Source organism: Neofelis nebulosa, chromosome 2 (genome assembly GCF_028018385.1).
Source record: "Neofelis nebulosa isolate mNeoNeb1 chromosome 2, mNeoNeb1.pri, whole genome shotgun sequence".
NCBI classification, from domain to species: Eukaryota; Metazoa; Chordata; class Mammalia; order Carnivora; family Felidae; genus Neofelis; species Neofelis nebulosa.
In genome coordinates this window covers 128,184,835-128,251,863 of record NC_080783.1, presented here as the reverse complement: position 1 = coordinate 128,251,863, position 67,029 = coordinate 128,184,835, and the positions used below count along the sequence as shown (strand labels likewise).

The 67,029-nt window shown below is 52.2% G+C and overlaps 2 protein-coding genes across 2 annotated transcripts; one reads left to right on the top strand and one right to left on the bottom strand.

Annotated features, from left to right (window-relative positions):
* The first annotated feature begins 11,897 nt into the window (after nucleotides 1-11,897).
* Nucleotides 11,898-30,134, top strand: STRIP1 (striatin interacting protein 1). Its single transcript, XM_058716266.1, has 21 exons — nucleotides 11,898-12,119; nucleotides 15,189-15,258; nucleotides 15,949-16,023; nucleotides 16,456-16,590; nucleotides 16,670-16,790; nucleotides 17,060-17,128; nucleotides 18,065-18,171; nucleotides 18,285-18,412; nucleotides 19,476-19,658; nucleotides 20,015-20,232; nucleotides 21,414-21,479; nucleotides 21,603-21,666; nucleotides 22,957-23,028; nucleotides 23,513-23,587; nucleotides 23,797-23,894; nucleotides 25,130-25,256; nucleotides 25,463-25,563; nucleotides 26,285-26,351; nucleotides 26,899-27,003; nucleotides 27,577-27,781; nucleotides 29,165-30,134. Exons 1-21 carry the CDS (start codon nucleotides 11,940-11,942, stop codon nucleotides 29,410-29,412), a joined length of 2,514 nt encoding a protein of 837 aa, XP_058572249.1. The 5' UTR covers nucleotides 11,898-11,939; the 3' UTR covers nucleotides 29,413-30,134.
* A 5,365-nt stretch (nucleotides 30,135-35,499) lies between these two features.
* Nucleotides 35,500-46,117, bottom strand: ALX3 (ALX homeobox 3). The gene is made up of 4 exons (XM_058716267.1): nucleotides 45,786-46,117; nucleotides 40,046-40,362; nucleotides 36,978-37,106; nucleotides 35,500-36,586 (listed from the first exon to the last, which is right to left on the bottom strand). Exons 1-4 carry the CDS (start codon nucleotides 46,060-46,062, stop codon nucleotides 36,278-36,280), a joined length of 1,032 nt encoding a protein of 343 aa, XP_058572250.1. The 5' UTR covers nucleotides 46,063-46,117; the 3' UTR covers nucleotides 35,500-36,277.
* Nucleotides 46,118-67,029: the final 20,912 nt, after the last annotated feature.

Sequence of the window (67,029 nt, the reverse complement as noted above, 5' to 3'; positions counted from 1 at the left end):
GCTTCAGGGTTCCTCATTTGTGCAGTTCCCCTTTAAGACCCTGTACCTTTTTTTTTTCCTTAAAGTCTCTAAAGTTAGGAAAGCTTCAGCCCCTCCCACGCCTGTAGCCATCTCTAGAGTTATCTCTGTGGCTTCTGGTGTGACTATGTATTAATATCTTTCAAAAGTAATACTTTTCTAGGGTGCCTGGGTGGCTCACTCAGTTAAGCGTCAGACTTCAGCTCAGGTCATGATCTCAGTTTGTGAGTTCCAAGTCCCAAGTCAGGCTCTGTGCTGACAGCTCAGAGCCTGGAGCCTGCTTTGGATTCTGTGTTTCCCTCTCTCTCTCTCTGCCCCTCCCCTGCTTGTGTTCTGTCTCTCAAAAATAAACGTTAAAACAATTTTTTGAAAAAAAAAAAAAAATACGGGGGTGCCTGGGTGGCTCACTCAGTTAAGCGTCAGACTTCAGCTCAGGTCATGATCTCACAGTTCGTGGGTTCGAGCCCCGCACTGGGCTCTGTGCTGGCAGCTCAGAAGCTGAAGCCTGCTCAGGATTCTGTGTCTCCCACTCTCTCTGCCCCTCCCCCGCTCGTGCTCTGTCTCTCAAAAATAAATAAACATTAAAAAAAAACAAAACCTTTTATGTTTTGTTAAATTGGCCCCAAACAATGTTGATGATTTCTATGCAGACTAGAAAAATGACGTGTTTTTAATTCTGGAAGCTTCATCCATACACATAAATCCGAATTTAAGATAAACTTCATATTGCCTAATTAGTGATTTAAACTTTTAACCGTCTTGTGAATCTATTTGATAACTCTTGAGATTATAAAAAGTCATCTGTTATGGTGGGAAAATATCTTAAATATTTGAATATAAGGAATTTAAATGAACTGTTGACCTTATAGTTTCATAAAACTGATTCTTCAAAGGTTTCTTATCGCCTACTATGTGCCAAAAGTCTGTTTTAGATACTTGAGATACATCAGTGAGAATCAGATTGCTTTTGTGGAGTTTACATAAAATTCCAATAAGTCTCAGATTCCTCTTTCCTTTTTCCTTTACCCACAATTCTGCCATTCGGTAGGGCAGAGCAAGCTAGGCACCTACATGGATTTGTAGCCAGGTATGTGGATGTGGGAGCTGGGGTGAGGCCCAGTGCAGGGAGTTATCCTAAGTGGGATGAGGGGGACGTTGACACAGGGGAGGGATGACAGTGGCAGGTAGGATAGGAACATGGGACTTGATCAAATAAGCAAAAATAGTAAGAATAATGGAAGCCAATTTTTCTCATTTTTGGAGAAGGTGTTACCAATTGGAAAGAGAGAAGACTAGGATGAACTCTAGTGTGTTTGAATAGGAGGTATTGCTGTGAATTCATGAATTCCAAAATAAACATAGGTATGTGTGTGTACAAACATTCCCTAGCTCTGTCTAATACGTGAACCTGGCAGCTGTCTCCTTCCCCCATTATGGTGCACACATCTAGCATCCAGATTCAGGTACTACATTTTCCACTTAAAGGAGCCAGGACTGACTGGAGAAAGGGCTGATTCCATGGCTGGGCAGGAAAAGTACAAGGTGAGCCAGAGAGAAAGGAAGTACTCAAAAAAAATGATGGGGGCATGTCAAAAAGACACAGAGGCCAGCTTTAAGGGATTCACACTGGGCAAATCTGAGACAATCTGACACCAAAATAATGGCTTAAAAACCATTGAATAAATAGGAAACTATGAGTCTATATACTGATATGAATGAATGGCTTAATAAAAAATGAAAGGGGCACCTGGGTGACTCAGTTGGTTAAGCGTCCAACTCTTGGTTTCAGCTCAAGTCATGATCTCATGGTTTGAGTTCAAGCCCCATGTAGGGCTCTGTGCTGACACCTCAGAGCCTGGAGCCTGCTTTAGATTCTATTCCTCCTTCTCTCTGCCCCTCCCCTGCTCATGCTCTCTCTCTCTCTCAAAAATAAACTTAGAAAAAAAAGGATATTGAACAAAGTATTCTAGTCTAGGTAGCGTATGCTAAATCCACCTGCATCCTGGCCAGGATTCACTATGGTATTAGGAAATCTCAGCAGACTGACAAAGCAACTTAAAAATTACCTGGGAAAGTAATTTGTGATTCCAATTAGGGTGTGTAACGGCGTGTGTGTGCACTGTCTCTCAAAACCGAACAAAAAAAAGGAACTCAAATCGGAAATGTTTAAAGGAGTTTAAATTTATAAATAAATTGGGTATTCAAATTTCTCTCAATTAAAAGTAATTAACATTTGCTAGATTTATAAATAAGATCTAAAAGCTGTACTTGAAAAAGCTGAAGTAATGTTTTTGTTGCTTTAATAAATTGAATATTCATTTTCTTGGCAGTGGTGTCTTCTCTGCCCGTACCGCAGCCCTTGAACATATTTTAAAACGTCCTCTAGAAAGAATTGCTCTAGATTGTGGGCCAGAGGGTCTATTTGTCTCTGATGTTCAGGCTTTCCCCCGCCCATCCTGCCCTCTGTGTGACGTGGTTCTCCATTGCAACCACCAGATGGCGACTTTTCTCACATTCTCTGGTTGTCACACATGGTCTCCTGCCAACAAATGATAATAAAATATAGCTCCACGGTCCTTTCTCTGAAACCTTGTGTTTTGAAGTTGAGAATATTTCATATTTTTAGGAAATACACAAATACTCAGTATATTATGTAATATACCTATATGTATGTACTATACTTATATGTATGTAATATACCTATATGTAATATACTAATGTCACCTATGGGGGGGGTGACATTCCATAATCAAATGTGTTGATATTTTCTCAATTATGTTTTAATATTCACAGAATAAGGGATAAAGACTATCAAAAGCCTCCCATTCATTTAGATCAGATTTTGCTGCTAAACTGATTTGTGACAAGCTTCGAGGGGAATTTCTGATTTTTAAAATTTTTTTAATTTTGGAGTTGTGGATGAGGTTTGTGGCTATGGAATAGTAACACATAGTGTTTGCTCTAACTGGCTCCATTCTAAATGCTTTACACAATAAGCATACTTGATCTTCACAATAACCCCATAAGACAGATATTACTATTATCTCCATAGTACAGATGGGGAAATTGAGACAGGGAGGTGGAGTAACTTGCCCGAGAGTATACAACTCCCAAGTTGGTGAAGCTGGAATTAACCCAGACAGTCTGGCTTCAGGGTCTATGCTTAACACCAGGCAATATTGCTTCTAAGAAACAGCCTCCAACCAGGTTTGGTTTGAATGTTTGGTTTGAAAAATACGGATCCCAGGATCCTGCCCCAGACCTGCTGAAACAAGCTCAGAGCCATGAGGAAACCACGTATCTCCGGTCACAGTGCCACTGACAGGTAGACCTAGGATTTGACCTCCAGTCTTTCTGGCTCCCTTGTGGCCTTTCTTCTGAGTCACCTGGAAACTCCCCAAGGGTACTTTCAGGCAGTTTCCCTATGGTTCTTATGTCTTAGCGAAGATCCTTTCAGCAGAGGAAAGAGCATGGGCATGAAGACCCAAACTGCAGATGCCATGACTTTGCTAACGGCCCTGACGGCCCAGGGAACCTGCTGCCTCCTGGCGTAAAGAATTCTGCTTCCCAAAGCCAGAACCAAACCAGGTCAAAGTTTCCTCTCTTGGGGCCCCAAAGATTTACTGATGACCCGTGGGGCCCTTGTGCTCTGGATTTGGTTGTTTTTAAACCACAGAAATTCACACTCATGTTCATTACTGACACCACTATTTCAGCGCATAAACACCAAGCGAAGGGTCCTTTCTCTTCAATGATTCTCTTGCCTTTGGGTTTCTATCTGGGCAAATTACTTCCACAGGGCCACTTAGAGGTGTTTTCTCATCAGGGAAAGGAGAAAGAGCTTGAACTGGATAAATAAGAGCATACTGCTCTACTGAAGGTTAAGTGAGCACAGCCTTCTCTGAGGTGCACTCGCTCCTACAGCTTGCTTTCATGCAAATCTGTCGACAGAGGGGAGAGCTGAGTGTGAACTTTCTTTTAAGCAAAGGTGACTTTATCTCAAATCTAATAGGTATAGTAAGAAGGGAACTGTCTTTCTCTGTCACACATACAATGGGGAGCAAACCACCGCCTGTGGCTTTTTCCTATCTATGCTGTGGGCTTACTAAAGTGTATGCTTTTGTTGTTGGATAGAGTGTTCTCTTTTTTTTTAATAGTTTGTTGTTAAGTTAGCTAACATACAGTGTATATACAGTGCACTCTTGGCTTCAGGAGTAGATTCCCATGATTCATCACTTACCAGTGCTCATCCCAACACGTGCCCTCAATGCCCATCTCCCATTTCCCCCCCCCCAATCCCCCACCCCCATCAACCCTCACTTTGTTCTCTGTATTTATGAGTCTCTTATGGTTTGCCTCCCTCTCTGTTTGAAACTTAATTTTCGTTCCCTTCCCCTTTGGTCTTCTGTTAAACCTCTCAAATTCCACATATGAGTGAAAACATATGACATCTTTCTCTGACTGACTTATTTCACATAGCATAATACCCTCCAGTTCCGTCCACATTGTTGCAAATGACAAGATTTCATTCTTTCTCATTGCCTAGTAGTATTCCATTGTATATATAAACCATATCTTTTTTATCCATTTATCAGTTGATGGACATTTGGGCTCTTTCCATAATTTTGCTATTGTTGATAGTGCTGCTAATAAACATTGGGGTACATGTACCCCTATGAATCAGCACTCCTGTATCCTGGGGATAAATTCCTAATAGTGCTATTGCTGGGTCGTAGGGTAGTTCTGGTTTTAATTTTTTGAGGAAGTTCCACATTGTTTTCCAGAGCGGCTGTACCAGTTTGCATTCCCACCAACGGTGCAAGAGGGTTCCCCTTTCTTGGATAGAGTGTTCTGTGTGCCTGTTAGATCTAGTTGGCTTATTGTGTTGTTTGAGCCCTCTGTTTCCTTGATTATCTTCTGTCTGGTTGTTCTAACCATTATTGTGAGTGGGGTATCGGAGTCTCCAACCGTTACCGTAGAACTGTCCGTTTCCCCCTTCAATTCTATCAGTGTTTGCTTTATATATCTTGATGGCCTTCATCAGGTGCATAAATGTAATTATCATAGCTTCGTGCTGTATTGAGGCTTTTATTAAGACATAATGTCCTTCTTTGCCTCTTCTAATTTTTTTTTAATTTAAAATCGATTCTGTCTGATATTAGTATGGCCATCCCTGCTCTCTTTTGGTGACTATTTATATGGAATATCTTTTTCCATCCTCTCCTTTCAACTCCTTTCATCATCTGCAGATGTGCCTTTGGATCTCAAGTGAGTCTCTTATAGACAGCATATAGTTAGGTCATGTGTTTGTCCACTCTGCCAATCTCTGCCTTTTGACTGGGGAGTTAAATCTATGTACACTTAAAGTAATTATGTATTAAGGGGGACTTACTTCTGTCACTGTGCTATTTGTATTCTATATGCCTTACAGTCCCTCATTTCCTGCATTATGGTCTTCTTTTGTGTTTAGTTGATTTTTTTTTTCATAGTGAATTGTTTAAATTCCTTTCTCATTTCCTTTTGTGTGTATTATATAGCTATTTTCTTTGTGGTTACCATGGGGTTACACTGAAGATTCTAAACTTACAATGCTCTAATTTGAACATATACCTTCAAAAATATACAAAAACTCTGCTCCTTCACTCTGTTCTCACCCCTTTTGGTTGTTGATGTTACAAAATATCATCTTTATACATTGTATACCCCAAAACAGACTAATAATTCTTTAAAATTCATTATTCTTCTAAGTTATGTAAAACACAAAGTGTGGAGTTACAAACCAAAGATACAGTGATACTGGTTTTCACGCTAACAATTTTTTTCTTTATTATTATTATTTTTTATTTTTTTAAGAGAGAGAGGGAGCCCTTGCAAGAGGGGGAGAGGGAGGGAGAGAGAGAATCTTAAGCAGCGCGAGCTGGCCACAAGCCTCAATCCCATGCCCCTGGGATCATGACCTGAGCCGAAATCAAGAGCCAGACAGACACTCAACCCACTGAGCCACCTAGGCACCTCCAATTATTTTTTAAATGTATTAGTCTCGTATAGAAAAAAAAAGAGAGAATAGTAACAAGCCACTGGGGATGGGTAAATTGTGTACTAAAAGCTGAAATTGGTCAAAGTTAATCATAAATTACTCTCCAGCCCTTCCCCTGGAAGTTGCAAAGCCTTCAACAAACTTCAGGGTTCCAAAATAGTTACATCAGACAGATTCTGCCAGTGCAACTCTGCTCTAGGTGGGGAGACCGAGTCCTGGTGCTTCCTACTCCATCTTCCTAGAAGCCTCTCCCTGCACCCCCTATGATTTTAACACTTGCCTATCATTTGAATATGTCCCATCATCTCTCTCCTCCCCAGGTCAAGCTGTCAGATAAGACCACAGCCCTGGACAATAGCTTGACTGTAACCTCATGACAGACCATGACAAAGACGCTCTGCTTGTCCAAACTGGAGTCAGGCTCCTCTGAGCCCTTTTTTCTTTTCTTTTCTTTTCTTTTCTTTTCTTTTCTTTTCTTTTCTTTTCTTTTTTTCTTTTCTTTTCTGTTCTGTTCTTTTCTTTCTTTTTTAAGAGAGAGAAAGAGCAGGGAGAGGTGCAGAGGGAGAGGGAGAGTAAGGGGGATCCTTGCCAGGCCTGCATAGCCAAAATGTAACAAGAATCCCACTAAGTCAGTTTAGCAAGAATCTCCTCACTCTTGATATCTGATCATATTCTTCATTCTCTATCCTTGATATCTGATCACCTTGGCCTGCCTTCAGCAAGAATTCCTTTTGAGTCAGTTTAGCAAGAATCCCCCTACCCTAGCTGTCTCCTCTTGGTAACTTTTTTTCATCCACTGACCCCCTCATTCCACTTGTTGGCTACAAATCCCCAGATATCTTTGCTGGATTTGGAGTTGAGCCCAATCTTTCTCACCTACCGATAGCCTTGACACCTATTGCAAGGGTACTGACTAAAGTCTTCTTTACTATGTTAACAAAGCGTCAGAATATTTTTTTCTTTAACATCCTTGAGTGAAATGCACTCAGCAAAGCTATCCCCAGATTTTTGACCAATAGAAACTATGAGATAATAAATGTTTGCTGTCTCGATCCTTAAATGTTAGGGTCATTTGCTGCACAGAGCTAGAAACTAATGCCTGATGTGGCCTGGATGCTGTGATGCATGGCTCAAATTCTCCTTCCAAGACCGGGCTCTCCTGCTTCTATTGCACAGAGTGTTGGCTGCTAGCAGTTTGCAGCTAAGTCCTTCTCCAGCTGTTGCTTTTGGTAAAGAGAGCTACCTTGCCCAAGGATATACCCCCTTCCCAGGCAGTCTGCCGCCCAAGGATTTGTCCATGCAGGAGTATAAAGGCCTGGCCCCTTGGCCTCCAATATGGGATAACCCTTAAGGATCCACTGAGATCTCTGTGACAACTGTGTCACAGTTGAACTTCTCCCTCCTCCAGCCCCCAAGTCCTGTTTCTCCCACCTTTGTACAGGTGTTATTACCAGGATCAGTCTCCAACATACCTCCTAAATCTCTGCCTCAGAGCCTGTTTTCCAGGGAACCTGACCTAAGACACTATGTGACCTTGAGAAAACCCTTTACCTTTCAAATTCTTGGCTTCTCCATCTGCAAAATGGGAGAAATACCATGATTAAATGAGTTTAAGTCCTTGGCATGGTGCCCGCCATATATATATAGTAAACACATATAGAGAGTTGCTGTTGTTATTGTTACTATCTACGAAAAGAACATCCCAAGTTCCCTGCTCCGCTCACTGCAAAAAACCAGCTAGTGCAAAGGCCTTGAGGTGGCTGCAAACTTGGCAGGCTAGAGAGAGAGAGAGAGAGAGAGAGCACGGAGGGCCCCGAGGCTAAAGGAGGAGTGTGGTAGGGGCTGAGGTCAGAGAAGCAGGCAGGGCCCTGCTGGGCCCATGTGGGCCTTGTAGAGAGTTACAACTTAAATCTAAGTGAGGTGGGAAGCCATGGCTTCCCATGGAGTGAGAGCAAAGAAATTACACCAGTTGATATGTGGTTCTAAAAGCTCAGTCTGGCTGTGGGGAGAATCAGGAAAACAACAGCAGCGAGGGAAGCAGGGAAGACGAGTAATGATGTTCGTGAAGGGCAGGGAAGGCGCCAGGACAGGTTTTGATGGGAAAGTCACTGCCCCACTAGATGGAAGGGGGAAGGAGAGAGAAATTAAGGATGTGTCCTAGGTTTTGGCTTGAGAAAAATGGGCGGTTGGTAATATCATCTATTCAGATGAGGAAAAGCAAGAGAAGAGCAGGTTTGGGTAAAGGGAGGGAAAATTGGGAGTTCTGTTTGTAACATGTTAAGTTTGAAATGCCTATTAGATATCCAAGTGAGATGTCAAATCAGTCATTGGATGTGTGTGTGTGTGTGCGTGTGTGTGTGTTTTAATTTTCTTTAAGTTTATCTATTTTGAGAGAGAGAGAGAGAGAGAGGGAAAGAGAATGAGCAAGGAAGGGGCAGAAGGAGAGGGAGAGACAGAATCCCAAGTGAGTTCTGAACTGTCAGCCCTCATGTGGGACTTAATCGCACAAACTCAACCGTGAGATCATGACCTGAGCCGAAATCAAGAGTCAGACCCTTAACAGACTGAGCCACCCAGGCTCCCCTGGATGTATCTCTGTGTCCTGTTTTGACTAAGCCATACTGCATGTAAGAAGGCTAGGAAGTTATAAATTAATATGTCCCGGGACAGACAGCTGATTCCTTTGGGAGACAAGATTCAGGTTATTTGCCCTATTCACTAACTAACTAACTAACTAACACATTATCCATATTTTCTTCCTCTCATAACCATTAATGGAGAAAACGCCACATGGCATTGCAACTAGATAGAGGTTAAGACCTGGCCCATAGGTGCCCCACAAGTCATGACTTTAATATGCAGCATTTCATGGACTGGTAATAACCTGACCAGGGCTAAGACAGAAATTGCCAGAAAGAGGCTCACTTTGCCTCCCGGCATGCAGTTAGGTATAGACGGAGGTGAAGCATCTTGCTCAGTAGATGACACCCTGGAGGCACACAGTATGTGTCAACTTCCTACTCCAGAGCCTAACTGGGACAACCACCGTCTTCTTGGTACAGCCCCTGCCATGCTGTAATGACTCAGATATGAAATTTAACTTCCTCCGGTCTCTTGAACCATAACCACTTATGGTAGAGGAAGGGCCTTCTCACCTAGGCTTCACCTTTTGGCAATAATTCTTTTTTTTTTTTAATGTTTTTATTTATTTTTGAAGGAGAGAGAGACAGAGCATGAGCCAGGGGGGAGCAGAGAGAGAGAGGAAGACATAGAATTTGAAGCAGGCTCCAGGCTCTGAGCTGCCAGCACAGAGCCCGACGCAGGGCTCGAACTCACGAACCGTGAGATCATGACCTGAGCCGAAGTCGGACGCTCAACCCACTGAGCCACCCAGGGGCCCCAATAATTCTTTTTTAGAAAATACTTTATAGTGATCAAAATGATTTCACATAAATTAGCTCATTTGATCCATAGTCTCATAAAACAAGGGATTATCATCATTTTACAGATGAGGAGAGAAGGAACCATTTTCCTAAGGGTCTCTAAAAATTCTTAATTATTAAACACAAATATCAATGGTTTCTATATATTCTGTTTTGTCAGTGCTCCAGTATTTAGTTACCCATTTTCTTATTGGCTATTTCTCAAAATAGGTTGGCCCCAATTTTGCACAGCTGAAAATACCACTGGCTGGAACATCTCATCATACATATATCTTTGTCTAAATCTTTGTTTCCTTAGGACCTATTACTACAAGGGGAATAACTGAACTAAAACCTTAAACCTTCCCTGTCCTGGATGTAGCTGAAGCAATATAGGGTGTTTAAAGGCCTATTTTTCCCCCCAAGGAGATAGAGCTTGTGGTAGGCCAGTCTTAGACGTTGGCCCAACCAGTTACTAAAACTAGAAAGCAGTTATGTGTTGGGTTTTGTGGGATCTGCTGATTTTATCCAAGAACTGCATGGGTCCCATTCCTGCAAATTCCTTCATTTTTCCTGTCACCTTGGCCCAGCCCAGCTTGGATGAAATGCTAATTTACCAAGTGTGTTACTGGATATGAAAAGAAACAGGGACAAAGGACAGGAAGATCAGCAGGAAGAAGTAGCAACAGAGTGGCTTTAGATTCATTCACTATTTTACAGCAAAGACTTCTTTTTTTTTTTTTTTCAACGTTTTTTATTTATTTTTGGGACAGAGAGAGACAGAGCATGAACAGGGGAGGGGCAGAGAGAGAGGGAGACACAGAATCGGAAACAGGCTCCAGGCTCCGAGCCATCAGCCCAGAGCCTGACGCGGGGCTCGAACTCACGGACCACGAGATCGTGACCTGGCTGAAGTCGGATGCTTAACCGACTGCGCCACCCAGGCGCCCCATAGACTTCTAAAGCACCTACTAGTTGGGACCCTGGTGGAAATTTCGCCAAAGCTGCATCACAGGGACTTTCTGGGAATCGAGCTGGAGCAGCAAAGGTGGCACTCTGGAGAGAGAAAGATGGAGAAAATGCCTTTAAGGACTTTACCACACAGTAATAGGTAATTATGACACATCACCTCTAAGATGTTTAATGGGCATCTCAAATGTGACATGTCCAAAACTGAAATCTTGATCTTCCTCCTAAACCTGTTTTTCTTTCTCCCAGACTTCCCTATTTTAATAAGCAATACAACCACTCACCTAGTTTCTCAAACCAAAAATCTAGGACCCATCCTTTATTCCTCTCTATCCTGCTGATAGGATTCCAGCCTTTCACTAAATCCTGTACAATCTACCCACACAATGTAGAAATATCATAACTACTCTGGTGCAAGCAACATCATTTTCATCTATATAATCTCCTACCCATTTTCATCTATATAATCTCCTAATCTGTTCACCCTCATCCACTCTCAACTCCCTAATCCCTTCTCCAAAAAAGCAGCCAGACTGGTCTTTTAAACATCAGACCATACACCTCCGTGGTTGACATACTCTGATGGTTTTCCTTTTCACTTAGAATAAAATTCAAAAAATTTTCATGCCCTTCATGGCTCTGCATGTATCTGGCCCTCATCTCCTCCTATCCTCTCCCTAATCCCCTCACTTGCCACACTGACCTCAGGGGCTCTGTAGCTGGCGGGTCCCTCCACTTGAATTGTCTCCATGGCGCTTCTTCAGAACTCATTTAAAATCATACCCTCAGGCTTGTTTTCCCTGGGCATCCAACCTAATATAGCCATGCGTCCCATTATCACTGCCACTTCCTAATCTGTTACACTTCTTTTTGTTTCTTCTCAGCACTTACTTCTCTAATGTCGTATTTGTGTGCTCATTGTTTACCTCTCCCACTAGGTACTAAGTTATGTACCATTAGAGCAGGAATTTGATTTGTTCCCCATTCTATAGCACTGCCTGAAAGTGCAGGAAGCATTTAGTGTTTATTGAATGAATGATGAATGCATGTTTATCACAAATCTGTTTTATTGACTTATTCATTTGTTCCCCGTGTTTCCCCCAAGTGAATGTAAACTCTGTGAAAACTGGGATCGTGTCCATTTTGTTCACTATTATATCTCCTAACGTTTGGAACAGAGCTATAGCAGTGACAAGTGCAAAGCTATGTTAAAGAAGGGCAGGGGCAACTAAACTGACCGAGGGAGCTACGGGAGTACTCACAGATAAAACTGCACCTAAACCGGGACTGAAAGAGGTGAGAACCAAAAAGAGGGGAGAGAGAGAAGAGTCGCGGCAGAGGCAATCTCGCGAGATGTTGGGCAGCCAAGATGGCTTCCAGCACTTGCCGCCACACTTAATATGGCGATCGGGGAAGGTTCCTGGGGGAAATCACGCGAGAGTTGTAGCACGCCTACAGTCCGTGAATTGAGCCGGGGGTGTGGAGCAGCCAAGATGGAGCCGGCAGCCGGCGGCCCCGGCCCGCTGATCATGAACAACAAACAGCCCCAGCCGCCACCACCTCCGCCACCGGCAACCGCGCAGCCTCCACCCGGAGCCCCGCGGGCCGGCGGAGGCCTCCTGCCCGGGGGCAAAGCCCGGGAGTTCAACCGCAACCAGCGCAAAGACTCGGAGGTCAGGAGCTTCGGGGGGCGAGGACGGCACCGGGCGGGCGGTTGCGAGGGGCCCGGGGCTGCTTTCGGGTTCCAGCTGGGCTTCCCAGAGGGTTGGACATGGCCCGGCGGAGGAGTTGTCACTTTACAGAGAAAGGAGCAGGAAGCAAGGCTGGCACCCCCGGAGCCGGGGGCGTGAAGCCGGGGTCCCATCCTCGAGCTCCGCCGCTCGGGAGAACCTCCCGAAGCCGGCGACTGATCGTTTGTTCCTCTGGGGCGGGGGCTGAGGGTGCGGCCTCGGGGCCCCAGCCCCTGGGGAAGCCGCTCCCAGTCCCAGTTCGGAGATGAAGAGTCAGTGGTCTGCGTGCGCTCCAGGGGGCGGGCGGCTGCATCCCGACCCCTAATCATCTCTGTCCGCTGGACCTGTGGGCTTTGCAGCGCGCGGTGGGCGGCGTGTGTGGGCCGGGAAGGGAGCTCAAAACCGGACGGAGCCAATTATCACTAATGGTACTACGCGCCCGGCGTTTTCGAGTATAGGAGGGGTAACGTTGCCTATTCACTCTGACCTTAGCTAGTACAGGTCCTGGCCCTAGTTTGACGGTGCCTGATGCGTCCGATGCTGAACTGTTAACAGTCATAAATATACATTGTAAACATGCATTAGGGCTCAGCATTCCCTCTCTTGCTAGTGGGCTGTTGCTCTGGTTCCGGAGACACCGTAGTCTGGAGCTGACTAGTCACCTCACCCGGAGTTAAAGAATTCCTCCCACTGCCTCCCATTGTAGATTTCATGAATGAAGACACACGCGTCACAGCACTTTAGGGCTTCTTAATCAGCACGTTCCCAGAGTTTTTACCGTGAGGTCTCCACCTGAGATAACTCAGGGGCTGGTCAGCAGTGAGGCGCTTATTAACGATGGGGAATTCCTCCTTGTCCAAGCGCAGTGTCCCAGGTCCTACCATAGGCCGAGGATACCATCTTTAGATAGGTGAAATCAGTTCGTCTCAAGCTTTTGTATTTTGTTGGCGAGTGCAAACCTCTGGTAAAACGTGTCAGAATTTGCCAAGTCCAAAATGGAGGTACTTTAATTTTGAAGCGCATTATTTGAAAAAGCAATGAATCTGACTTTTTAGAAGCCTTTGCATTGTGGTGTGATAGAGGATTATGAAGGTGGTGGGAGTGAACCTGCCTTCATCAGAAGAGGAGTTTTAGTTTAATGTTTATTTATTTTTGAGAGAGCACAAATGGGGAAGGATCAGAGAGAGAGGGAGACACAGAATCGGAAGCAGGCTCCAGGCTCTGAGCTGTCAGCACAGAACCTAAAGCCGGGCTCGAACTCACGAACCACGAGATCATGACCTGAGCCCAAGTCGACGCTTAACTGACAGAGCCACCCAGGCGTCCCAAGAAGAGGAGTTTTAGTTTAAAACTAGCTGTGGAGGTGCCTGGGTGACTGTTGGTTGAGCATGACTCTTGGTTTTGGCTCAGGTCATGATCCCAGGGTTGTGGGATTGAGCCCCATGTCCGGCTCCATGGTGAGTGTGGAGCCTGCTTAAGATTCTCTTTCTTTCTCTCTCTCTGCCCCTCTCCCTTGCTCTCAAAAATAAAAATAAATAAAACTAGTGATAAATTTTCCTAAGTAGCCACAAATGATCAGATAAATACCCTTCGATGCATTTAAATGTCTCTTTCTACCCTTTAATTTCCATAGAGACTGAACACATGAAAGGCCAGTCAGTGAACACGTTCAGGCTGAGAGGCCTGTTTCAGTTCGTTTTCTTAGAGATCCTGGTGCTGTACTCAGCTCTTTGGGGCACAGCTGGAATCCGTGGGCTGGGAGCCTGAGCAATGCCTGGAGGACAGGGAGGCCGACACCTGATGAGCGCCCACTGTGTGCTACATAATTTTGATTTGGCCTAAAAACTTTGAAGATTGGGGCGCCTGGGTGGCTCAGTCAGTTAAGCGTCCGACTTCGGCTCAGGTCATGATCTCGTGGTTCGTGGGTTCGAGCCCCGCGTCGGGCTCTGTGCTAACAGCTCAGAGCCTGGAGCCTGCTTCGGATTCTGTGTCTCCCTCTCTCTCTGTCCCTCCCTGACTCATGCTCTGTCTGTCTCCTTCAAAAATAAACATTAAAAAAAAAAACAAAAAAACACCTTGAAGATAGATTTTTGTCATTCCCATTCCATAAATGAAGAAACTGAAGCTCAGTAACTTGTGAAAGTGTACCTTCTGTTGCCTCTGATGGAGTAGAGTTCTTCTTTTTTTTTTTTTTTTTTTTTCAGTTTCTGTGGGTTTGTTATGTCACTTTGTGGGTGGTCTTTGTCTTCCCAAGTAGCTTGTAATTAAGCCTGAGGGCTCTACCTGTTCATCACCTCTTCTATCTTCCGAGCACCAGGCTTCCCAGATGGTGTTTCTCCTCCTCGGTGATCACCTATCCCCCTCAGTGAAGATTCTCTTTGTCAGATTCTCTCCTGTGTGTGGGAGGGAGACCATTCTGTTAGGCTGCTACCTTCTCTGTCAGTTCTCACTGAAATTTGAGAGAAGGGCAGGAAAGCTGAGAGTGTCAATACGCATTTTGTCCTGAGCTGTTGATGGCCTACTAGCCAGAAAGAAGTGAGCCTTCCGGAATCGTAGCACCATGTGGAATGGTACATTCACTGCACAGAACACATAGAAGCTTTGTGTTCATTCATCTAACGAGAATTTATTTGACTATAAACTCGTCATTCATGCCCTCATTCAGGCCAGGTAGTGTGCTGGGCATTGTGAAGTCATTGGTGAGCAGACTGGTGGACAGAGTTCTCGCTCTCAGGGACCTTGCACTCTCGTGGAGGGGCAGACACAAAACAAATACACGTGCCGGTATATAATGGTCAGTTGTAAGCGCTCTAAGGAAAAGTGGAAGGTGCTGTGCAAGGTCTTAATCGGGAGGCCTGAGCTAGCCCAGGAGGCGAAATGTGATAAAACCTCAAAGGAGTGGAGGCGGTGGTGTCTTGTAACCCAGCAGTGTCTCTGGACGCATATGTGTTTCTTCCTTTGGAAAATACTCACAATGGTCTTTTGCGTTACTCTCTCTCCTTTTCTCAAAAGGGCTACTCCGAGTCTCCAGATCTCGAGTTTGAATATGCTGACACGGACAAGTGGGCTGCAGAGCTCTCAGGTAAAGCATAGACCTTCATGTTATTTGGGGGTGTTTTTTCCCATATTGGTCTTTAATACAATTAAGAGTGAATGTCATTTTGGAGTTCATTTTCCCCCCTGGCTAGCCTAGTAATGAGATAGATAGATAGATAAAACATGTTAATTATGGGATTCAAGCCTTGTATAGCTCATAACTTTGGCAAAGCACCTCTGTGCAGTCAGGTCGGTTGACCATGGCCCAATCACAGATGGTGATGCTCCTCGGCCATCCACTGCCTGCCTGGCGGTGGTGTCTCCTAGGGCGGCAGGTCATGGGGCGTGCCGACAAGCGTGCCTGCATTCTGTGCACATCTGTCGCTGCCGCTCATGTGTAACGTGAGCTAGCCTGAGCTGCTCCATAGTAGCCACTGGAGAGACACGTGTCCATAGTGGCAGTCAGCCTGTGGTGTGGCAGGACCGATGTGCACTGGACTGGAAATGCCTGGATTTGTCTGTAACTGGCACTCTGATTATCTGCTACAGGGGAAGTCAGCACTCTCTCTGTCGGGCCCGTCAGAGCACTAAGACCCCCTTAGTAACTGGACAGGCCCAGAGTCACTGTGACTGAGGGACAGAATGGGGCTTAGAAGCAAATGCCTTACGTTCTCTGCTATATATGAGGCCCCTACAGAACGTGGACATGGAGCTGATGGGGCTTTGTTCTTGACAGAGCTTTACAGCTACACGGAAGGGCCGGAATTCCTGATGAATCGAAAATGCTTTGAGGAAGACTTCCGGATCCATGGTGAGAGGATTCCCCTCACTTCTTGGTTCCTTTGACCCAGCACCATGAGGGCCGCAGGGTTTCTCTTAGTCATCTGAGTGACTGGAGTCACCCTGGACTGACCTAAGAAACCTGCTGAACCACGGTTGTTCAAAGCCACATGTGACCTTCAGGGTGGGCCTGCTGGTGCTCTGGTGGTGGCTTTTCAGAGTGTGAGTATTGGGGGGAAATAACTTTTTATGTGATTGAAATTGCACCAAAAATAGCAGTGTTTCAGTCTGAAAACTCAGATGCATAGAGCAGCAGTGTGGCCTTATGCTGCTGTAAGAGAGTAACTTATCTTTCTGAGTTTTCTGATCTTGTGGCAGGCCTGAATTCGGGAAGTTAACATTGTACCCATTCCATTGCGAGGATTTTTCTGGGCTCCCGTGTAAGTGGTCTCTTTCCCTGCAGTAACAGACAAGAAATGGACCGAGTTGGACACCAACCAGCACCGTACGCATGCCATGAGGCTCCTGGATGGCTTGGAAGTCACTGCCAGGGAGAAAAGACTCAAGGTGGCTCGAGCAATCCTCTACGTTGCCCAAGGTACCGAGTGGGCCCCCAGGCACCCTGGCACCGCCCTGTCGGATACAGGGAGGGACTCAGCTGTGCCCCGTGTTCGCAGGCACCTTTGGGGAGTGTAGCTCAGAGGCAGAGGTGCAGTCCTGGATGCGCTACAACATCTTTCTGCTCCTGGAGGTGGGCACGTTCAATGCTTTGGTGGAGCTTCTGAATATGGAGATAGAGTGAGTTCTTCTGGGGAGCTTGAGTAGGGAAGGGGAGGCAGGGGATGAGGGGACAGAGCTTGCAGAACCAACTGCTTTTGAGAAGGGCGAGTGGGCCACATGGGGGCGGGGCGGGGGGGGGCGGTCCCAGCTCCATTCTGGTCACGTTGAACTGTGGCCTCTTGGGCAGTCGTAACACACGATAAAGCGTTTTGTTCCCCAGCACTTGTCAGGGGAACTTTTCATCTTCCTTCCTGGAGGAGGGCCTGACTCCCCAATCTCTCCTTCAGCAACAGTGCTGCCTGCAGCAGTGCGGTGAGGAAGCCGGCCATCTCCCTGGCTGACAGCACAGACCTGAGGTGAGCAGGCGGCGAGCCTAGGCTCCCCGAGGATGAGATTGGAGCAGGGGCAGGAGGGCCTCCTCAGGTGTCCTCGCCACGTGTGCACTCCTTCTGCACATGTTGACTCAGTGTGGCCCGTGGTGGCCCTGCTGAGGGCCCTCCCTAGGGGGGGCTCGGAGGAGACTCCTAAAGGAAACGTCGGGTGAAGCTGCTTACTAGAGCCGTGGCGAGGGGCGGCCTCCTGCCCGCGCAGCTGCCGAGACCTTGGCGGTGTGGTATTTTGTGTTTGGTGAAACACATGACGTGGTTCCTTGGGCTCCGCCTTCTGTGGGTAGCTCGACCCCCACCTCCTTTGTGGCGTTTTGTGGCCGCACGAGAAGTAATAGTGGCTGCTAAACAGTAAGATCACCTTCCCATTTCCGTGAGGCTTAGAATCTGTCTCTGGGAGTTTTCAGACTGGCTGTTTGTGGTGTTCCCCACGGTGGTTGGGGCACCGCCCGCTCGCTCCCGATTCCCGTGCCAGTGTGGTAACCTTTGCTTCTTGTTGCCTTGACTCTGCGTTGCTTCTTCTGATCCGGCAGCTACTTCCACAGCTCGTGCCCACCTCTGTTTTTCCTGCTCCAGGGAGCTTAGGGCAGTAAATGCTTATGGCCGTTCTTGTTCATATTAATGCGTTCAGGAACCACTTATTTATTAAGCACCTGCTTTGAGTGAGCACTTAGCTCAGTGCCAGAATACAAAGCAGGGTAACATCTGGTCGTAACCTTAGCACTTGGGTGAGAAGGGCACACCAAGAGGGGCCCTGTGAGACTCTCAGTTCTCCCCGTGTCACAGCCGTCCGCCACCAACTAGCCTTTGTGCACGAGCTTTCCTCATGTCAGCTGGAATGTGAGGAAGCCATGACGCCCCCTTGATTCCTCATTCTTCACCATTATGACTGGCTCTTGTTCCCAGGGTACTGCTCAACATCATGTACCTGATTGTGGAGACCGTTCACCAGGAGTGTGAGGGCGATAAGGCCGAGTGGAGGACCATGCGACAGACCTTCAGGGCTGAGCTGGGTAGGGCCCTGAAGATCCTGGCATCTTGAGGCTCTGCCCGGGAGCTGAGGCTGCTGGCCTGTGGGAGGGTCCTGTTCCTGCTGGTGGCCCTGATCACTTTGTGTTGCCTCTAGGTTCCCCCCTGTACAACAACGAACCATTTGCCATCATGCTGTTTGGGATGGTGACCAAATTTTGCAGCGGTCATGCCCCTCACTTCCCCATGAAGAAAGTTCTCTTACTTCTCTGGAAGACAGTGTTGGTGAGTACCCCCTTGAAGGGGGGTACTGTATATCCTTTTAAATGTTGAATTGTATGAAAATCTCTATATAAATTAACATGTAATTAACTGCTTTGGTTTAAAACAAAATAGCACGCTTGACTCACGGCAGGCAAAGAGGACTTGGCCCTTGAGTCAAAATAGATTGTTGGCTCCCTGACTCCTGGAGTCATAAAACACCTTCCCCCAGCCAGACAGGCTGCTTCTGAACCTGGCTGGAGTCAGTAAAGTGATTGGAAGCAGAATTAGAGCTGGTGTAACTGGGTCCCCTCAGTCAGAGGTCACTTGAAGGAAGCAAGAGCGAGCCCTGGGCTAGCGCCATCTTCCTCGGGGTGTGGTGTGGAGCCTGTTTCTGGCTAGGGAAAGAATGGCCAGCACCCTCGGCTTGGGGCATTGTCGGCAGCCGAGCTCGCCGCCTTTTCCACCTGGACGAGAGACCTCAGCAGAGAGTGGAGCTGCCGTCGAGACTCCTCCTCCCCCTGGGGCTCACCTCCCTCTTTCCAGAGCAGGCCAACTCTGCAGAGCCAGGCTCGTGAGTTTAGGATCTCTTTAGAGTGGTGCGCACATTATATTTTGGTGAGACATCCTCTTGGTTCCTCACAAAGCCTCGCTGAAGCCAGAGACAAAAGCTGAATACCACTGGGGTTTTGGCTTCTAGGGGGATGTTGGAGTATCTAATGATGTATTCCCGATTTGAATTTGAAAGACTGGTAGGTACAGCTTTGGAAGCATGTGAGTCACAGGCTTTTCTAGAAACCTGAAAGGATAGGCTCCTGAGTTTGCTTTTTTGGCACGAAGAGTATATATCCTACGTGCAGAGCTAAACCTGTGTGTGCCGGCTCAGTCAGCCCGCATACCTCCTTCCCTTGGTCTGCTTTCTCCACTCCCACGTTAGTGTCGCTGAATTCTCGTGTGAGTGGGTTTAGTCCCTGGTTCAGAGATTGATGCAGGTCATGGTGTCACGCATGCTTTCAAGCCTGACGCGGGGCTGAGGGACCCATTTGTAGATGTGTGACCCCGGCCCCGCCCCTCGTCCGCGTTGCAGTGCACACTGGGCGGCTTCGAGGAGCTGCAGAGCATGAAGGCCGAGAAGCGCACCATCCTGGGCCTTCCCCCGCTGCCTGAGGACAGCATCAAGGTGATCCGCAACATGAGGGCCGCCTCCCCGCCGGCGTCTGCCTCAGACCTGATTGAGCAGCAGCAGAAGCGGGGCCGTCGGGAGCACAAGGTGAGGGTGACCGGTGTCCCCGGTGACTCCTGAGGGTCTGAAGGGGCACATCGCGTGGCAGCCTGATCCCCGGATGAGTGGGGTTGTTGGAAATCCTCTCTGAGCAGCTAATCCAAATGAAGGCCTCCAGGCTGGGGGATGCTGTGTCTCTGAGTGGACACTCACCACATGGCACTCTTGAGGTGCTGCAGCAAGAGAGGATTTGTCCTCTGGGCCCAACCTTGACTTCCTCTCTGGTTTTTCCACTGCCCTTGGCTCTGCCTTCCACCTTTGTGTGTTATGGCTTGTCTAGCCTCCTTGCCCTCTTATGGTTCCTTGCTTGGCACTTGTCCGATTCCCCTTCCCTCTGTTTTCAGGCACTGATAAAACAGGACAACTTGGATGCCTTCAATGAGCGGGATCCTTACAAGGCTGATGACTCTCGAGAAGAGGAAGAGGAGAATGACGATGACAACAGCCTAGAGGGGGAGACATTCCCCCTTGAGCGGGATGAAGTGATGCCTCCCCCACTGCAGCACCCTCAGACTGACAGGCTTACCTGCCCAAAGGGGCTTCCGTGGGCTCCCAAGGTCAGGTGAGCCTCAGACACCTGGAACACTCCTGGCTCTTGAAACCAGAGGCCTTCCACCCCTAAGCCTGCCCCAGGCCTGAGTCACCACACGAGATCCTCTGAAGGGCCAGGCTGACCTTGGCTCTGGGATGAAGCTCTCTTAAAGTACCCTGTGTTGGCCTAGAGGCCTCAGGGTGCTGGCCTCGGACAGAGAGACCCGCGTATGGCTCTTGAATCAGTAATATGAATTAGCTCTTGGTTAGCCGTACTAATGAAGGGGGAATAGGGAAAAATGAGAACAAGGACACTTAACTGAACCCATCTCCACTCACCTTGGGGTTGTATGTGGTTCTTAACAGAAAAATTAAAGATTAAGGAAGAGCTTTAGAATCCTAGGTAAGGTGTTTGAGATATGTATGCATAAATCAGGTGGGAAGGTACCTGGATATGAGTGGTTTCTGTTTAAAAAGTCACCAACTTAAGAAATAGGTGAGTATGTGAAAGGGCAATGCAGAAGTCACTTTTTCCATCTGAAACCCCAGTTTTCAGTGATCTGTGGATGGGATTACAATGCAAGTCTTCAGAAAATGTGACATGTGCTGCTTGTCTGAGGCAGGAGAACAGGACTCATATGAAAATATCAGAAGCGTATAGATCCAGTTGTAAAAACTTTACATATTTGAGAAATTCTTTTGACAAACTTGTTATTGGTATCTGAATGACATGTGCTTTAAGTTTGATGTGTCACCTTAATTTTACAGGTAAACTGGTTACATACACATAATACACTTTCAGGTTATTGACCCAACAACGTTATGAAGGACATTAAGACAGTGTGAAGATTTTCTTTTTCCTTTTTTTTACTAAAAAGAAAAACAGTGGGGGCGCCTGGGTGGCTCAGTCGGTTAAGCGTCTGACTTCGGCTCAAGTCATGATCTTTTGGTTCATGGGTTCAAGCCCTGCATCGGACTCTGTGCTGACAGAGTCTGGAGCCTGCTTCAGATTCTGTGTCTCCCTCTCTCTCTCTGCCCCTCCCCTGCTCATGTTCTTTCTTTCTCTCTGAAAAATGAAAACTTAAAAAAAAAAAAAAAAGTGGTGGGAGACCTTTTCTTCTGGCTTTGCAGTTTCTGAACCTTCTATGGTTTTATTAACCATGGCACCTTGAAATAACTTTTAATAAAAACTTTGTTCATTCTCTTTGGCAGAGAGAAAGACATTGAGATGTTCCTCGAGTCCAGCCGTAGCAAGTTTATCGGTTACACTCTAGGCAGGTGAGTGTGATCTGAGTTCCTTTTGAAGGAAGGTAGCGGGAGTGCACTCTCCTGGCCTCTGGTGTTTGTGGATCAAGGCGAGTTGATGTCCGGGCTCAACACAGGGCTTTCTTTATTCTGCAGTGACACGAACACAGTGGTGGGGCTGCCCAGGCCAATCCACGAAAGCATCAAGACTCTGAAACAGGTAGGTGGCCTTGGGTGAGCTTTTGGCCTACTTTGGTCCCAAGTGAGTAAAGTGAGAGCAGCCTGTTGGGATAAACCTTTTGAGATGGTTGTCTGCCTGAAGGAGCCTGGGGCGGGGGAATGGGTGGACCACAGCCATACCTTTAACACAGCTCTTGGTAAGTTTTACTTATTTTAGCTGAGTTCTTGTTGGGGACTTAACTGGGCCGTTATTAAAGATATACTTGAGGGGCGCCTGGGTGGCTCAGTCGGCTAAGCGTCCAACTTCGACTCAGGTCATGATCTCGCAGTTTGTGAGTTCAACCCTGCATCAGGCTCTGTGCTGACAGCTCAGTCTGGAGCCTGCTTCGGATTCTGTGTCTCCGCCTCTCTCTGCCCCTCCTATCCTCATGCTCTGTCTCTCTCTGTCTCTCAATAATAAATAAACGTTTAAAAAAATTAAAAAAAAAAAAACGTGTTTGATAGTTGGGAGTTTTAAGGGGCCTGAGTTTTCCTAGCCTTAGTTCTAAAGCATTTGAGATCGAGAACTGGGCAGATGGAGATCAAAACACCAGCTTTACTGCTGATAGAGCTACTGGAGAGTGAGCCGTAAGAACATGGTAATGATATGCATCCCAATGCTTTACTTCCAGAATTAGGCAGCCAGGGCCAGGCAGGGCTGGAACTATGCTAAGCCTGGTTGAGGAGCAGAAGAGAGTCCAGGCTTTTTTTTTTTTTCTAAAGAGAAGAGAGAAGGAGGTTGGGGTCAGAAAGTCCTGTTCCTCCTCCCATACCTGCCAGTCAGCAAAGTGAGGAAAGAGCGTGTGGGAAGAAGCAGGGAGGCCAGGAGTTTTTACACGCACATGTCTCTCCACATGGGAGGAGGCATCAAGAGTGGGGAAAGGATGTCTTCCCTGACAACATGTCGGTGTGTGAATGTCAGTATGTTTTTGAAGTGTGTGTTTGAGATTTGTAGTACGAAGTGGGCCTTGTGCGGCTAGGCTTTTGAGTACTAGCTTCTGAGTACTTGAGTACTTGCTCCTGAGTACTTGATTCTCCCTTTAATAGTTTTTTCTTCTGTCTTTATAGCTATCTGAAAAAAACCCTTTCCCTTAGTTTGTGTCTAATGTGTGCTTTTAGACTGGTTTTAAGTATGTGCCCACTTAGAAAATATTTCAGGATTTGAGTTAGGGATCTTTGTGGTGACTTAGCCCTCTTTGAGAAGCTCGGGCTTGAGGAAAGTTGCCTGAGGTCTTTGCCAGGGTGCAGGGTTCTGGCCAGAGACTGAGAGGCGTTCCCTCTTTCTCTCCAGCACAAGTACACGTCGATTGCAGAGGTACAGGCGCAGATGGAGGAGGAGTACCTTCGCTCTCCTCTCTCAGGGGTGAGTCTGAGGCCTTCTTCAGCCACTGGACCGCCAGCAGCTCCCAGGCACTGCTGGGCCCAGACTACAGAGCTGCTCCAGGCCCCGTCTTCAAAAAACTCCCAGTCTCGCTCCCACACCAGGGCTGGCGTATGTCTAGGGTGGGGGTCAAGAGCACAGTCACCTGCCTCTGACTCCCGGCTCCACCACTCAGTAGGTGGCAACTTAGGCAAGTTACCAAATCTCTCTGTGCTTTAGTTTCCTTGCCTGTAGAATGGGAATGATGATAGTCCCTCCTCCATAGAGCTGCAGTAAAGTTGAAGTGAGTTATTACAAGTATGGTGCCTGGCACGTGTAGCACGTGTATTCTTCACGGTTTGCCATTGTTACCGACATCATCATTTACATCAATACTTAACAGATTCTCCTCCAGCCAGCTAGCAAGCTGGCTCAGGAGAGCAGAGTCAGGACTGGGGTTTTGTATTTGTACCTGTTGTGTTACAAGGGAGAAGAGGAAGTGGAGCAGGTACCCGCGGAAACCCTTTACCAAGGCTTGCTTCCCAGCCTGCCCCAGTACATGGTGAGTGCTCCTGCTCTTGAGGTGTCGCCTCCTCTTCGTGAGTGCTCTGGGTCTGGGACCCCTCCGGTGCCCATCAGTACCTGCCATGGGACCGCCCTCCCTGCTACACTGGCCTTGAGAGGATGCCCTGCCGGTGTCAGCCCCTCCTCCCGCCCGCCCGAACACCTCCCGAAGGACCACTTCTCAGGCTTCGGTCTGCTGCTCCCCAGATCGCGCTGCTGAAGATCCTGCTGGCTGCCGCCCCCACCTCGAAAGCCAAAACAGACTCAATCAACATCTTAGCAGACGTCCTGCCTGAGGAGATGCCGTGAGTAGTATGCCTGTGAATGGAGCAGGCTAGGGGCCGCCAAGTAGAGGAGTCAGGGGAAGCGTTTTCCTCTTGGTCCCACTCTTACTCGTTTGTTTTCTTTTTTTGGCTCAACTTGTCTGTAGGTTAAGTTTAGGGTGTTCCTGACTCAGAAGAAAGAAAATGTATCTATGGGATTAAATATTTGGTTTTACTGGTTGGGGAAGTGGCTTAGTGTGGTTGGCCTGGATTCTAGTGTAGACTTTGCCACTGAGTGAACTAGGGAAAAGTCATTTTCTCCTCTATAAAATGAATCAGGCTGTGTTCGACATTTCCTGAAACCTTCCCTCGAAAGCTGTCTGAGCAACACACCCAGGACCTGTAGGTTTAGCTTCTGGACAGTTTACCAGCCAGCAGCTGAACCTGAGCTGGGTATAGGATTCTTTCCTATTGGCTGGCGATTTGGCATGTGGAGTATTTGCGGATATCTCTAGCTGATAGTGAAATCCTTAGGGGTTCTTTTTCCCTGAGGCACTGACCTCATCGCTTTGATGTAAGAGTACAAAACAAGATCATTTTCTGCTTTGAGAAGGACCTGGGCTTTGATCTGACCTCCTTCCTGCGTGCCAGCGTGCCAGCTCAGCCCGGCTCCCTGAGGGCTTGGGGGCTGGGCCCCTTGAGTCTGGCAGTGATAGCTGCATGAGGGAGGAGGCAGGGATTGGCTACTACCAAAGGGAGTGTCCCAGAACACTAGGCCATCATGATGGTCCTTGGAAGAAGGGTCCCAGAGTCAAATATTAAATCTCCTCTTAGATTTACAGTGAGAAGTCCTGAATTAAGAAACCGATTTAACTCAGTGCTTCTTCCATTTATCTGACTCCAAAGCCCTTTTTTCTCCATAGCCTGAAACATCTCAGTGTGCTAGCGTTCCCCAGAATACACTTTGAGGAACCCAGGTTCATCTCATGGCAAAAGTGTAGGAAGATCTTGAAAAGGAGAAGTTCATTTTGGGAGGAAAAGCAGGGCAATAGGCTAAGAACGTGTTTGAGGTCCCCCAGGAAGCAAATTGTGCTGAGCTGGATTGCTTGTTGAGGTGGGTGGGAGGAGCCCTGGCCCTGATCTCAGAGATGTCCACAGGGTGGGTGGTGAGGTGGAAGCCTTTGCCTGGGGAAGGCTCAGGAATCCCATCTCTCCTGCGAGTGCCCAAAGGGTAGCGCTGCCCATGCTGGTGGCTCACCCGGAAATTGTGTTTCCAGCACCACCGTGTTGCAGAGCATGAAGCTAGGGGTGGATGTGAACCGCCACAAAGAGGTCATTGTTAAGGCCATTTCTGCTGTCCTGCTGTTGCTGCTCAAGCATTTTAAGTTGAACCACGTCTACCAGGTACCTGCCGGGCCTTCCCTTCTGTTCACTGGGCCAGGGCTTCAGGCAGCGCTGCTCCTCCAGCCCCAGAGAGGCCTTGCCCTTCAAACCCCCTTGAGCTCTGCATGAATGTTTTAAGATCCAGTCCTCCAACTAAGGCCTTTTATCACTGGAGGGAGGAGGGTGTGGTCCTAAAGGGCATGCTTATTTTTTTCTATTGGTTTCAGTTTGAATACATGGCCCAGCACCTGGTGTTTGCCAATTGCATCCCTTTGATCCTAAAGTTCTTCAATCAAAACATCATGTCCTACATCACCGCCAAGAACAGGTGATAAGGATGAGGGATCAGGAAGGGGTAGGGATGGCCAGAGGCCCGGCTGGCCTCTCCTGAGCTCATTCAGCACCTACAAGCCAGCACTCTGCCAGACGTCAGGACACAAAGATGGACGAGTCATGGTCTCTGCTCTGGAAAATGCCGGTGTGTCAGGTCTGAGTCCAGCTAGTCTAGTGACAGGTGACTCAGTCTGTGCCTGGGTGGGAGGGTTCTCATCCTGGGCCCTCACTGTTGTGTGCTTCTTCGAGGACACTGGCCGGGCCTCCTGTTCTCTACGGAGCTCTGCCATGTGCACCGTAAGGGCCCATCTGCTGACTCTACCCCTGTCCCCGTCGCCTGGTACCAGCTGTATTTGATGGTACACCGCAGAGTGAGCTGTGGGCCAGACGCCGTCTCCTTTAGGAGCTTGGCATACATTAATTGCCTAGAGAAATCTTCTGCTCCAGCCCCAGACTCATTGCTATTGGGAAAGCAGTCTCTCTGAACCTTACAAGATGACAGGCTGGTCCCTGGTCATAGAGGGACCGTATAAGTTCTCTTGAAACAGGGATTTCATCATCCTCTAGCTGGGGAAATGAGGGGAGTACAGGCTAGGCGGTCCTGCTTCCACTCCCAGCAAGTAAGGAGGAAGGCTGGGAGCCAGCCACGTCCCAGCTGTCTCTCCAGCCCCTATCTTTGCTCACGGTGGTCGCCCGGCTTCTCTTTCTCCCTGCAGCATCTCTGTCCTGGATTACCCTCACTGCGTGGTACATGAGCTGCCGGAACTGACTGCTGAGAGTCTGGTGAGTCACGCTGTTCCTTTGGCGTGAGGGGGGTGTTGGAGGGCCTGCCTCCCCCGATACAGAGATAGAGGGGCTCACAGATGAGGTCACCCGTTGGGTGCTGGCTTTTAAAGCACTGTAATTGCACAGAAGGGCCGGAGGAGGGACCTTGCAGAGTGGAAAGATTTGGATACAGGGAGTAGTTCATCAGGAGTGTGGTGTTCAGGGGCTGCCGACCCAGAGCTCACCTGGTCGAGTGGTTTCCCTCTCCCACACTGGATCTCTGGGGCACAGCTCTGAGGAAGCCTGGGTGTGGGTGCCCCAGGTGTGGAGGCTGATGGCACAGCCCCCTCAAATCATGCTCCGTGTTTCCTGCAGAAAAATTCTAGGGGACTCCCTTATCCCTGCCAAGCTCTGGGATGGAAGTACCCTGGGCTGAGGAGAGGAGAGGGCTGCCGCTATAGACGAGGAGAGAGCTGGCAATTCCGAGAGAGGTGTGAGGGCCTTGGAAACCACTGAGCACCCTGCAGCTGTGAGAATTACAGGCATTCCTGGGTTTTTCCTGCAGGAAGCAGGTGACAATAACCAGTTTTGCTGGAGGAACCTCTTTTCTTGCATCAATCTGCTTCGGATCTTGAACAAGCTGACAAAATGGAAGCATTCGAGGACGATGGTGAGCTAGTACAGTCAGCAGGCACGCAACTCGGAGCTCAAGGCAGAGGGCCACACTTCGTGCTGTCCCCTCCCAGGACGCCCGTGGAGTAGGCTTGCTGCTGCCCTATACCCTTCTCACTGGACTCTTCCTGTAGCCACATCCTTGCATGTTAATGGCTGATGCCTGGCCCCTTGCTGAGTTGAACTAGAAGCTAGAAGAGTCTCGGTCATGGCCTGAAATGAATCGACACTTAGAGAAGGGATTTTACTACATTCTCTTAATCTCCATCAGTAACACAACCAGGGTTCTAGGAGTTTCCCTTAACCTTGAGTCTGAGGACGCCTTTGGAGTAGGGAAGTCCATGAATCCTCGGAGATTTTACGTACATGCACATAGGAACGTTCACAGTGAGAGACTTCACGGCTTTCCTCAGATTTCACAATGACCTGTGATTTGGGCAGTGGGGCGTCCGTGCCCGGGAAACCCTCTCAGTCTGGGGAAAACTGGGATGGTTGGTTACCCTTAACCCTAGAAGGTGGTAGTGCAGGAGTTTTTCTCTGCCCTCAGCCTGGTCCTCGTGCCTCTTTCCAGATGCTAGTGGTGTTCAAGTCGGCCCCCATCTTGAAGCGGGCCTTGAAGGTGAAACAGGCCATGATGCAGCTCTACGTGCTGAAGCTGCTCAAGGTGCAAACCAAGTATCTGGGACGGCAGTGGCGGAAGAGCAACATGAAGACCATGTCCGCCATCTACCAGAAGGTGCGGCATCGGCTGAATGACGACTGGGCGTACGGCAACGGTAAGGCTCTGGCACAAGCTGGGCCGGGCCAGGGGGGTGGGGGGGTTAGGGGTGACAGCTTTCCAGAACCCCGAAGAATCTAGTTCCTGCTTTTGTGGCCTCAGGATAGGAGCTCCAGGAAGGACTTTGAGAAGCTGCCTTGACTTGGTGCCTGTGATCATCCCCCAGTACTCTCTTCCTCCCCCTGAACTAGTTCCTTTTCCAGAAACTCTCACAAGATGCTCTCCCATCTTTTCTCTCCTCACTACAACCTTCGTAGTTCTGGCCACTGAAATTCCCACAGAGCCTGATGGCTTCCTTGCCCCCAGTTTCTTCATCGGTGCCTCAAAGTGTGCCCCAGTGATCTTTTAAAATTTTTTTTTCTTTATTTTTGAGAGGCAGAGAGAGACAGAGCAAGAGTTGGGGAGGGGCAGAGAGAAACGGAGACACAGAATCCCAAGCAGGCTCCAGGCTCTGAGCTGTCAGCACAGAGCCCCATGCAGGGCCTGAACTCACAAACTGTGAGGTCATGCATGACCTGAGCTGAAGTCGGATGTTCAACTGACTGAGCCACTGAGACGCCCTGCCCCAGTGATCTTTTTAAAAAGCATATCTTGTGGGGCTAACTCCCCGAGTGAAATCCTTTGTTAGCTTCTGATTTCCCTTAGAATTTGAGCCACACTCTTAAGGCATGTGAGGCTTGCCCAGCCTCCCTTCCCCTCCTTCATAATCTGATCCAGCTTCTCTCCAGCCCAGCCTCTGTCACACACAGGGATCTTGGCACATTAACCACGTTGTCCCCCACTTTTCTTGCCCCTGGCAGGAAGCCTCCCTCATATGCCTCACTGTTCGGTATCTGTATGCGTCCCTCCCATCTGGGGGGCTCCCTCAGCCTTCAGGCAGAGTGGGCTCTTCCCGGGCTTTCCTGAGTGTGCTGCCGCACCATACCATTCTAGCCCACAGCCCCATGGCCAGGTGACCACATCTGTACCCCGATGCCCTGAATTTGTGTAGACCCAGCGTGGCCCCCAGTCCCTGGTCAGGGAACTGAGGGAATGAGCAAATGAGGGAATCTGCAGTTTCCTGCCATTGATCTCAGAGAGCCAGGAGAGTGTAACTTTCAGAGAAGTATGTCATTCCATGGCTCTCCCTGGCTGGGTCCCCCTAAACTGCAGTGTGGCCCCTTTCCCTGTAGATCTGGCTTTTCTCTTTTTACCTGAGTTTCCTTTGTGTCTAAGGAAAAAGCCCTGTCAGTCTTCCCGAGGATAGAGATTGGAGGTCTCTGGCTCCCAGTTGACAATCAACATTTCAGGCCAGGGCCAGCCTGGCCCCAAGCTCTAGTGAACCCAGGGGGAGCTGCCACGAGCGCTTGGCCCCTGAACATGTCTTCCTGCTTTGTCTCAGATCTTGATGCGCGGCCCTGGGACTTCCAGGCAGAGGAATGTGCCCTCCGTGCCAATATCGAACGCTTCAACGCCCGGCGGTATGACCGAGCCCATAGCAACCCGGACTTCCTACCTGTGGACAACTGCCTGCAGAGTGTCCTGGGCCAGCGGGTGGACCTCCCTGAGGACTTCCAGATGAACTACGACCTCTGGTTAGAAAGGGAGGTCTTCTCCAAGCCCATTTCCTGGGAGGAGCTGCTGCAGTGAGGCTCCTGGGCAGGGGACTGACTGCAAAGGAAAGAAGGGGTGATCTGGAGGTGCCCCAGGGGCTGTCCCAGTTCATTGCCGCAGTGCTCCCACCTCCCTCCAGGTGGCACCACAGCCCCACTGTGCCCTCCCTAGGCCCCGCTGGGCTTGTGGGTGAGTCAAATTTGGCCCTTCATTCATTCCCAGCGTCCTGCTCAGAGCAGCGAGCTCTCTGCGTGGGATCCTCTCTTCTTCACTCATCCCCACCCTCTTCTCTTGGACGTGGTCGGTTGCGGCTCATTTCTCAGTCAGCCCAAGGCTGGGAAAAGCCTAGATGGGCTGGGACGCCGTTGCATCTGAGTTGCAGGGGCCACACTGAGGCTCTTCCTGAGACACACACATCCTTGGAGTCTCAGCCGGCCGAGGAGGAGGGCTTAGCATTAGGCCAGGGTCAGAAAGTCGGAATCTTGGTTTTGCTTTGGGGGGTTTCTGATGTCACTCCAGCCTCCTGCTTTCGTCCCGAGGCAATTGCAGAGGCTCCTACAGCTGCCTCAGTACTTTGGTTTTGGACAGGGTTGGGGGGTAGGAACGGAAGCTGCCCTTAACCAGAGGTGCCATTTTTCCTCTTGGCTTGCAGGGGTCTGTAAATACCTATATATAAATCTCTGTGTATTCTCTTGTGTCACGTTGGGGTTTTTAACGTGTTTGTGTGTTCTGTTTACATTAAAAGGAAGCAAAAATGACCCCCATTGCCTTGTCTGCAGGAAATACGGTCCCTGAGTATCTATAAGTCCAGAAAATGGGTTTTCCTGCCAGCATTGATAGGTCACCCGCTTGTTCCCTGCCAGGCTGCCTGCCTTTGCCACCTGAGGGGGAGGTACTGGGGGAGTTGGCATTTATCCAGAGTCAATCCAGGATTGTTCCAGCCCAGCTCAGGGCTCTGGGCTGCTGAGGTGATAAGTTGTCCTGTACCCCTGTGTTTGATAGAGTTGCAGTAGGAGCCCCAGGCATCCCCGGATCGCTCTCCTGAGGGGGCCTCAGCCAAACCAGTTTCAGTGCTAGGGAGGGGGAGGGGCTAGGTCGGCTGCTCTGGGCCCTCGCAAGGGTAGGTGGTTGGGACTGAGAGGAAACTTCTTTGCCCAGAGCCTGGGGAAGCAGACCATCTGGAGTCAGCCTCACAGTGGGAAGGAGTGTGTCTGAGGGCCCAGGAGCCCACCTCGCTGGGGGAAGAGGCAAGGACAATCTCTGGGAGGTGTCGGTTTGTAGACCCTGGAGCCTGCACCTGGCCTTGCGATCCTGGGCACGTCTGCTTCCACCTAGTTTGATCTTGAGGCTTTGTTTCTGATGCTTATGAAAGTACTGTTTCCTTTCCAGAATGACTTAAAAGGTCCCTTGTCTTACCTTTAGGCCATGTGTACGGGATCTTAAGTCTCTTGACTTATATAGGAAATGTACTCTGGGGAAAATCTCCCTCTTGTGGGTTCTTCTGTTCAGTGCCTGCTTGGCCTGGGTTTTGACTGCGCCTCAGTGCAGGCCCCAAGCTGGGCTTCCAAGAGAAGCCTGATGTGCCAGCGTGGTTAGGAGCAGCAGAGGGGAAGCAAGCACTGTATTTTTTCTGTAAGTCACACAGCCTCTGATAGGAATTCCCTGTGACTGATCGACTTTTTGCCCCTAAGCAACTTGCACAGGACTAGGGAGTTTGACACAATTCGTGTGTGCGTGATGCATTTTCTGCTGTTTCATGCCAGGACCAATAGGAAGTATGCATCATGAAATTTTAGTTTGGGTAAGATAGATTTTCACATTCGTACTCCACCAGGCAGCCTGGCTCACTGAGCCAGCTTGTCTGATAGCTTTGCTTCCTTCCCCTTTTTTGATTTCCCCATTCTCCTCTGAAGCTTCCCTTAACCAGAGTTGCCATTTTTTCCTCTTGGGTTGCAAAGGTCTATAAATGTCTATATAAAAATTTGTGCGGAAAAGAACACAGGATATCAAAGCTGCAAGGGCCATAAAGCCCGGGTGCGTGGGAGGATCCACACATCTGTAGGCCCAGGGCCTGGCCTAGGAGAGTAAGAGCCTTATCATAGCTGCAGAATGTGCTAGTGGTAGATTGGCCTTTCAAATCCAAGCTTTTGTACAGAAATGTCTTTTGGAGCAAGTGGTCATCCACAATCTCTGGCTTCATTTCTCATATGGGTCCTGAGACGGGCAAGGTATGTGAACACCCTTTGTAAATGGCTGAGTTATATAAAATGTTGATTATTGCCAACCAGGCTCAAGGTCCAGTGCTCCTTCAATCCACTGAGGGATGAGTTACCCCGTGGCTTTATCACCTGAGGGAACTGTCCCCTGTTAATCAAGAGTTATCACTTACTGAGGGCCAGTTAGGTACCAGGCCCAATATTGATGCTTCTTGAAAGTTCATTTTCCACACAGGAGCTAGCAAATGTTTAGTGCTTACTATGTGCCGGTCACTACTCTGAGCACTTTATATGTAATAGCTTCTTGCTTATAATAACCCTGAAAAGTAGTACCATTATAGTGCTTATTTTGCACATGAGAAACTGGCACAGAAAGGATAAAGAACTTGCCCAAGGTCACAAAATAACGAGAGCCAGAGCCTGGATGCCAACCCAGGGCTCTGTTTGCAAAGTGTGTATGCCCCGTTCCCCACCCCTTCCACCGTGCCCTTTCTCTAATGAATCATTTTTATTCCCCAGCACCTACGACCAGTGCATTCATTTGCTCTTTTAGTCACTTTAGTCGGTACTTAGTATTTGCTCAAATACAGTCCTTGGCAAGAAGATTCTGGGCAAATGTCAGCGAGGCCTTGGCCCGGCCTCTGGTATGTCCCACATGTGCCCCTGTCAAGGTAATTTGGGGGCTGTTGCTGCTACTTGCCTTTTCAGCCTGAGCTTAAATGTCTTTCTCTCCTGGGCCCCAGAGGACTCGTGTGGCTGCCCCACCAGACCCTCTAGGCTTCTCTCCCAGGAGGCCGGCTTCCCGTCTGTCCCCTACTGAACTGCCTGCTCGGGGATGCAGTAGCTGTGCCATTCATTTAGCACTTGGCACGGTCAGCATCAGGCTGCAGGCTCTCCCATTTACACACTAAAGGGCCTTGAGCTCCTCCAGCTCCAAGCCTCAGTTGGCTTATCTATAAAAATCAGTGTAAAAATAGCACGGTGGTCACGAATAAGACGAAGGGTAACGGAGACCTACATACCTGGCTGATGAGGAAGAGCACTGCTAACTAACCGCAGCTATTAGTCCTGCTAATGGCCCTTCCCCCTCCAGCCGATGAGAATTTGCATCCATTTCCCGAGGCCCCTGGAAAGGAGACCCCCCTTCGAGGACCAGAACCATGTCTTAGGCCTCCTTATATCCCTCATCCTGAGCTCACTGCTCTAGATAGAGGCGGCTTTCAAAAGTCAGCCACTCACCTAGCAACTCTGCCGTCATCCTTTGAAGGCCTCTTCTGGACCAGGCCCCGTTCCGGGTGCCCTGGGCATCCAGCTAAACAGAGTACCACACTCTCACTTTCCTCGACAAGCTCTCAGTCGATGGACAGATGGCTACAACAGCAAGTGAGAGCAGTAATGTGGTCGGCACCGAGGAGGACGTCTGCAGGGCCACATGGGTCCCACTGGTCCCAGCCGGTGCCCTCCTGGAGAAGAGCCTGGGTGGGGTGCCTGCCGTTGTCGATGGGGAAGGGAGGGGGCTCGGGCATCGGGACTCTGAGAGCAGGTACTTTATGCTCATTGCCCCTGCTGAAATGGCTGGGATGAGCCTGGGGCGGGAGGGAGGTATGTGCTCCTTCTGCCTGAGACAGGAAATGCCCAGTTCTGGCAATGCTGGGCTCTGTTCCTGTCTGGGGCTGCAGAAGGTCTGCACTTCAGGGTTGTAATTCAGGTTGATGTGTAAATGCTTGGGGGGAGGTGGAGAAGGAAGATTGAATGCCTCTAATGAGAAGCATTTCCCCATGCCGGCCTGAGACCAGAAACCTGGACTGAAGGGCCTGCTAGCAGCTAGGGCTCTCCACTCTGAGCCTGGGGTCTGTGCCCTGGCCGGGATGAAGATTTAGAGCTTCTCTGGGTGGGCCTCACTGGGGCCGAGGAGCCCTAGCAAAGGGACACTGAGCCTAGCATCTCTTAAATTTGGGATTGCAGGTGGGGCCACTAACCATTTCCTTTTCCAGAAGGGGTGAGCATCGCCCCAACCTGGCTTTGGGGAAACCTGGGACCTAGGCTGAGGGCTGAGGTCACCTTTGGAGTGAGGCTGGGGGCAGGGGCGCCTGAAGACTGGGCACTGTGTCTTAGGGGTGAGACGCCTAGGGTGTGGAGGAGGAGGGGAGGACGGGAGGACGGCTAATGGGAAGCAGGTGGAAGGGCTGCCTGTGTCCCAGCCAGGGGACAGGCCGGCTGGGATGGCCCAGTCAGTGGGAGAAACCATCAGCTCACAGATAATCCCAGGGAACAGGCTCCGGGATGCCCATTCATATTCATTATGTGTGAAGTGGGCGGTTGTAAAGTTCGCTTTCTCTTCATTTAGCTGTCACTGGACAGAAAAATATGAGCTGTGGGCAGATGCCCCTGGATGAGAGCCAGTAGCTGGTCTCTGGCCTCCCTGTGCCCTCCCCCACCAGGGCCTCCCTCCCTCACGGTTCACTCCCAGCCTCTGCCTGCCTCTCCCACTCTTGCTGCATGGATCTCTGGCTTGGCTTTACTGTCTTCTCTAGTCTGTCTCTTTCCCACTTCTGCTTCCTTTGCTTTCATAGATCCTTTCCTCTCTCCCCCACCCCCCACCGCCCCCAAGCTGTGTGAGAGAGGGAATTGTGTTTTTCTTGACCGTCATTCTATCCCTGACACCCAGCACGATGCCTGGCACAGAGTGGGCCTTCAATAAATATCTGTAGCACAAACTAGTCTTTTGCATCTCTGACTTTTTGACAACAGAACTCGAAATCTTGCTGGTCGCTCCTTGGGTGAAGAAACTTCTAGTGCAGGGCTCTTAGCCCTGAGTTAGAAATTTGGATTTGAGCCCCCAGTTCACTATTGGCCAGCAGTACGAAGGGGGTTGTGTTCATCCGAGGTGCCGGGGCTGCCTCTCCCTACTGCTCGGGCTCTCAGGGCTCACACCTGGACCTCAGAGCCAGTGTCAGTATGGAGAGAAATCACCAGAAGCCAGGCCCTCAAGGGGAGGGAAGGAAGACTGGTTTCTTCTGGGCGATGCTTGAGCCTAGTCACAGTGACGGTCTTGGCAGGAAAATCTGACCTGCTGGGGGATGTGCTCCCTCTTTGGGAATAAGCACAGCCCTGGTGTCTTTGTGTGCTTGGGCTTCTCTGTGCCTGGAAGAGGAGGCACGGGGCGGGGTGGCTGGGCTGCTGGCTGAGGCTGAGCTCCTCTGAGCAATGTGGTTGTGTTTACTGGGAGGGTGGGAGGCCAGGCCTGCTTTTTTCCTGCTTTCCCGGCTGTGGAGATAAGGCAGAAAGTGGGGGTGAAGGATAGAATGGCTAATACTCTGAAACCACAAGAAAGAGTCCTGGCTTTCGTCTCTGCCCCACAGCTCAGACTCGCTCCTGGGGCATCTGGGAGCAAGAGGCTGCCCCACCCCCATTGCTCTGGGGTTCTGGCCCAGGGGAGCTCAGAGCTCTCAGTGGGCCCCCATCTTTCATTCTACCTCCCTTCCGCTGCCAGTTCAGCCACAAGCTTATCTCCACTTTCCCACTGGCCTTCCGACCCTCAGGCCCCGATTGCCCCTTTCCCTTTTGACTCTAGAGTGGGGCTCTTCCTACCACCCGCACGCACTAGCTGAAGCCACAGAGGTCCTGGGTAGGTGATGGGGCCAGGCATGGCATGTATCAGCCTTGGGGGCTCTGCTGCAGCCTACCTTCCCCTAGCCCCCAGGATCCCTGCTGGCCCCTCAGGAGGGCCTGGCTGAGCCTGAGCCCTGGGCACCGACCAGCTCTAGCGTAACCGAGTGCCAAACCCTGAGGATGCACAGTCGCCTGGTCTAGGAAACACTTGCCATCTTTATTATCATGTTAGGCAGCACGCCTTTTTTTTTTTTTTTTTAACCAAAGTCTGGGTTGAGATCTCAAGGGCTTCAAATCTGTGGAAATCTGTTTTATTCTTACCAACATCCAATGAGTAAACCAAGGAAGCCTGCTCTGGCCTGATTCCATAGAAGAGAATCCAAATTTCCGTCCCCTTGGAGGGGAAGAGGACTCCATGGCATGTTGGGGGAGGGGCACAGGGCCAGAGTAAGGGATGAGGGATGGCTAGAGCAGAGGCTGTGGGCACCGTTTACACCAACTGGACTGCTGGCTTCTAGGCCCTCGTGAGCTCCAGACGCTGAGCGCTCGCCCCCTGGTGGCGGGAGGGGGAAGTAAGTCTGGCCCTAGATGGTCCTGCAAGACTGGTTTCCCCTAAGTCACAAAGAGCTTCTTCTGGTTCAACCAGCATCCTCCTCCTTTTATTTTACGGGGTTCCCTGAATGAGGAGCCAATTCAGCCATTTCAGCTGGAGGGATGACAGTTAAACTTGGACAACATCTGAAGGAAGCAGGGCAGTGTCTTCCTCCCTCCAGCCCAGAGTTGGATGAAGGGACCTAATGTGTAATAGGAAGAATCCTACCTGCTTTGAACCCCACTTTCTCCTGGGCAGCTCCATCTTATTCTAAGAGAAAAAAAAAAAAAACAAAAAACAAACTCTAGCTTATTCCCTGTGGGAGGCTGAGGATCCCAGCTGCTCTGCCTGGGCCTCCGAGAACCATCTGGGGTTTGGAGGCAGAGGTGTGTCCTCTCTGACATCCAGGCTGGGGTGGGGTGGGAGCAGCTGGGAACAGAAAAGGGGATGGGCAGCTTAGTCTGTATGTCCATGCAACCGATCACGTGGTCCAGTTCAGTAGGCTGGGTGGCTCCTTGGATTTCACCCTGAGCGAGATGAGGCTTGGAGACTTATAGTCGGCATCTGGGGAAGACTCAAAGCTGTGGGCCCCCAGAGCAGGGGAAAAGCCGTGGATGGAGTAGATGCCAGGATGGGCTCCGGGGGAGGCCGGCACCCCCATGAAGCCGGCCACATTCCCATGAGTGTGGGAGTATGGAGACATGCACGGGGAGGGCATGCCCTCCGGAGACACGAGGCAGGGTCCCGCGGGGCTCCCAGACCCTGGACTGGGCCACAGGGAGTTCTGCAGCTGAAAAGAGAAGGAGGCCCATGAGTTAGTAACCCTGGGGCTGCCACCCTCACCTAAGGGTTCTGTCTTTGCTCCTGGGGCTCCAGAAACCTACCAGGAAACCTCCACTTGGCCCAGGTCTAGAATCTGCTCCCTCCTACCCCCAACACTCGAAATGGCATACTCAGGAGACCCCTGTCGCGGCTCCTCCAGATGAGGTTTTCTCCAGTGCTTCCTTCGTGCCAGCTGCTCTGCATGCCCCAGTCACGAGACAGAAGAGCCCCATTTTGCAGAGCAGAAGTGCTTTACCCATGGTCACACAAAACCCTAATGCTGCTTCAGGTCTCCCTGGGGCCAGAGCTACCCCCACGGGACTTGGCCAGGCCCTGCCTCAGGGGAAGAGGGGTCTCACCGGGGGGTGGCTGTCTGCTCTGGGCAACACAGAGATGTCATAGGGAGACGGGAAGGGGTTCCGCCCCTCCTGGATCTTCCCGTATCGCTCTCGCTTCCGCCACTTCGCTCTGCGGTTCTGGAACCAGACCTGGGGGACAGAGGGGCGAGGCGGAGAGAGTGACAAAGCAGCCCCGAGGAACAGAGCCTGCTGGGGAGAGAGCTGAGGGTGTGTGTCCTCCTGCAGGGTGGGGCACTGGCTCCTGCCTGGGGGATCTTGAGCTGCGGGAACTTCCAAATCCATGTTGTTCTCAGGGCCAGGAGAACCTGGAATGGAGCCTAGAACAGGCCCAAGTTCAGAGGGGGCTTACTGGTCCCTTGGGCCACCCCCCACCCCCACTCACCAGGCTGAGTCACTCTCTTGGTTCTCCAGCCGGGTTGTGTCACTCAGGGTGTTGTGGGATCTGTGTGGCCTCAGAGGCCAGGGCACTTCCGAGGTGTACCGGTGCCCAGGCTCTAGCCCCACCCTGCCTCTTCTCCTTTCCATCTGCCCACCTCTCATCCTCAGCCCAGAGCCCGGCCCCTCTCCACAGCCACATCTCTGGCTGGGCAGTAACACTTGGTTCTTCCTAGTTGCTTCCCACCCCAGCTTGCCTTTGAGACAGTCTGCTACCTTGCTACTCCCTGTCTTCACTCGGGCTTCCCCTGCCGGGGCTGCCCATCCCCTCCCCCCGCCACTCTTCTGCCACAAACACACGTGTACATCTCCCCTGGACCTGCGTGGTGTGGTGCTCTGGCATCTCTCTCGTACTTACCACACCCTATTGCCATTATCCATTTTGTAACCTGCGTCTCCTGCTTATTTGCGAGCTCTTGGCAGGTCAGGGGAGCCTGTGTGCTGTGCACATCTGTGTACATATCTGTGACGAAGCTGCTGTTGGGCATACGCCGTATGACCGTTACGTTTACGTGTACCAGTGTGTACATTTTGTATTTCTATCACTTACTAAACATTTGTGTGTCAGGCCCCGGGGCTAGATGTCGGCAATATCAAAACGAAACCAAGCCATCCTCTTGCTTTTCAGGGATCTAGCTGGGAACCACAACAAGAGAAGCTGTGTGTGTGCGTGTGTGCGTGTGTGCGTGTGCACGTGTGCGTGTGCGTGTACATGTGAATGCAACCCCACCCCAGCCCCTCACACTCCCCCCATGATCCCTTCACACTCCTATTCGTGCAGGCGGGCGAAGCCATGACAATTCAAAAGCTCGGCATACCCCCAGCCCCCTAACCCCCAGATACAGAGATCCCAGAGGAGACCTGAGGCAAGGTCAGGGACACACCATCCCAGCCGCCCAGCTGCCTGGCCTTTCTCTACTCTCCCTCCCCTGCAGGCAGCTGAAGGAGTCGAGCTGGTGAGCTGATTGCTTTACTGGGAACTCTTCCCCATCATGCCGTTATCTCTAGAGTCCCCACTGTAGACGTCCACTGGCACTCTGTCTGTGCCCTCTGCATTGTCCTGGGTGGTCGTTTGTTGCTGTCCATGGGGCAGGGCCTACGGGTAGATGCCACGTTCCCGTCAGAGAAAAGAGCCCTACTCTAGGGCCTCAGCCCTCGGGATTCTTTGGGACTAGGTCTGGGAGCCTGCGGCCACCCATGTGACTCCTTCAGGGTTGAAGAGTCCTGGAAGAGGAGCAGGAGGGTGCGCTCCACTTCTCCACGGCAGTTCCACAGCAACAGCTATGCAGACCCTACCCTAGAGGCTCACTGAGGCGCCCGAGACTCAATGTCCTGAACGTCCCCGGCTCATGGAATCTCATGGGCTCTTGTGAATGTTTGGTCTCTCATCCTGACGGCCTCAGGGCCTGGGGGACCCTGGGAGGACCGTCCTAAAAGTCTGTTTCGGGAGGAAAGCGGAAGCAGGAGGACCCAGCAGAGAAGGGGAAATAGCCCAAGCCCCTCTGGTCCTACACGGAATCCAGCTGTAGGGCCTTCTCAGCCAGGTGGCAGCTGGCCTCTCTGTGGACTGGCCTGCGGGCCCCCACATTCTTCCAGAGCAGGCCCCTGCCCCAGTACCTTCAGACAGAGTGTCCTGAGAGGCTCCATACAGGGTATGCTAGGCGTGAGCTTTGTCCCTATTGAGTCTCCCCTGTGGTGGGAGAGAGAATGTCCTCTGCCTAGAGGTGACCTCCTCACCTCTCCCGAGAAGCCCGAGTCCCACTCCTCTCCCAGTGCCTCCTGCTTGGTTTCGGGGAGCCTGTCATGCATCATGCCAGTTCAAAACAAGGCAACAACCACCATCTTCCCCTTGGGCCAGGCTTCGACTGAAGCCTCCTTTCCCACTCCCACCCCCTGCTGTCCACCTTCATGTTCTTTCCCACTTCTGACATGGCTTGGACAGGGGCTTCCCTTCTCCCTTTCCCCTGTTCCCTTCCCAGCATCCCTCCATCTCCTCACCCTGTTCCCCCCCCCCCCCCACTTGAAGCTGGCCACAGCCCCATCCGGGAAGCCATGGGGCCTGATCTCTGCTGGGGAGTCTGTGGGGTGGGGAAGAGTCCCTGGCCAGGCTGTCCCAGCCAGGGTCTGGGAGCTGGCAGGACTGACGGTCGCCGGCTCAAGATGGCTTCGAGCATCATGGAGCCTGAGACGCCCCCCGCCCAGTGGGGACCCTCCGACTCTGAGCAGCTACCTCAGGAGCAGCCCTGATATGTGTTCAGCATTTCACGGCTTCCAAAATGCTGTCATATCTGTGGTCCTCAAAGACTCCCTAAGTAGGGAAAGTGACGCTGAGCGATCCAATGGCATGCCCCCAGTCACCTGGTCAGCTAGAAAATGGCAGAGCTAGGACTCCCAGACAAGTCTTTGGGCTCCAAGAGGCTACCACTCCCATGAGGCCTAGGCCTCAACTTGGACTGCAAGCCTGTGGCTGCAGCAGAGCTGGGCATGGAGGGGGAGCCCAGGGCAGGCAGGCTGGGGGCAGGCACCTGGGAAAGGCAGCTCTGTGTGGCACTAGTGCCCACCTCTCCCGTGGCCGGGCCCGTGGTCGGGGTGGTAGAGGCGGCCAGAGAGGCCCATGTCCGGAGCGCCCTCACCTGTACCCGGGCCTCGGTTAGGTCCGTGCGCAGAGCCAGCTGCTCCCGGGCATACACATCAGGGTAGTGGGTTTTCTGGAAGACTTTCTCCAGCTCCTCCAGCTGGAATGTGCTGAAGGTCGTGCGGTTACGGCGTTTCTTGCTCTTGTTCTTGGCCAACTCCATGGAGTCAGGGAGTCCCGGGGACAGAGGGACACGCAAGCTGGCCAGACAAGGGCCTGGGGAGCCTTGCAAGTTAGAGGGTCCGTCCCTGGGGCCCCCTCGGCAGTCCAAGGGCAGCTGGGGGAAGCTGGCAGCTTTGGAGGCCTTCTCCTCAGCTGCAATGGAAAACACAAAAAGGAGGATGGAAACCGAACCAGGAGGTTTTGTGGGTGGACTGGGGGAGGGGGAAGAACGTTGACGCTTCAGTCCCCGCCTCCCCCTTCCTTTCTCTTCCCTTGTCCCAGCAGCCACCCTCCATGGGAGCCTGGCATTCGGAGGCCTGCTTGCTGAGCCTCCAGCTGGGGAGGGGGCCCTAGGGAACCATGTGCTCTGTGGTCTGGGCGGATCTGCTGGGGCTGGAGGAGGGTTCATTTCAGGGAAGTGCTTTGTGGTGGTGCATCCCACAGGGTGTGGAGGTGCCAGGATTGGCGCCGTGGCAGGGCCCAGCACAGAGGCGCAGGGGCGGGAGGAGGGGGTGAGGATGGGGTGTTCGACATCTCCCGCCCCTGCCAGGAAGTGCCTCCTTGTCCCTGACTGTGGGCCTTGGTTCCCAGGTCCTCACGCCCATGCATCGGGTCCCAGGTCCAGGCAGGCAATGGACAGGGGCACTCAGATCACTGTTGGCTGGTCTGGCTGTGCCTCATTCTCTGGACCCCGAGTCTCAGGACAACCCCGGCCCTGGGGTATGAAGGGCAAGATGGGATAAAGATGCTTCCAAAAAGATTGTCTCATGCCTCTGAAAATTGTGATGTTTGGGCAAGGACTCGAGCTGCAGCGTTAGGCAGGAGACAGGCTATGCTCAGAGAAGGAGAGACAGCGGACCAGTGTCAAAACAGCATCCAGCCCCCAACCCCATCATTCTGGTTATTGTCTGCCCCCTCCCTTCTCAGCGTAATTTCTTTTTTTTTTTTTTAATGTTTTTTTTTTTATTTATTTTTGGGACAGAGAGAGACAGAGCATGAACGGGGGAGGGGCAGAGAGAGAGGGAGACACAGAATCGGAAACAGGCTCCAGGCTCCGAGCCATCAGCCCAGAGCCTGACGCGGGGCTCGAACTCACGGACCGCGAGATCGTGACCTGGCTGAAGTCGGACGCTTAACCGACTGCGCCACCCAGGCGCCCCTCTCAGCGTAATTTCTGATGGCTCCCCCATTGCCCTTGATTAGCAAGCAGCGGGGTGGGGGGTCTTGGCTGCAGCTGGGCCCAGCTGCCAGCAGCCCCACTCTGACATGCTAGCCCTCAGGAAGCTTGGTGGAGCTCTGTCACAACCCCGGGCATGATGAAAAATAGGTCACTGCTGATGCTCCGCCCTCTCCTCTGGAGAGGCCCCCAGCAGAGCCGCCATGAAATCTCTCCTCGACAGTCCTCCCAGGAGCTCCCGCCACAAAGACGCCCCACTGACTCACGCAGCCCTGCCCTGGCCCTGGCCCATCCAGCCCCAGCAGGCCCAGCAAGCTGGCACCAAGAGGCAGTTTCTTCCTTGGGACTTGGTGTCGGGATCACAGCTGTCATCAGGGAAGGAAGGGACCAGAGAGATGGGATTTTCAGGTTCTGGCTCCCTGGCTGCATTACGGAGGACAAGTTGTGCAAGGTCCCCCTCAGATGGAAGGTGGTGGGTGACCTGCCTGGACCAGCCAGGCTGGGCAGTAAGCGCCATGTTGTGAGAGCCTGCCCCCCGGGGCTGTGCACGGCAACAGCCTAGGTGCCAGGTCACAACTCAAGTGGAGCATAGGGAAGAAAGGGCACCAGCTACTGACTTCCATTCTTAGCCAACATGTTTTGGTTCTAGAGGGAGGTGCACTGGTAGCAGCTGAGGAATAAGGACTCATGGGAACGGAACCAAATAACTGAATGGTTAGGGAGACTGGGAGACTAAAATTTTCGAGGGCACCCCACATACAACAGCTTTGAGAAGTAGAGTCTTGGGAGTCCTGGGTTCTGAGGGAGGCACTGCTGGACTCCAGGCAAAAAAGGCTGAGAATGGCTCAGGGATGGGGGTCAGGGGAGCACCGATGTCACTGTAGAGGGCTCCCCAAAGCTCTGAGGCCTGCTGATCCGGCTCTTGAGCCTTCGGTGGCTGTCCTAACAGGATCTGCCCAGAGGAAGGGACTAGCTCTGGGCTCTGAGCTGCCAGAGCAAGAGAGACAACGGGCAGCAGGACTTTTCAGAATAGCCACCAGAAGAGGGGGCCAAGCCTGCTGGCCTCTGCTGGCCTCCCATGCCTGCCCATACTACAGCCCTCCCAAGGGATGGGAGCACTTCTCCCGTCCCCGTTGCCATTGCCCTGAAACCTCCATCTGCCTGGAGGGCTCCAGGGAAAAGCAGGCATTCCTCCCTCTTTGGGGGAACAGGGGCACACCTCATAGAAGAGCAAAGCCCAGTGCTCTGGTGCAGGTGGGATCAATGAAGGGCAGCGGTGGAGGAAAGGAAGGAAAGGCAGAGTAGTTAGGGAAGCCAGCAGTTTGCATCTGAGCTTGTAAAGAGAAGGGTGCATGCACCCCACAGCGCCCACACTTTCAAGATGTGTGCAGGCTGTGTATAGGATTCACTTGCACCTGGTGGGGACACCCTGTGGTTGAGGGGGAGTGCTCATGGTGGAGACTGGTATCCATCCTGGGGCTCAGCACCAGGGTGTCCACAGCCTGCAAGACCACAGCACCACAGCAGAAGTCTGTCGGGCCTGAAAGACTGGAGCCTGGACGGAAACCTCTGAGGCAGCGACGGTGCTGCGTCCCTGACTCTGCTCTCACGCCCGCTGCTCTCCCCCACCCTGGGGGCCGCCAGAGCCCCTGCTAGAGGCTGTCTCAAAGCCAGAGCAGCAGCTCGGGAGCAGTACCGCTTGGGACGCCAACCGGGAGCCCCACTGCCTCCTCAGAGAGCGTCCCCTGAGGCCGCACGGCCAACCATCCGGCTTTCAGCTTCCGTGGGAGCCTTCCTCCGAGCCGGCGCCCGCGCCGTTTCCCACGCGATCCGCAGAGCTCGCCAAGGCCTGGGCTCTCGAAGCTCCGGCTGATAACCTGAAACCGTTATGGACAAGAACGCCGTGCGCCGGACTCTAGCGGGGCCTTGGCGCTCTCCCTAGAGTTTCCAGCTTTGGCGTAGGGGCCTCAGCCGAGGGCCAGTGATTGGGAATCCTCGAGGTCTGCAGTCGGGCCGATGAGCGCGGCCCTCCAGTTACCCGGCTCGGGGCCTCTGAGGCGGTGGTTCCCAGGTCAGAGAGCCGAGCCAGGGGCGGCCCGGGCGGCCCCGGCGGAGCAGGAAGGAACGGCCGGGCACTGATCCGGCCCTGTGAGCAGCCGCGCGCACCACACTCCAAGGGTGGCTGGCACCGCCAGTACGGCCGGGGTCTAGGGCAGGGCTGGGCGCTCTCCGCCAAGGGTGCCGCAAAGAGCGGGCGAGAAGCGCCAGACTCTGGAGCTCGCGACTGCCCGGCCTCGGCAAAGATCGCGCCGCAGATGGGGCGCAGCTGCGCGCTCACTGGACTGAGCTGGAAACGCTCGCAGCCCGTCAATTTAGAGGCCGGGAAATAAGGTGTGTTCCCCCATTGCCACCACTTCCTACCTCGTAGACCGTGCGGCCCTAGTCCCCCGCGGCTGTCCCTCCCCAGCAGCCCCGCTCCCCCGCAGGGACGCAAGTCGCCCGCGCCCGCCGAGTTTCGGCCCTGGGCACCCGGGAGGCGAGCGGCGGCCGAGGTCCCAGGCTCGGCTCGCACCCGCTGCGCCTGTTTTTCGTTTGGCCTGTCGTCCGCTCAACTCGAATCGTCAATTTTCTTCTCCCACTTGATCTCATTTTGCTGTTTTCTGCTCTTTTAGGATGTCCTTTATTTTCCTTTCATTTTTTTTCCTGCTTCTATTCTTTTATGTCCTTTCCCTCCTCCATGTACCCGCTTCGTTCGATCGTTGGATCCTCTGCTTGCTTTTTCTTCTTTTTCTGTTCGCTCTCCGTGTATTTCTTAACGTTCTGTCTTGCTTGCCGACATTCGTTGACCTCTCCTTCTCGCCTCTCTCCTCCGTTGTTTTGTTCAGTGTTCCCTCTTTTTGGTTGTTGTTAACACTCTTCGGGTTTACTTCCACGCATTTCGTTGTTGACACCCTCGCCGTCGCTGGGCCGGTCCCTCCATGCCCCGTCGCTCATTCAGCTCCAGCGCTCTCCGCACTTTGCCCGTCCTGGCTTCCCCGCGGTGCGTGAGGGACCCGGTGCGCCCAGCAGGGACGCGGGCCCGCGGGGTGGGTCTCGCCCGATGCGCGCGCGCCCAGCCAGGCCGGGTACCTGTCCCCGGCGGTGCTCATGGAGCTGCGCGGCCGCCGCCGTCTGGCTGGGATCAGAGGAGCCAGGCCAACTGCTTCTCATTAAGTCCCAACTGTGGTTTTTATCAGGAGAGCCTCTTTCAAAGGGCACAGACACGGAGCTCCGCGGACTCGCTCATTTCCTCCGCTGACCCCCACACAGCTCCCCGCCCTCCCCTACACATTCCCATTGCCCCGGCTGAGCGAAGGCCTGAGCTGTCTGACCATTCTGTGGAGGCCCGCGAGGCGCCAGCGGGGTGGAGGCAGACTGGGGCTGACTTCAGAGGATTCAACTCTGGGCCTAAGGTGCGGGATGCGGCAGCGCAGATGGGCGGGCGCCCAAACTCCTACAGGTAGGTCGGTGCCGCGGGTGGCGGCGGGGCTGCGGGCCTGCGTTGCAGGCCCCGGCGGTCAGGCGCGTTCTGCGTCCATCTGGCCTCAGCGCATGGGGCACCGGCCCGGGGCCCGAGGAGCCCAGGGGACAGGCCCACCGGGCTACTCTCGACGGCCCCAGCGGTGGCGATCCAGTGCGAGGAAGCCAAGACTGCGAGAAGGGCGGCCCTCCCCGTGCATAACGACGGGGAGGCCAGGTTGGTCTGAGAAATAAGAATACAGTTATTCGGTATTGAGAATGGCCCCGGCACTCCGGCAACAGCCGCGGCCGTGCCGCCCAAAGCCTAACGCGCAGGCAGCGCCTTCCCTTCGGAGGCCGGGCCTGGGAGGAGAAGCCAGTGGAGGCCAGGCCGCAGCCCCCTGGAGTCCTGCTTGGCCACTCCAGGTCGGGGCCCAAGCTCAGGACCCTGAACGGACGCCAGACACAAAAACCGAGCTTCTCTCCCCGCATCGGGACCACGGGCTCAGTGCGGGGCCCAGGCCCTGGGCCCGGTCCCGGCTTCTGGGTCAGTGGCAGTTCCAGGCCAACTCCGGCCAAGCAGGATTTCTCTTTCCCGCCTCCGGTCGCCTTCGGGCCCGACTGGGCCGGGGGCCGTCGCAGCTCCACCCTCGAGCGACCTCCCCCTCCCCTTTCCCGCCACCGGAGGCTTGAGCGGCTCTGCCTCCCGCACCGCACTGGCTTTGCCCGGCCTGGACCAGCGCCGGTGGGCCTTGTGAGGGACCCGTGGCGACGACGGGCTAGAGGGTCAAAACAGTGGAGAGCTGGGCGAGCGGGCGAGGGAAGCAGGGAGGCCCGGGCGGGCCGGGAAAGGGTGGGTGAGCGGGTCGGGGCTGAGCGCTACGTCCGCGCCGCGCGTTACCTTCCGCGGGGCCCTCGTAGAAGTGGCTGCCGTTGAGCGCCGGGCCGGGCCCGAGGTCCTGCAGGTACTTGGCGGGCGGCTTGGCCGGCTCTGGGAGGTAGGGCTCCAGGGGTCCGCAGGCCGGAAAACGGGTCAGGCGCGGGCCGCGGGGCGGCGCGGGGTGCAGGTGAGGCGCGCCGGCGGGGGTCCCGTGGGGGCCCGGTGGCTCGTCCCCCGAGGCCGCGTAAGGGCCGGGCCCGGGCCCCACGCCGAAAGGCGCGCAGCGCTCGGGGTCCATGCCGGCTCCCGGCGCACAGGCCGCCGGGGCTCCGGGCCTCGCGCTGCCCGTGCGGCCTGTGAGCGGCCGCCAAGGGGGAGGGACCTGGGCTCGGGGGCGCGGAGCCCCCGGGAGCGGCGCGCGCCGCGGGGGGGCGGGGGACAGGGGAGGGGGCCGCGCCTCTGACTTAATGCTGGAACCATCCACGTCACGTGCAGCCCCGCGCGGGTTAACCCCTCGGAGCCCGGGAGCCCCCTGCTTCACCCCAGCCCCCGTATTCGGAGGCAGTTCGAGCACAGGGAGGAAGCCACCTTCTCTCGACGGCAGGGTCCGCTTTGTCCGCACACCTTGGTGAGTCCCTCGCTCAGAGCAGCAACCCCGGTCCTGGTACCCTGCCTGGAGGCTTTTGCCCCTAGAGGCGTGAGGCACCTGGGGGGAGAGCCTCCGCTCCCAGCGAACACTTTTAGGCCTGGGCTCCTGACAGAAACCTGGGATCAGGGCGGGGTGGGGGAGGGGCTGGGCTGGGACTTTAACCCAAGTCTTTGCTAGGAGCTGAAAAACGTTGCCTCCAGCAAAAACACCTCTCTTGGGGATCCCTTGTACCTCACGGGGACGGGAGCCCTTGAGAGAGATGTGTGGAAACAGCACTACTCTGGGAAAGGGGGCTAAGAAGCTTGGGCCTGGGCACTATCATTAATTAGCTCTGGGACCTTGAACTGTCACTAGTGTCCTCATCTGACTCTGGAGGCTGGATTGAGTCAATCCTTAGAGCTTTTCTGTGTATTCCTGGTGGGTCTGAGAAGCAGAGACAGGGCCAGAAGGGACAGGGTTCAGCAGAGGTTGACTTTGGAGCAGGTGGAGGCGTACCTGGAGGGTTTGGGGTTTGAACAGGAGGCATGGAGTGGATACCTCTCAAATGATCTGGAAGTGCCTGGGGATCCACTGGGGAAAGGCTGGTGGTAGGTAGCCCAGACCTCAGGGCCCTGCTGCCCCAGGCCTGCCATTTTGCAGGGAGGTGAGGGTAGGGTGGCATGTCCTAGAAGCTGAGCCTCCCAGCCAAAAGGAAGCATAGGACTAGCGAAGTAGCTTGGAATTTCTGAGAAGAGAAACAACCCCCACCCTAAGACCTGGGAAGAAAGTCCTGAGGACCCTGGAACCCTGCTCACTTGTGTGGATTGAGGGGTTCCTAAGTCTGGGTTACACTGCTTTTTATTTTCAGTACCTCCAGGGACTAGTGAGAGGGGTGGGGAGTCAAATATCATTTGTATTTCATTTGAATTCTCAATTTTTAAAGGAATCCAAGAGGTCTGGTGTGAACACCTCCCTCTTCCGCTGGGGGCTTAAAGGGGGTTTCTTGGCTGTCCTCAGCCAGAGTTGGGCTGTAAATCAAGGCCAAACAGGAACCAGAAGCCTTGCATCTCACAAGTAGTCATTAAGCCGTTATTAAACATACCGTAACTTCTCTGAAGCCTTATTGGTTTAAACACCACATTGGAGGCATTATGGCCATTAGGGCCCCTAATCACAGACTGCAGGCTGGAGCGGTGGGATGGGAGCACCTGGGGCTGGTATTTCCAGCCAAGAGGGAGGCTCAGCTCAGAATTAAGCTTCCTCTCTGACCTCACCAGGAGGATCCATTCTTTAGGATCCAGTGGATCGCAGCTCTGGGCAATCCATTTGCATTGACCACTTTTGCTCGTTAATAAGGTTTTCAATAGTTATGGGGCTAGGGCTGTGGATACTGTCAACTTTTTAGGAGCGTCAACTCAGGACACTGCTTCTGTTCAACAAAGTCATCAAGCAGCTTATTGTGAGCGATGCGAGTAGGACACAAGAAAAATATCACCAGCAATTTAAACAAGGCAGCTTGGCTTAAATGCCAAGTGTTTTGCCTCAGGTGGTAACCTTTCTCAGCCTCAGGTGTCTTGTCATAAAAATGGGCCATGTGCGCGGAATGGATGAAGGATTCTTGAGAAGCACTTCTGTTTTGATGGACGTGATGAACTGTGCTAATTAACGAGATCATTATTACCATTACAATACCCAGAAACAGCAGCCCAGGGTTCTGAGTTCCATCACTGAATTGGCGGAAGACTCCTCGCCCCAGGCTGCATGGGCTATAGGCTGGGGCCTATCAGAGAGACCTAGGGACTCACACCCAGCCCAAGCGTAGAAGCCCCTCCTGCCATTCCCCACTCTCTGAACAGAACCAATTTCCATGCTGCCAGTTGAACTGAGGCAGCAGAAAGCCCCAGCGGACTTTCAGATTGGATGCGTAGATAGAGTTGCCCTACTGAGAGGCTTTTTTCCTAGGGTCATGCAAGACAGGGTACAGCTTTCCTGTTCCCCTTTTAAACCACTAGTGCAAACGCTTATCTGTATGAGGTCTGGAAAGAGTTTGATGGGGCAGAGGTGCATAGAAAACACAAAAAATGGCACTCTTAGAGATACTTAGTTTTTCTGTTAGGAGGGCTGAGAGATCCTGGAGTACAACAGGGGCCCTCATTTTACAGATAAAAACAACAGCTGATTTATCTTGCAGCATGCCAGGCACTGTCTGACGTATCCTGTAGACACCGGTTTGTTTAATTCTCACAACAACTCCATGAAGTAGGCACAACTATTAAGCCCATTTTACAGAGAAGAGCCTGAGGCCACAGAAGGAGCCATTTGCCCAGAGTGGACGCAGCCACTTAGTGGCAGAACCAGAACTTATGCCCAGATCCATGGTCTCCCACCTGACTCTGACCATCAGTCCTTCTTCAGCCAACATGACAAATCTGAAATGATTCAGTGCACACCCTCCTTTTCCCGGAGGAAGGTTGGGACTTTTTCCTGAAAAGGAAGTTGAGGCCAGAGTCCATCAGGGACAGAGTTGGCCCAAGGTGGAGCCACACTACTGCCTTCCTGATCACCTAGTGGCAGTTTATTGAGACATGCCTCACCCAGCTGTGGTGGCTGGGATAGTAGGTGGAGGGTGGTTTCTGCTAAGCTGATACCAAATGAAACACAGCGGCTAACACCTGAGAGGTTTTTACGGCCCACTGACACAGCCAGATGTGGGGCAGAGGTTTAAGAGAATTTGCGAGTTCCCCCTTTGTGCTGCTTAATAATAACCAGTTCCGTTACAATAGTGTTTGTCCCTGCTGTATTATCCACGGACTAAGTGAGATGAGCTGATGGGATGATCTAGATCATTCTAGGTCCTATCATGAAAAAACTCAAAACAACAAAAACCACCACCCCAAAACTACAACTTTCCACCTGCTGAGAAAAACTGCTTTTGAAATCAAAATGAGTCATTTGGGGCGCCTGGGTGGCTAGTCGGTTAAGCACCCGACTCTTGATTTTGACTCAGATCATGATCTCACGGTTCACGAGTTCGAACCCCGCGTTGGGCTCTGTGCTGACAGCGAGGGGCCTGCCTGGGATTCTCTCTCTCTCTCTCTCTCTCTCTCTGTCCCCCACCCTCCAAATAAATAAATAAACATTAAAAAAGTAAAATAAAAATGATGCTTACTGGCTATGTCTATGCAGCTGTTTTACATTAGCTAATTGTTTCATTCATCATTCATTCATTCATTCATTCATTCAATAGGAGGACTCACTATGTGACGGGCATTTGTTGGCCCTGCCATACAGATGTGACTCCCGCCTTCATGAGGCACACACTTTGCTGGAATGGAAGTGTCTCCCCCACAGCTGACACAAGCATCATTTGGATGTGAATTAGAACGGGATCTGGTCTCGAGAGCAGAGTTCCTAGCTTCCAGCCTCACCTGTAAGGTCAGTTCTTGAATTAGGGAGCCAGTCCCAACTACTGCTTTCTTTGGTTTTGGACCACCCTCAGCCTGCACCACATGAAGGCGAATGCTCTTCCCTTTGTCCCCAGTGGCTATCCAAAAGGGGCCGGAACAGCGGGAAAGATGTAAACCCAGATCTGCCGCATACGAAACTTCCTTCCAGACAGGAAAAACTCCGTTGCTTTGTATTTGTTTCTTCCAAGGGAAGATAGTTGGTATTACCCTTGTCTTGTTTAGACTCTGAAATCCTAAATTGATCCCTATGAAAATTCTGGGTTTGGGAGCCTAAGTAGATTGTTTCTCATTAGTGACATTCTTCCTGGAAGGTCAGGCTAAGGAATGGTAAATAAACCCTCAGATCCGGTGCTTCCTCCTTACCCATGATTTTTAAAAGAAAGAAGGAAGGGGGTGGGAAGCTTTGGGCTGTGGATATACCCAGAATCCTGGGCTGTGATTCTGACCATCCAGGCTGTAGTCTGTGCTGTGGGGTGAAGTTTCTGGGGAGTTACGGAACTATTTTTTCTCTTCCGTTCATTTGATCTGTTTTGCTGGGAGAGTCACTTAACCTGCCGATACCTCCGTTGCTCTCCTGGAAAAGGAGAGGGATAGGATTTTGTAGGCCAGCTTCACCGGAATGAACAAAACAGTGTTTATACAGATGTTTCTTGAGCCCGACTCCACCCTGAACCTATATTTCCCTGCTTTTGCTCTCTGCCCGCCTCCCTGGGGTCAGGTCGGGATGGGGGCAGTGAACAGAGAGGCGGAGCTAGGTCTGGGATGTGTCCTGAGTGCCTGGTGTGGCCCGATGGCTGCCTAACTGCCTTTGTGTGAAGGTAAATGAGTTCTGTGGCAAGGGCCAACTCAGACCAGGAGAAGTGATTTTGTGGGAGAGTTTTCTATGAACTCATTCTTGGTGTAAAACAGAAGGAGGCAGGTTTGGACTTCTTGGCAGTTCGAATACTTTGATCAATTAATATCGTGCATTCATGTATTCATCCAGCATTTAAAAAATTATTTAATGTTTATTTATTTTTGAGAAGAGGGGCAGGGGCAGAGAGAGGGAGGGAGACACAGAATCCGAAGCAGGGTCCAGGCCCTGAGCTGTAAGCACAGAGCCCGACATGGGGCTCAAACTCATGAACCACGAGATCATGACCTGAGCCGAAGTCGGACGCTTAACCCACTGAGCCACCCGGGCACCCCTCATCCAGCATTTATTGAATGCCTGCCATGTGCCAGACATTGGGGCTGCACAGTGAGGACTGAGTCAGGGAATAGAACCCTTACTCCCACGGCTTTTCCGGGCTGGCAGGAGAGACACAGAGCAATGGGCGCGTAGATCACAGGGGCCATGGTGGCCGTGAGACAGGCACCTGTCCCGGCCTTGGGCTGGGGGCAGCTGGTCAGGGAGCACTTCCAGGTAGAAAACTGAGTGGGGCTTAGGAGGAGAAGAGGTATGGAGGGGGTAGGGAGAGAAGGCATCCAGAGAAAACGGCTCAGAGGAGGGGAAAGAGGAAGCCAAGTTTGGGGAACTTGGATTTGTTGAATTGCTGGGGGCAGGGCAGGAAGAGTCCCTGCTGAAGTGGGAGGAAGAGAGACAAAGGCAGAGGCGTCCACCTGAATCGAGAGACTCCAGGGGGAGGGCAGGACGGTTCCACGGGCATCCATTCATGCCAAGCCCAGCTTCAAGCACCAGATTTGCAAGTGAGAGATGAGGAGGAGCAAGCCCCGTGGCCCAGCGGTCCCCTGACTTTCAGGGGGCATAAGGACCCACACCTAGCAGGCAGGTAGTAAATAACATGAAGAGAAAAAGTGGAGAAGAAGAAGAACCAAGTGCATCTGTTTGCTGGGCGCCCTGAGGTGGAGGGTTGGAGGAGGGGCAGCGGGGCTGCGTGATGCAGGCAAAGTGTGGCAATCTGGGAGGCCTTTTGTAGCAGAGTTTTGGCTCTTACCGGGAATGCTGGCTGGGGCACCTCTTGAACTCATTCCAGCAGGAAATCCATTGGTTCCAGAGTGTAGATTCCAGATTTGTTGTTTTATAGGGCTAACAAGTATGTAATTATCACATTTGGGGCCCTTCAAAGGAAATGCAAACACACACCACCGAACACCCTCAGCCCTGTGAGCGGGGTGCACCCCAGAGTTCCAGAAGGCGCTCACCACCTTGCCACAGATATACATCCACCCCAGTCCGCTGCCTGCTCCTGCACTGGAGGAAGGCAGAGAGTGATGTTTACGAGAGACTGGGAGAAAAGTAAGTGGACAAGGGTAAAAGGGCCTCTGCCTGGCCTCCTCTGGGGTCACCAGGACAGGAGAGGTAGTGGGCCAGGTAATAGTAATAATAATGATAATGATAATGATAATAATAATAATAATAATAATAATATCCCCCAGTTACAGAACACCTACAATGTGCCAAGCAAACTACATCTCATTTTGTCTTTACCTTGTTACAAAGTTGGCGTTAATATCCCCATAGTCAGTCATCCAGTACTGAGTAACCCATCACCCCAACACTTGGTAGGCTTAAAGCAACAATGGTCAGTGACTGTGGGCCAGGGATTCAGGAGCAGCTTGGCTGAGTGGTGTGCCTTGGGGGGCTGCAGTTCTCTGAAGGCTTGATGCGGGCTGGAGCATTGATTTCCAAGGCGGTTCGCTCACATAGTTGATGTTGGCTGTTGATGGGAGGCCTCAGTTCCTCCCCGTGTGGACCTTTCCATCTGGCTGCTTGGGTGTCCTCACAGCGGGGCGGCTGGCTTCCCCCGCAGCGAATGATCCAAGAGACCACGGTGGAAGGTGCAGTGCCGTTTATGACCTGGCCTCTGAACTTACACACCATTACCGTGGCCATATTGTGCCGGCCACACAGTTCTTCTCGGTTCCGATTTAGTGTGGGAGGGGATCTCACAAGCATGGGGCCGTTGTGGAGACCGGCTACCCAAACTGGGCTCAGAAATCTGCCCATATCCCACTGCTGCAAAGTACTGCAGCTATTCACACTCAAGGCGCCTGACTCCAGAGGCTCTAATGCCAAATGTTGGCTCAGAAAGACTGGCTGTACTGATGAGTTCAGAAGAGTCCCTGAAGGGGCAGGATGAGGAGGCTGGCAGGTGAGTGGCAAAGCCCGGTGGCCGGTGAGAGCCACGCTCACTGCCTGTCTTGAGGAAGACCGGGGAGGTACGGAAATGGGGACAGATGTGACCTGTTTTTTTCCGTACCCTGAGTGTTCAGCAGTCACAGCACATGAACTCCTAGGGGCTCCCTTAGTACAGCGAGCTGATCTCGGGGCTCCACAGAGGCTCTTCACCCATGTGGGTGGAGGAAGGAAGCCGACTCACCTTTTCCCTGAGCAGGATACTACAGTCCGCTATATGCATTGAGGTCAGCTTAGCAAAGGGAACCCTGTCCTTAGGCCTTGAACTGAGTGACGGGGGATCGGGAGGGAGGCTATGTTGAGAGCCCACTCTGAGTTCAGCCTGAACTAGGCACGCCACTTTTTAAAACGGCATACAACCCACCCAGGAGGTAGATGTTATTATTTCTGCTTCACAGATGATAACACAGAACTCCAAGAAGTAAGTCATCCAGGGTGTCATATACTTCCTAAACGTGGAACCAGGATGGACCTCCAGGCGGGCAGCCTGATCAGCTTGCACTGTGCCGCCTTGAGTCTTTTCAGACAGACCTGGGGGATGTGAGCTGTGCTTTCGCCTCAGCCATTCAGTGAATCTGAGCCTTGGGTGGGGCAGAGATGGTGCTGGGCAGAAATTGGGGTGGGGGTGCATTTTTAGCACCCCCATTCCAAATTCTGGGTGGATCCTTCTTACTAGACTTTGTTTCCTCCTGGGGAGACAAGATGTGGACACGTGAACAATTGCCCAGTGAAATGAGAATGTTTGCTAAGTGTGAGACAGGCCGCCGTTGCTGAGGAACAAACACAGGCAGGAAGGCATGGTGTATGCCAAGTCCCCTCCAGGTGGAGAAGACAACCGCTGGGTGGTCATGAGAATATCAGCACCCATCTCTGGACTCCCAGATGCACAGCCCTGGGGACCAAAGCAGAGGGCCGTTGCCCCTTGCAGAGAGTCCTTGTAGATGTCTGAGCTGTGGTCTGAGAAGATGTGAAGGGTCAGCAAAATATGGACAGATGGAGAGGAGGGTAGTTGCTGAGCCTACCTAGGTCAAGTGGTCAAGTGACCAAGGCTGAGCCTAGGCATATATATATATATATATATATGGTTTTTTAATGTTTATTTATTTTTGGGAGAGAGAGAGAGCGTGCAAGTGAGGGAGGGGCAGAGAGAGAGAGAGAGGGACAGAAGATATGAAGCGGGCTCCATGCTGACAGCAGCAAGCCTGATGTGGGGCTTGAACTCTCGAAGATCGAAATCGCAAACTGTAGCAGACTGAGTCGAAGTAGGATGCTTAACCTATGAGCTACCCAGGTGCCCCACCCCCACCACCATTATCTCCATTTTATTTTTTTTTTATTTTTATTTTTATTTATTTATTTTTTTTAATTTTTTTTTTAACATTTATTTATTTTTGAGACAGGGAGACACAGCATGAACGGGGGAGGGTCAGAGAGAGAGGGAGACACAGAATCTGAAACAGGCTCCAGGCTCCAAGCTGTCAGCACAGAGCCCGACGCGGGGCTCGAACTCACGGACCGTGAGATCATGACCTGAGCCGAAGTCGGATGCCCAAACGACTGAGCCACCCAGGCGCCCCCATTATCTCCATTTTAAAGATGAGGAAACTAGAGCACAGAGAGAGTCACTTGCCCCAGGTAGCCAGGGGATATGGAAGAAGGGGACATAGTCAGTGTGTAAGAGAGTGGTCCTGGATGACGTGACTAAAGCCTGAACCTAGGGTGTGGCTGAGGGAATGATGAGGGATGGTTGGAAGGAAGAGATATTTAGTCGGAAGAAGTGACAGACAGATTGCCATGATGGGGGGGGGGGCGGGTTGTGGTGTATGGATGACCAGCAGCCCAGAGAATGGGCGCTGCAGAGACAGGGCACAGGGATATGCCTTCAGGGGACATTTTGAACCTCTGAGGCAGATGTCCATCCAGAAAGGGGTCCTTCACTCAGTATACATTGCCAGCTGCGAAGTCAGGGCTACTCTCTGGACTTTGGGGCAGAGGGAGGAAGGCTCCAAGTGGACTTGCCAGGCTCTGAAATCCTGTGATCACTGCCATTCTGGTGCCAGCACTGGGCATACCAGGCTCTGAGTGAGAGCAGGGCTGAGAGCTGGCTCTCTTGCCCCTCAGGGAGTATGGGGCCTGGCTGGGAAGCCTCCGGAGGGAGTGGAGGTGGAGAGGTAGAGAGCCCACCCCTGGGGTTGGCATGATTCCTGGGAAACAAGCAGGATGCTTTGGGTGCTGGATGAGGAACGCTGGAGAAGACCAGGCCTGCAGCTGTTCTGAACCGACCTGTGTAGACTGTCCAACACTTGGTCCCTTTAAATGGGTGGGCAGAGCCTGAGCCCTGAGCTGCAGGGAAGATGGCTCTCTCCACAGAGGTCCGAAACCTTGGGATTGAGAGGACAGTGATGGTCGCAGAAGCAGCTCTCGACTTTGGGGGCGGGGGTGCTGCGCCAGGCCAGGGCTCTGCGGTGGGGGTATCAGGGGTTGCCGGTCTGCTGTGGGAGTCTCGGGCTCTGTCAGCGGGGTGTGAACATGGCGTGTGCATGTGTGGAGTATGTGTAGCTGGGTCTCCCGATTTGGGAGAAGCCTCAAAGGCTGCATCTGCTTTGCAGGGGGGCGGGGTGGGGGGCCTTGCAGCCGAAGCAGGCAAGCCCTGGATTTGGTGGGGTGCATACAGGGGAGGGTATCCGTAACCACACACAGACCCCGGGACGTCTGGGGAAAAGCAGCTCTGTAGGCACATTCACACCAGATCCATTGGACAAAGAGACCGGATATTTTGCTGTTTGATAAACTTCATAAAACAGTGGAGCTGAGTGATTTTGCTGCTGCCTGAATGGAAGTATTCTAAGAACCCATGCCAAGAAGATAAATAAGGCTGTGGCTCCAGGAGAGGAGCTGAAACAAATGTGCAGCGAGAGGTACATCAAAGTAAAACTAGTTCTCCTGACGACCGGGGGTTCTGCGTGTGGCCAAGTGTGTGCGTGTGCGTGTGTGTGTGTTGGGGCAAATGTTTGGCAGACACTAGGCTACATCGAGGGGCCTGGAGATGTACCCTGGGCTCCTGCCAATCCCTCTGAAGGCAGCCCTCTACACAACAGGCCTGCTCGGGATTTAGTTAGGATTAGGCCCAGCCTTGCTTGGTACAAAGGGAAACCAGCGTTAGCCACTGTTGGAGATTCAGGCCCCCGCAGTCAGCCAGCTGGGGTTAATTCAGACTGGAATACATGCACTGAGGGGTCAGGAATCCCTCGGGGGGCAGGATGGTCGGCCCATGTTGGCCAGTTGAAAGATTTATTCTGTACTGATGACAGGGGCTGCAAGCTTGAGTATAGAAACATCAAGCCTCTCATATTTGGTTCCAAACACTTCAGGGGGTGAGGGGGAAATACAGGGGCATGGAGATGGAACAGAATACTAGACCTGGAAGGGCATCACCTAAACATCATCTAGTCCAAAGGTTCTCAAAGGATGGGCCTCAGGGCAGCAACAGCGGCAGCATCAAGGAACTTGGTAGAAAGGCAGATCACTGGTCCTACCCCAGACCTACCAAGCCAGAAAGTCTTGGGGGTGGGGCCCAGAAAACTTTAATACTTTTTTCTGGGTGATACCGATGCCGTCCAAAGATTGAGCACCGCTGATCTAGGCTGTCATCTTCATTTTAAAATAAGGGAAGGGAGGCCTAGAGAGGAAACTTTTGCCAAGAGCATATAGCTAATTAGGACACAGCCACTTCCCTCCTCACCCATATGTTCTCAGCTATTTATTTTGCAAATAACATGGGGGGGGCAGTTAATACCTTTTTTTCTTAGAGGCAGTTGTTATGTGTTTATATATTTTCCATTTGTAATAAGCTACTTAGGTCAGCAGTGTTGCTGTTCCAACCGTGGAGTTATTTGCCATAAAGTTCAGGCTCTGGAAAGTAGACTCTCCAGTTGGGCCCCAAGCCCAGGAAGCCGGGCTGGGTTCCCTCAGCTGCCCCCCAAGTCACCAGCACCTTCTTTCCCTGTCTGTCCCCTGATGTGCTCTCTGTAACTGCACCACCAGCCCCATCAGGCTCGCCCCGTGCAGATGTTTTGGTCAATAATCCCTCCCTCAATCTGCCTGGCCTAGTGAGGGTGGACATAGTGGGATTAGTTTCGCCTACTGGCCTTCACTGCCTTCCATAGAAGACCTGCCTCTCCTTCCGGCACTCTCGCAGTGGGCCCAGCATGTTTCCAATATTGCCTCAGTGTTTTCCCCAACGGAGTAACGCTTTAATGGGGCAGATTTGTTCTCTGTACGGGAAACATGTGGGCTCCTGTCAGACACCGTGAGAGTGAGCTGCCCTCCGCCACAGCCATCTGGTCACCTCTTGGGGCTCTCATCCCTGAGCTCAGGAGAAGGGCAGTTTTCTGGATCTGGAAGTGTGAGGAGGAGTGAGGGGCTCTCCAAGACTTCTGGGTGAGTTACTCTTGTACAAGAGCAGAACCGTGACAGATAGTATGTTTACATTCAGCCCAAATTCCCGGGGAGTTCATGCAAAAAAATTCTGTTGTGGTCTGAATTCAAACAGTGAAGGAACTGCTGTGTTCAATGTAAACTGCATTTTAGTGAAGAATTTTAGATGGAAGTAGAATGGGGCAGTGGGGGAGAAACCCGCTCCCTTCCTCCTTCAAACGCCTAGCTGGAGATGGTTGGCAAGAGAGTGGGGAGCCTTCCATGGCCCCAAACCTTACTAAACTAAGGCCCTGACCTCCCAGGGACTTGGTTTTCTTTGCCCGGGTCCGGGATTCTTTCCCGAGCCCTGAAATTTCTGAAGCTGGCATTACTCACCTTCAGAGAGCTGTGACACCCTGGGATGGTTTGCCTGAATTCACCAACATTGTCCTCTGCTTTCTCTTGCCCAACGAGAGGTCCATAACCTGCAGTTAAATAATTAAAGTTAATTGAAGCTTATTTCGTCTTGAGCATTTCACAAAGCCCCAGAGATAATTGGAGTTTCCCTAGAGTGTTGCAAAACTGGATTTGGAAATGTCAGATCAAGAGAACGTTGGGCAATGGATGATGGAGACAAAGGAGAAAAAGAGAGAGAAGAAGTGAGGGAGAGGAGGGAAACACAGCTTTCTGTTTCCACTGGGTCTCCCTACTGGGCTGGAAGGCTCTGGGTGGCTTTCCTAGTGATCTGGTCCCCAAAGCGGTTGATTCCATTCTGAACTACGGAGAGCAGAGCCAGAGCCCAAGGAGAGACCAAAAAAGACAAAGAGAGAGGCTCTCGGCTCCCCCGCCAAGATAGTCTCATCCCAGGGAAGAGACACCCTGTTGCTCCTGAACCCCCTTTCCCCCTGCTCCACAAAACCCCTAAGGGATTTTAGGGAAACCCCTCTTTCTAAATGTGAAGTCTGCTGATTTGAGTTGGGCCCCTGGAAACTTGCCTCCTGCCCCAGAAGATTTATTTTATTAAGTGGTCCACACCTGAAAGTAATTCAGCCTCTCGGCATGGGTATGGGGGCTGCGCAGGGAGGACCGAGGCCGGCGGTGGCGGCGCCCAGTTCCTGTGCAGCTCCGCGCCTTGCGCCTGCCTCCCGGAGCCCTGGTCTCTCCGCCGCTCCTGCACCGCGCACCGGCCTCCCGCGCCGGCCTTGCGGAGAGCTGCCTGGCGCGCGAGGGGGGAAAGGGGGTAGCCAGGCGAGCGGGTGGGGAAGGGGGATACGCCAGGCGAGTTGCGTGTGCATGTGGTGGGTGCTGCGACCAGAGTCGCCCCCGCACCCTCGAGCTTCCAGATCTGCCGATCCCGGTGCCCGCGAGTCCTGCTCGCTCGAGGGAGGAGATTGTTTGCCGCTCGGGCCCAGGAGTCCCCTCCCAAAAAGGGAATAAGAGATTGAAATAGATAAAAGCATTCAAAGTTTAATGTCAACATCGAATCTCTATAAAACCAGATCAAAGGGAACAGGCGCTTGGTTTCTTCCCGGATGGCCGGGGGCCTTGGGGCTCGGAGAGTCCCGAAGGTGGAGCCCGAGGCCGCCCGGCGCAGTCTTCTCTCCAGCCGGGGCCTCGGACTCCAGCACCGGGGCCCGCGCGGGGCCGGGGCGCGCACGCGGGCGAACGGACGCGGTGCCCGTGAACTTGAGGCCTGGTGCTTTGACAGCAGCCCACAGCTTGTCCGCGGTGCGGCCAGGCTAGCCCGGAGCCCAGCGGGAGGCGACCGGCCCAGGAAACGCGCTAGCCGAGAGCGTGGCTCCTGGGGTCTGCGACTGACAGATGGCCCGACGGGCTGCGGGACAGGCGGCCGGGTGTCGCCTGCTCCGACCCCGCTGCTGCAGCTCCCGGGCCGCCCGCGGTGAGCGGCCGGGCAGAGAATCGTCATGTTCCGTCGGTTGTCCGCGCGCTGCCGTGCGGGCTCCCGCGCCTTCCCGGGGCTCCCGCGGCGTCAGGCCCGGCTTCTGCTTTCGTTTTCTCCTGCCCTTTCTCAGTTCCATCTTTCGATAAACATACGTGTGCGTTTCCCTTTCCGTTCCCGAAGTGATTCTTCTAAGGTGGGTGACTCAAAATGGAGCTTTCTTCTCGTGGTCACTGGGAAATTTTGCAGGAGTGAAACTCGCGAGCGTTTCCAGTGAGACGCGCCGCGACTTGGGCTCGTGTCTAATCGCAAACCTTCAATCTAACAGAGCCTTTAAGGTCACGGCCACGAGAAATGTGAATGAAGAGAAACTGTCACATCCTGATGATAAATATAGAGAACTTTATTAGTAGCAAAATTACAGTCTCTTTCTTTCACCTCACATAAAAAAAATTGTAAATTAAGAAAGTTCTCAGCGTGTATCAGTTTTATGTGCTGTAGCATTCCACCCCTCCAGACATAAATTTCCATGTCTGCAGAGCCAGCTCGTAGGTAAAACCACATGTCTATTTGGTGTGCCTGTGTGTGCTGGCAGTTATATTGCAGGGATGGACAGTTCATGGTGATGGACTTTGGGAGAAGGGTCCCGGGATGGGCATGCATGGAGGGCCATTTGTGTTTGCAGAGCTGGGGGGAAATACCCAGGACTCACATTGTTAAACAAACTAGTTAAAGAGGATTTCATCTTATATATATAGTCTGAAATTGCAGGAAATTCATAAGCAGAAAAAAGGGGCAGAAAAAGTAAAAAGAAGCCAAGGAAGCAAGGTTGTGGCTGTGGAAGGAAGGAAGGAAGGAAGGAAGGAAGGAAGGAAGGAAGGAAGGAAGGAAGGGGAGAGAGGGAGAGAGAGAGACAGAAAGAAAAAAAAGAAAGAGAAAGAAAGAGAGAAGAAAGAAAGGAAAGAAAGAGAAAGAAAAGAAAGAAAAAGAAAAAGAAAAAAGGAAAGAAAGAGAAGAGACAGATCTGGTGCTGAAAGACACGAAAGGGATGGAAATTCACAAAAAACAAGTGGAAGTGTCACAAAAAGATGGATGGTGAGAGGAAAATGTGGAGAGAAGAGAGAACAATATCAGAAAAAGAAATGTGGAAAGAGATATAGAGAAGAGAGACAGATGGAAGGAGAAGGACGCACAAAAAGATGTGAAGAAGAAAGATATCAAGAGGGATGGAGACAAAGAGCCAGAGCCCAGACTGGGGGTGGGGTGGGTGGGGAGGAGAAGATAGAAACCCTGCAAGCTGGGAGCCTCCCCAGGGCCTCACTTCTCAGATTTCCCCAACGCAAGGGAAATCCAGGGAAGCCTTTGTGGGCGCCGTTTGTTTGCTCCAGACCCGGATCTGATGATGCTGTTGATTTGGTTTTTAAACAGTGGGTTTGCAGCCTTCTGGGCTGGGGCAGGGGTCTGCTAGCCATCCTCAACCCTGCAGATTGGATTGAATTTCGGCCACTTTGATGGTCCTGTGATTGTCTCCCAGTTTTCCAATTTCCAGTCCCCTCCACCGGCTGGGGGTTGAAGAGGGACTTTAAAGACGCCTTTGATAACGTCTCACGGTTACATATTTCCATAACAATTTTCTTTACCAGACGGTTATGTCTGATGCAGCCCCAGATGTTCTGCGGGAGAAAAAGGGAACCAGTCCCCTGTGTCCCAGCCTACGAGGCCCCAGAGACAGGCGTGGGGAGGCAAACTCTGGTGTGGGAGCCAGGGACCTTCCCTCCTCTTCTCTACCCCCAGCTCTTCCTTGGCCACACTCTCTGAATCCTTCTCGGGGCCAAGGACGCATCCGCTGTGCGCGTCTCTGGCACTAGTGAGGCCCTAAATGCCTCTTTTCCACCCAAACTTCCCTATACTAGATCCCTTTCTACTCGCACTGCTTGGTGACAGTTTGTGGAGTGGATAAAGCACTCCATGCTAATATCTTAGTAGGTCAAATTGATTCCAGGTGCCCCTCCTGGAGAATTTTAACAGGGCTTTCTGGAGACCTGGTACCCTTAGGAGCATGAGGAGACGTTCCTTCTTCCGCAGATTTATTAAATATTACTGTGTGAAGGCGCTGAGATGGGTGCGGAAGGCAATCAAACGTGTCCGGCCCTTAGAGGTGCAGCATCTGCAGGGCGCCTGGGTGGCTCAGTCGGTTGGGTGTCCGATTTCAGCTCAGGTCATGATCTCGCGGTTCGTGGTTTGGAGCCCTGCATCGGGCTCTGTGCTGACAGCTCGGAGCCCGGAGCCTGATTCACATTCTGTGTCTCCTTCTCTCTCTGCCCCTCCCCCCCACTAGCACTCTGAGGTGCCGCAAAAGAGGTGCCGCATCTGCATTGCTGGGGAAATGAGACTGGCGTGCACGTAACTCGAGCTGAAGGCTGAGTGCATGTAAAGAATTCAGGAGAGAGGTGTAACGAAGTGGCTTCAGCATTCAGCATTCTGGGAAGGCTTCATGGAGGAGGTAGCATCTGTTCTAGGTTCTGGAGGACATGCAGGGCTAGACTGTGTGGTAATGGGGAACGGTAGGCACTGTGATAGGTGAATGGGGGAGACTTTGGGGTACAGAGGCATTTTTTGGTGCTGCCTCCCCAGACCAGACTTGGATAGTCTTTGGAACAAATGTATCTCATTCAATTCATTTCACCCACTTGGTGTTGAAACGGGGCACCAAATTGGACACCTGCTGTACAGTGGGGCACAGTGATGGAGGAGACAGGTTCCTGCCCTCCTGGACGTTGTTGGTATAGATCACGTTCTACAGAATTCCAAGGGGCTACTTGGGGCTGCTGGGCAGAGAAAGTGGGAAGCCAAGGTGTTAGTGGCCAGCCCCCATCCCCGCTGCAACCAGAGCAGTTCCACTTTTTACGTACTGGGGTTCTATGTGAAATTTCCTTTGGGATAAAAGGCGGGGGGAGCTCTGCTGCTTTAAAAGAAAGAAAACGCCTGGTTCATAGGTTCTTGGGCGTTATGAAAAAATATCTAATTGAATAAGGAAAGCATAAGAGTGCATCAGGAACCAAAGATGGTGATTAAGCCATGATCCAATCCTGGACACCTGAGTTTCAGTGACACTAATTGCAAAGTCCCTTCTGTACAGTCCCTGTCTGTGGCCTGTGGATAGAGCACACATCAGGTCCCAGGCTGCTGTTTTCTCCAGCCTTGTCTTCCCACATCCTGTTCTTTTCTCCCACTCCCCAGCTGGTTGGTAGTGACTGACTTCCAGCTGTTCCAAGAACACCCAGGGGCCCTATCCTAATGATACCCCAAGACCATCTCAGGGGGCTGAGCTCAGCGGCAGTCAGAACCCCCACTTCTGGGAGCTCGTTGGATCCCGTGAGTTGCAATACAACAAACTGCCACCAGGGGGCAGAACAGAAACGTGGGGTCCTGTTCTCCGGGGCCAGGCTTGTTTTTGGCACAGTGCAGAGAAAGTGTGGAGAGCCTGCTCTAAACACTGCCCTGTCGGGAAGACTAAGATGAATGCATACAGCCCCTGCCTGCAAGAGGCTTACAGTCCCATGGTGACCTCAGTGATTCAATTCCCTACTCCTTAGGTGGGCAGCTGAGTCTGTTGGAGTTGTAGCTGGAACTCCTAACCTCTTCCAGCACCACCACCCACGCCCCCGCCCCCAGCAGTCCTGGATGTCCTAGCCCCAGCTGCCTAGCCTCCCCTCCGGGTTCCTGCTGGCTTCTCCAGCCGCAAGGCCCAAGGCCCAAAAAGGGTAGGTTCTTGGGCTCTGCCTCCCCATGATGCCCCTGGACACACACGGGGCATGTTGACTCTTGTGGGCTCCTTGTAGGTGGGACCCCTAAGGGAACAGGATGGCAGAGCCCAAGAGGAACACCTCTCAGCTAAGGGCAAAGCCAGCTTTGGTCCTCCCGCCTTTCATCTCGGGGCCCACCCTCCCCCAACCTGGGCTGGGTCTGCCCTCAGGCTTGCTGTGTTTCCCCCTCTCACTCCCCAGCTGAGAGGGCATGGGTGCACCACTGTGCTGGGTTGGGGAGAACGTCCTCATAGACTAAGTGCGCCCCGTGTGCACATGTGTGTGTGCTTGTGGGGTGGGCTGGTGGTGGGCTGCGGGCATTCACAGGTCGCTGAGGTGTTCCCACTTCCAGCCGTCCTCAGTACTTTAGCCGCTCCATCCAAAGACATGTATTAAGCACCTGTCCCGCACAGGGGCCTGTGTCGGGCACAGTGGGAGGTAGAGCCATGAACTAGATGTAGTCCCCACCCTGGGGGTTGGGTAGATAGAAAAGAGCTTCCCAGAAGCATGCCCTGGAGCCATGATGCGGTGGGCCGACTGGGCAGTGGTGGCGGTGGGTGTGAGCTATCCGCCTGGGCTTTGAGAGAGGCATAAGGGACAAGTTCTGGACAGCAGGGGGCAAGTCTGTCCTTTCACTGATGGCCCCCCAGTGCTTGGTAGCAGGCCTGGCATAGAGGAGGCATCCCTTAGTATTGGATGAGTAAAGGTGGTTGGGACAGGGGGGAGGCGAGCCTGGGACAGTGTGGGGGATTCTGACAGTCCCCCAGCCAGGGCCGCTCCTGGGGTGACCATCCATCTGGTCTTAAACCTGGAAGCCCTGTATTACAGGAAGCCCTTCAGCCCCAGGCAAAACGGGATGCTCCTAGCTGCTCCTCCCCTTGGCAAAGAGTTTGCAGTCAGTCCTTCTCTGGTCCTGGTCCTGCCTTTCTCTTTCTCCCCCACCCATCGGGTCTCTCTCAGGTCTCCTGGGCCTGGCCCTGCCCCCGCCATGGCCCCCAGCCTGACCTCCAGGGCCGCCCACTTCCCTTCACTCGGCTGTTCCTGATAAGGAGACTGGAAACAGGTTTGCCCTTTCACCTCTGCATAGCTTTCCCTGAGTCTTTGGGTCCCCACATCCTGGGTCACACCCGAGGGTCCCTGTGCCACCCCCAGGCTGTAGGCCATCAGCCCGAGGCTCCACGTGGGAGCAGACTATTGGGACGAGGGTGCTGCTCAGGCCACGGTCCTCAGGAGGTGGGCCTCTCCCTGGCGGAGGACGGTCAAGGCGCCTGCTCTCTGAATGCAAGTGCTGTTGGACAGGATGGCTGAACTGACCCATTACTCCCCTGCATTTTGACTGACATTCTTGATGGAATTGGCCGGATGTTTCTCCTTCACAAGAGACACAGCCTCAGGCCAGACAGCTGTGCCTCCCTCAGCCCAGCCGCAGCTGGAGGTACTGAGAACCCAGGACCCACGCTTCCTACTTACGGGATAATATCACTGGACCAAAAAGGCTCCAGGAAAGGGGTGTGGCGGCTTCTACAGGGTCCCAAGAGGTCAGCAGGACTGGCTTCTGAGCATCTTCTATCCACATTCTGAGCTTGTTCTCTGCCTGGGTCTGTGGACCCCACACGTTTGCTATCATCTGACATGGCACAGAGAGCCCTTAGGTCTGCTCGGGGCCAGGCTCTGGAAGGCCCTGAATCGTGCCCAGACCCACTTCTTAATTTCAAGAGTGCACTGTTTACAGAAGTGATTGTCCAGAACTTCTGTCTCCATGGGTTAGAAGTATGACCAGATGCAGCCATTACTTAAAGGGCATGTCATAATCTTTGCTGATTCAAAGGCCATTTCATGAATTTGCAGCACTTGGGGGGGGCTCTTATTGATAACAACATCATTTTATGATCTTGAGATGGTGAAAATTGTATGTTTAGAGAATTTTCCCCTTTGGTGAAATCCATTCGTGGCAGAATATCAAAAGCCACACGGAAGAGGGACTCTTATCCACTTCTGGCCTGCAGGGACTATGGAGGGAAAGGAAAATGTTCCTACCCTTGATCTTGATCTTGACCTACCCTTGGTCTTGGGGTGACTTGGGTGATTATAATCTTGTATATGAATATGAGGCTCAGGGCTGCTGTTTTCATTTCTGCATCTTATATGGCCATGTTTTCTTCAGACTTTAGTTACGTAAGTAAGTAAGTACTACGTAAGTAGCACCTTCGTGATTTTGGCCACATTTGAATGCCACTTGGGCCATTAGCATTTTTCTTTAAATTAACTCACTACACACATATGTGTACGTAGACACACATGAGAATATCTTTTAAAAGGAAATTTTACATCCGTATCATAAATGGAACACTGGTAGCACTTGTTATAAACAGGGAGTAGCCATAAAAACAAATAAAACAGAAGCATAGCAGTGTGATTCCATTGTGCCTAGATTCCATTGTTGCCTATAGAAGGCTTTGAATCCAAGGTTTGCTTTCTTTCCTATAGCAGGAATGTTAGCAAGTGTTAGAGGGCATCAGAGCTCCGTTGGCCACATTGTTGGTGACCAGATACCCCTGCTACTCAGAGGGCACATTGTAAGCTGATATGAAAGGGAATTGGAGAGGAATGATGGTCTCACTCTTTCTTCTAAGCACCATCTAGGATTATTGCAGGTTCCACCCGGGGCACTGAGTGGCCCTGCCCTGGAGAAATTGTCCCCTGGCCATTGGCCTAAAGCCTCCCTCTCAGCTAGTTTCGGACCACACCTTCGAGAGAGCTCCACCACAGACATCTTTTCCACTGAGCCATGTTCTTCAGGCCTCAGCGAGAGGACCCACAGAGCTGCTGGAGACAAGGGGTGCTGGTCTCGCCACCTCTGATGTTGCCCAGAATATCCCCACTTTAATGAGATGACCCTAGAAAGACTGTTTGCACTTTCCTTAGCAGAGCTACAGGGAATTTTTGTAATGCTTATGAGAAAACCCCAAGCATGAGAACCAGCAGGGCATTTGAGCTACACTCCCGGCTGATGACAATTCCCAAATGATATTTTCAGCTCTGCCTGCTCCCTTGAGGTCTAGACTTGTGCATCTAGCTGTCCAGTTGTTCTGCCCAGTTGCGGGCCTCAGAGACATCTTAAACTTAACGTGGCCGAACAGGGCAGGACTCTTGATTGCCAACCCCCGCCCCCCCCCGCCCCCAGACCTGCTTCTGTTCCAGGTCCCCCATGTCTGCCACAGGCACTGCTACTCTGCAGTTGCTAAGGCCAAAATATCCACTCAGCCCCTTTATCCAGTCCATTCATTGTTTGATTGGCTCCACCTTCCAAAAATATCCAGAATCCAGTCACACCCCACCCCTCCCGCCTTCTGACACTGTCCTGGTCCGTGCCCCGCCATCTCTGGCCTGGACAATGCTTTACAGCTCCTCTCTGTTCTCTACACGCCAAAGCCAAGAGTGAGCTTTTGAAGATATAAATCAGGTTGTGTCACCTCTCAGTTCAAATTTCTTCAATGGCTTCTCATGGCACGCAGAACAAACTCCAGACTCCTTCCCTGACATGGGCCCTGTGCCTTTCCTTCTTCACACCCTCTGCCCTGGGCTGGCCATGCTCCCGCCGTGATGGCTTCCTCGTATTGCACCAACACTCCCTCCCACCTCAGGGCCTTTGCCCCTACAGTGCTCTGTGCCAGGGGCTCTCTCTCCCTGATCCTCACATGGCTCCTGCTTCAAACCTTCACTTCATTCAGGTCTCCACAGAAATGGCACCCCCTTGGAGAGGTCTCCTGGCCTCCCCAAGAGAGCATCTCCCCCCACCATTCTCTAACCCTTCACCCTACTTTATTTATTTATTTATTTTTTCATTAAGTAATCTCTACATCCAACATGGGCCTCAAACTCATGACCCCAAGATCAAGAGTCGGATGC

Bases quoted from the DNA above. Each gene is read 5' to 3' on its own strand.
- STRIP1 (XM_058716266.1), top strand. From the start codon at position 11,940: ATGGAGCCGGCAGCCGGCGGCCCCGGCCCGCTGATCATGAACAACAAA. The intron at 16,791-17,059 runs GTGAGTTCTTCT...TCTCTCCTTCAG, and splicing joins CTTCTGAATATGGAGATAGA to CAACAGTGCTGCCTGCAGCA. The intron at 23,895-25,129 runs GTGAGTAGTATG...TTGTGTTTCCAG, and splicing joins GTCCTGCCTGAGGAGATGCC to CACCACCGTGTTGCAGAGCA.
- ALX3 (XM_058716267.1), bottom strand. From the start codon at position 46,062: ATGGACCCCGAGCGCTGCGCGCCTTTCGGCGTGGGGCCCGGGCCCGGC. The intron at 40,363-45,785 runs GTAACGCGCGGC...TTTCCATTGCAG, and splicing joins CTACGAGGGCCCCGCGGAAG to CTGAGGAGAAGGCCTCCAAA. The intron at 37,107-40,045 runs GTGAGGGCGCTC...TCTGTCCCCCAG, and splicing joins TAACCGAGGCCCGGGTACAG to GTCTGGTTCCAGAACCGCAG.